Consider the following 71,848-nt stretch of genomic DNA (forward strand, 5'->3'; position numbering starts at 1 on the left):
AAGCGCTTCGAGGGTCTTGACTAGCCACTGAAACGAGCAATTTCTCTCCATCTTCCAATTTTTCAACCGATGACGCAGAGCAAATGACTCAATTTCGGCAGAAGTAAACACATGCGTCCTAATTACTCGGGATGCCGAATTGTAAATAATGTTTGATTTCAAATTGTGTTTTTTTTTCTGACAAAGTGAACGCTCAAGGTTATAGAATACACTTCAAAAGATCTTAACTCATTTTCCTGCACATATCTTTGTAAAGTTCTAAAGATTTTAATCCAATGGAGTTTGTCCGCGTAATAAGGTTTGCCGAATTTAAGAAAAAGTTAGGAGCCTCGCACGTGTTAGCTTCGCTTATCGGGTGAGCGATCGAAAAGTTCGATTTTAAAAAATAACAGCTCAAACGTCTTGAGAATTTGATATTTAGAACTTTTTTAGAGGTAAACAAACCGTTTTCCACAGATCTATTTGCGTTTGGTAATTATCTGTTTTAAACTTAGATCTCTCTCGATTGCAACTCTCAAAACAGTTTTAGGTTACTAAAAAAGATTGAACACCTCAGGGTATGTCAGTGCTCTTCCTCTAAAGAAACAAAACAGGTTTTCTGCTGCATTGAAATTGAGATAAGAATATTGGACAAAATTTTGTTTCTGTTTAATAATTTTGATCCTTTCATTTGCAGATGACTAGGTTACTTTATAAATGAAGCATTCTAATTAAGGAACACTTTTGGTACAAAGCATGGATTCATGCTACTGATGCACTGAGGACATCTAAGACTGTAAATAGTCTGGCAGACTTTGTTCTATTACTAATACTTTACTTAATGTGTTCCTTTTTGTGTGTTTAATATTAACATTTATTATATAAACGCCAGTGAAACACCAGGATTTTTCCTGTTACTAAAAAATCATATCTTCATTGCGCGCAGTAAACATACTATTTTTATATTTCACACTGAAGATATTATTCCTTTTTGATAACATTTTTCTTTTGTCCCTTTAACTACACTTAAATTTGTTGAAGTATGATCGAAATATCTTCGGATCTTCTTCGGTCGTCTTCGGCAATCTTCGGTAATCTTCGGAAAATGTTCGGAAGCGTTCGTCTGGCCTTCGGAACAATTTTGGAAAATCTTCGGTAGTCTTCGGAATGTGGTCAGAAAACTTCAGAAAATCGTCAAAAACGTCGTCATTAGTATGTTTATATAATAAACAGAATATTACACGCCCGCGTGTGGATACGAATTTTATCTTCTCGTGTTCATAATGGTAATTGAACTGAGTGGAGTGCAATTTGGTCTGAAATCATACGCGTGATTTCAAAATCGAACGAGCGCGCAGGGCCGGGTTGTTCAAACCCGATTAAGCTAACCCAAGGTTAGCGCGGATAATTTTGACTTGAATTTTGTAACTTTTTCGGTGAGGTTTTCTGTTTATATTGTTTTTCTTCAGTTTTAGGTTTGAATTATTTCAAACTACACAAAACATAAGCACTGAAAAACATTTTGATTCCAGAAAAATCAACTCTTCGGTTGACTTTTAATCTTGGGTTAGCGTTAACCGGCTTTTGATCAACTCGGTTCTGTCTTCTCGCGGTCGTTGTTTCATACACAGAGGAACAACGACCACACCACAGAATTATGATAGAGCATGGCAGGCGCTACAATAAGGATGATGCACGGTTTCTGTGCCAAGACATGTTCCGCAGTATGTTCATCACTTTCTGTCGAATGTGTCTCATCTTCCAGCAGTAAATGACTGGGTTTAAACATGAATTAAGAAATACGAGAGTACAAGAAAAAAGCAATGATCTATTCAAAGTGATATTCGGGCCCAAGGCTGCAAGTGCAGCCAAACAGATAAAGATTGGCAAATAACAAACCAAAAAAACGAGAAAGACGTAAAACGTACCGATTGCAGATTTAATGAGACTGGCAAAATTTGCCATTTCGCTAGTTTGGGCTGCATTCTGTACTTGCAGGGCCTGTATCTGATTCTTGTGGCGTCTCACAGCTAAATAAATCCTGATGTAAATCAGTGTTGTAACAAGAAGACCAATGACAGTACCAATGGATACAAAAAGCGAGTGAATATCGTTCGGTACCCACAACGCCATCGAAGACCAAAACGCACTTAACACCCATATTGAGATCACCACAGCAACAACACGCTTGTGAGTCACAAGTTCCTGGTATCTGAGATGAAGATGAATAGCTAAGGACCTGTCTACACTCATGGCTACGACACCACAGAAGGAAGCCGTGGAAAACAAAACCACCATCACGTCAAAAGCCTTATACGTGTTACAGGATGCAATGTTTTTGTTGTAATCCCTTGACGAGAAGGGAGATGTAAAATGGTTGGACTAAAAAACCAACGCCAACGTCAGAGACAGCAAGACTAAGGAGCAATGTTTTTAAAGTCTTTGGCAACGACGATGTTTTTCTTATCGCGTGGATTGTTACAATGTTTAACATGATGACGGTATAGCACAGAAAACTGTTGAAGACACAATTTACGATGGACGTCGAATCGAAGTCTTCACCCTGGGAGATTGATGAATTAAAGTACAGCGCAAATACTTCACAAGATGATTTCTTCATGATATCGATTTAAGGCACTCGGCGTCTTACAACATGTTCCAGAAAACAGTTTCTTTTCTTAAGAAGACGACCGGTGAATTAGTGAAGGTCATTGGTGAGGGGATAAATTTTCCATGAGTTGCTCTTCAAATGTGCGTTCGCCGTGAGGAAAAGTCGTGTTCTTTGCTCAAAAACCGCGAAAACGTTTTTAAAAGTGTTTTTAAAAGCAGAACAGATTGGTAAAACCATCTGCTTGTCATTAACTAAAAACACAAGACTTGATGAGAACCGCAAAAATTGATATTAAAAACAGGTCATCTGGCTGGAATTAATTAACATCTTTTTATGCTGAAGGTATGATGTTCTGCATAAAGAAGAATTAAAGTATTTCAGAACTGCTCTCCCAGACATTTAAGGTTTTATTAGCATGAAACATTTAACAATTATTGGACGAGGTTGAGCAAAATATCTTGATTTGTTAGCGCCGAGCAGATCAGTTATTTGCCGAAGCCGAAAACCGAGGAAATGCTATCAAACATATCATGATTTATCTTTCTCACAGATCAATCCTTGATCTGCGAGACAGATAAATCATGATATTTTTCGATAACCACGTTCAATAATTGTTTTATCAGTCAAGCGCCAAGTTTGTTTTCACATTTTAATCACTATCTGACAGCCCAGGGAAGCGATCTCCCATTTTTCACACAAGAGCGTGATTAAAATTACGAATGAGCAGAAAATTAAACACATTTAGACAGTGAGCAGAACATTATTATTTGTAGGCAGTTATTTGCGGGTCACGTGGTGGGCTCTCGACCAATGAAAAGAAAGGAAAAAATGCATCGAACGATAAACAATTTTTTAAATGCAGTTCTTTTTTAAAACTGATAAGAATAAACTTAAGAAGTAAACGTAACTGGCGTGAGTGTCAGGTTTATTCTAAAGAAGGCGCGTATTTGTAAAAACCTAAAAGGCTGTCGTGAATTTGGAAATTTCAGACTTCATGAAAGAGTTGTCGGTGAGCATATAATATTACCGCGTCGTTGCGAGCGAGACTGAAAACATCGAGAGCGCCAGCAATAATACACTGTTCAAGTGAATTCCAGGTGGTTGTCAAGAAATTATTCGCGCTTTTTGTTCAAAAGGACCATCTACTCGTTAGGGACTGACAAACCAAGACTTTAATTAACACTTTGCTCCTATTGCTCAGTTCAAGTTGAATGAGTTTTATTAACCAATCAAAAGGCTCGTCTAACGAAATAAAGCGCTCTGATAGACTGGGGGGAAGGGGAGGGCATGGTTTACGTACTTGTACCACGTGATGCTCATGGGTGAAGGCGTACATATTGAAACGGCGGGTTTACCCGTGAAAAAAAAGGTCGTGCTCTACCATAGTTAATGGTTTGAACTCAGGGGTATCAGTAGTTCGTATAGTGTGATCGTCCGGTTGAGGGTAGTTCTGAAAAGAACTGCTGTTGGTGACTGATGTTTCGACACCCTGATGGGAAGTCATCTTCAGAGTCAAGTGAATAGTGTTTGCCAGTCGATGATGTTATAAGTCTGGTCCGTTGAAAGTGATTGGTCAGTTTGGCCATGATGGTATTAGCTGAAAGACTCGAGTAAAGTTTGTCATCAGTCATTGGTCGGTTTCGACCCGTCTATTGTTCGTAAAATTGGTCGGTTTGAGGTCCGTCTATTGTTAGTCAAATTAAGTCGGTCTGTTGGAAGTCCGTTTGTCGGTTTCGTTTCCGTCGTGGATAAGTCGTTTGCAAGGCGCCGGTAGTTGCTGACATCCGTTGAGAGGCGTTTGTTCTAGGTTAGTGTACCAGCTTTCGAGAGTCAGTCGTTGAAAATAGTTTGTACTATAGGTTAAGCATTGAGCAGAGTCCCAGTCAATTTTGTGGTTTGTCAATTGATGATGTACAGCAATGTGGCTCTTGGCGTCACCATTTCTCGTGGCTCGTTTGTGTTCAGTCAGTCTTCAGTGTCGATTTTCTGTACACTATCGTTCGCAGTTTGTTGTTGTCGCGGCTTATCAAAAAGTCTGGAAAAGGAAGTTTTCCATTTTCTTCGATTTCTTTGGTAAACTGGATGTCGGCGTTCTGTTCGTTGAGGTGGTCGTGGAAAGCGTCAATTTCGTCTTTGTGAACGGCGGTAAATGTGTCGTCAACGTAGCGTAACCAAAGCGGTATCGTTTGTCGGCAAGTTGCAAGGGCGCGTTCCTCCATGTGTTGCATCACAATTTCTGCGACAACAACAGAAACAGGCGACCCGTGGCTGTTCCATGCAACTGTTTGTAGTGTATACCGTTGTACCTTAACACGAGACTGACACAACACAGACATTCAACCAGGTCGTGCAGGTATCAACGAATTTTTGTTTTTCGCAGTTTCTTTAAGTTGCTCAACGTTTTTGGATTAACAAAGCAAACTGTTTTTTTTCTCTTTGGTGTTCAAATTTGTCACTTCCCCGGTGTTTCCATGGCCACTTCCGTATTGCACTCTATAACATTGTTATGCATTTGTCATTGGCCAATCAGATATTGTGTTGGGTGTATAATAAATGCCTTTATTAAATCCATTTTGAAATCACTGGTTATTCTTGCCATCTGATTGGCTCTCAGTGGTGCGATTTATTCACGAGTCGCACTTTTTTTTGCTCTAAATCGCATCTTTTTCTCAGCTAATTAGAATGGGAGAGTAAAACAAAACAATCAATCAGATTTCGAGGTTAGTTTAAAGTAATCAATAAAATTTCAGGAAAATGAAAGGCAAAAAGCCATTGTGTGGAGAATTTTGCAACTACTACTGCCAAAACTTTGTTGTTATCGTTGTTTTTTTCCAAAACAGTTGCCGAATTTAATTAATTACAGTTTCTGAATGACGATTATAAGCTCCTTCAGGCTGAAGACCTACTTTAATGGAAGTTTCTATCTTTCAGTGTTCATTTTGAAGAATATTTTGGCGATTTTTCTTCAACATCTGCTCAAGATCCGTGTAATACCGAGTCCAGCAAAACATAAACAAATGAAAACCATCCACCAGCAAATTCAGAGCCATCTCAAGAAGGCAGATGTTTCCAGGTTTCCGGTAGTTTCAAACGAAGCAACAAAAGAGCTCAACTCTGTTGCTGTGAATAAACATAGTCAAATTACGCCCGGCTCCACAAAACAGTGAATGAACGAACGTCTTCCGAAACTGGTGCAGTCCCGCCATCTTGAAAATATCTTGAAACAGATGGCGCCGTAAGAACTTGACAAGGTCCTGAGTATTGAGTCCTACGCCGAGGTCACAAAAAGAAACGGTGGTGATAACGGGCTGGACTCCTTTAAAATCATGACATTAAATGGTATTTAAAAGAAAAAAAACAAACGTACTATCCACTGGGCATCGTGCACTCGAGGGAGTTTCACAACTCAAAAGAAATCGATCGCAGAATTACACAGGATGCACCTTCAAATTCCTTCTCCACCGACAACGAAAAGCCTCAGCCTCAACCACAGAAGAAAGGAAGGCCTTCCATCATTGATTCATGCTCGAATGAGTTTTCGTCGCATGACATCGTTTCGCATACTAAATGAGACTTAAAGGCGTTTCCGGTTCCGCTATTTTCAACAAACCGCCAACTGGAACAATACACACAAATCTAAAATTTAAGGCGATAAAATTACGCGATTTCAAAATGGATGTAATAAAGTGGCGATTGAACTGAGTGGAGTGCAATTTTGGTCTAAAATCATACTTGTGATTTCAGACCAAATTGCACCGCTCCACTCAGTGTGGAGCAATCGAGCATGACAAAGAAACAAGCAGTTCTAAGTCAGAACGAAAATTCAATTCTCGTCGCCTGAATCAATGATGGAAGGCCTTCCTTTCTTCTGCGGTTGAGGCTGAGGCTTTTCGTTGTCTGTGGAGAAGGAATTTGAAGGTGCATCCTGTGTAATTCTGCGATCGATTTCTTTTGAGTTGTAAAACTCCCTCGAGTGCACGATGCCCAGTGGATAGTACGTTTGTTTTTTTCTTTTAAATACCATTTAATGGCATGATTTAAAGGAGTCCAGCGCTAGCCCGTTATCATCTCCGTTTCTTTTTGTGACCTCGGCGTAGGACTCAATACTCAGGACCTTGTCAAGTTCTTGCCGAGCCATTTGTTTTAAGATGTTTCCAAGATAGCGGGACTGGCACCGGCTTCGTAAGACGTTCGTTCATTCACTATTTTGTGCAGTGTGGCTTAATGAGGACTATGTTTATTCACAGCGACAGAGTTGAGCTCTTTTGTTGCTTCGTTTTAAACTACCAGAAACCTGGAAGCATCTACCTTCTTGGGATGGCTCTGAATTTGTTGTGTGGTTTTCGTTTGTTTATGTTTTACTGGACTCGGTATCATACGGATCTTGAGCAGATGTTGAAGAAAAATCGCCAAAATATGGGTCAAAATGGACACTGGAAGTTGGAAACTTCCATTAAAGTAGGTATTCAGCCTGAAGGAGCTCATAATCGTCATTCAGAAACTGTAATTAATTGAATTCGTCAATTTTTTTGGAAGAAAACTACAATAAAAACAAAGTTGTGACAGTAGTAGTTGCAAAATTCTCCACACAATGGCTTTTTACCTTTCATTTTCCTGAAATTTTATTGATTACTTTAAGCCAATCTTGAAATCTGATTGGTTGTTTTGTTTTACTGTCCCATTCTCATTGGCTGAGAAAAAGATGCGATTTAGAGCAAGAAATAGTGCGATTCGTGAATAAATCGCACTACTGACAGCCAATCAGATTGCAAGGATAACCAGTGATTTCAAAATGGATTTAATAAATAGCATAATTAAACCAGTTCTTTGAAGTACTTCATTACACATATGACCTGCTAATGCAGGTGTTTCGAGTGATGCGCGACTTCTGTGCCAAGACATGTTCCTCAATATGTTCATGACAGCGTGTCGAATGCGTCTCATCTTCCAGCAGTAAATTACAGGGTTCAGAGACGAATTAAGATATAACAGAGTTAGTGAAAAAGGAAAGAATTTTTCAGAGTGACATTCGGCCCGTTAATTTTAAAGACGGCCAAACTGATGAAATAAGACACATAACAAATCAAAAACATCAAATATACGTGAAAGTTTCCGACTGCAGAATTAATTAGACTGGCAAAATTAGATATTTCGCCAGCCTGTGCCTGTTGTTGTACTTGTAGAGCCTGAATCTGATTTTTGTGTCGTCTTACAGCTAAATCCTGATGATCGAGTGGAACCCACAACATTGAAAAAGAAGCAAAGATACTCAACACCCATATTGAGATCACCACAGCAACGACACGCTTGTAAATCACAAGTTCCTGATATTTGAGATGAAGATGAATCGCTAATAACCTGTCTACACAGCCACAACACCAAGGAACGAAGCTGAGGAAAATAAATGTCCAATAAAGTAAAAAGCCTTATAGGTGTTACAACCAGGATTGTTTTCATGTAACGACTTGATCAGAAGTGACGTGCAAACCGGCTGGACCAATAAACCAACACCAACATCAGAAACAGCAAGAATCAGGAGCAATGAGAGTGAAGAATGATCATCGCAGTTAATTTTCCAATTTAAGCAATTGGAAAGAAGAAGCCTGAAAAAAATTAAGAATGAAGCCTGAAAAAAATCAGGGCTTCAACGGGATTCGAATTGGAAAATTAACTGCGATGATCATTCTTAACTGTCATCTACAACCGCAGTTCATATATGAATTATTTCATATAAACTTCACATCATTTCACTCCTCACGGGAAGATATGAACTCAATTAATTGACCTCGCTCCCAATGTGTAGCTTCAGAGCTCAGTTGGTAGAGCATCGCACCGGTATCGCGGAGGTCACGGGTTCGAATCCCGTTGAAGCCCTGATTTTTTTTCAGGCTTCTTCTTTCCAATTGCTTAAATTGGAAAATTAACTGCGATGATCATTCTTCACTGTCATCTACAACCGCAGTTCATATATGAATTATTTCAAATAAACTTCTCATCAATCAGGAGCAATGTTTTTAAAGTCTTTGGCAACGACGGCGTTTTTCTTATTGCGTGGATTGTTACAATGTTTAACATGATGGCAGTATAGGACAGAAAACTGTTGAAGACACAATTTGCGATGTTCGTGGAATAGAGGTCCTCAACTTCAGACTCCCTTGAATAGTAATCAAGAAACATTTCACAAAATGATTTCTTCATGACCACTGACTGAAGTTTCTTCAAACCACAAAGCGTTTGAAACATGAGAAAACTGATAACTTTGTTCTTTTCTAGCCTTCGCGGATCACGTTTGTCCTTTTTAAAATCACTTCCAAAAGGGACTTTCCTTCGTAAGCAAAGGTAGTATTGAGGAACACTCCGCTTCCAGACGTTTTGGCGGGTAAACAAGAAATTAGAGTTCAAATTTATACCTGTGTCACGAACATGGTGAATCCGTTATAACTGATTAAAATGAAACCAGCTGGGACATAAACTTCACTTGCGTGTTTGCGAAACCTAAAAAGCTGTCTCAAATATCGACAGTTTCAGACGAGTTAAATCGGTAAGAATACAACCCAATGAAGATCCTTGAACACATCTCAAATAAAAAATAAGTTAGCATATTCATAGCAAAATTTCCTGGATACAAAATGAGAGACAAATGTCCTTCATAAGTCCCTTATCATGATACACATTCAAGCTGCTTGGAGTTTCGAGTGCCGTTTATCATACGGCGTGGTCGAATAATTAACGCCAAAATTAGTGCTCCAATTTGAATGTTGCTGGTAGTTTTGCCAGTAATAGAAACGACCAAGAAAACGGTAATCACTTATTAAAATAAACAAATACTGAGTCCATCGAATGCTTTGATAACAGACATCATATTTTCTTACGAAGGCAAAAATTATACTATAATGCAAAACAGCGACAGAAAACCCCAATTGAGGTTTCTGTATTATTTTATGATGAGAAGCTTTCTTTCTGGAGTATGGCAATACACTCTTTTTTATAAGAATATTGTTTTTCAGGCAGAGGCTGAAAATTCTAACATGTTGCCACTTTTTGGCTGAAAATATTTTTGTAAGTATTCTTAGATTATAGCGTATGACATTTCTACTATCGAATGCAATTTGTGTCTGGATTTTTTTGTTTTTTGTTTTTTATTTCAGTGCACACAACTATTTACACAACTTTCATTACAATACTTTATTACTTTACTAAACATAACACAACTAATTCAAGCTCACTCACGTACACACTCTTAAGAACAAGTTTACATAGCGTCACACCTATTTGGGCCTGACATATTCTAAGTTATTCAACTACTTCTAGTATTTATATTGCCCACTTCTTCCTAAACATATCTACGTTATCTTTTGTACAGATGTATTTTTCAGTCTCATACTTGAATTTGACTTTTGATTTAAAACCTCGTATACTTGGAAGTTCTTTATTTCTTCTACACGCCCATAAATAAATTTTTCCTATAAATAACAGATAATTAAGCAGGGGAAGTTCTGGTATTAGAAGACCGATAAATATATTCTTCAAATTACGATGTATCTGCTGTTTTGTCAAAGATAAGTAATATAATTCGAAATCTTTCCAGAAAAAAGTTAAATAAGAGCAATCATAAAAGAAATGCTGCATTGTTTCTGATTCACGTTTGCAGAAAGAACATAGATAATCTGCAACGTACCCGATTTTGTGTAATTTTGAATTCGTGTAGAGTATAGAGTTCAATATTTTGAACTGAAAGGCCTTGACATATGGCTCAAAAGCAGCTGAATGGGGAAGAGAAAAAGCTTTTTTCAGTGCCTCGTCAGTTAAATTCAATTCACACTTTAATTTTCTCGCGTTATTTGGAAAGCAAGCCTTTTTACGGACAAAAAGAGAGTAATAGTTTTTTGATTTCTTTTCAGTTACATCAAAAAGGCCGCAGTCAATTTTGAAAGATGGATTTAGGGCTGTATGATCTGGATTATGATAAGCATTCCTTAAATCGAACGGTCCCGAGTGACGAAGACCGGTCTATTCCAGAAAGTTCGTCTTCTGTAGGTGTTTTGCGATTAGTTTATAAGAATCGATGTTGTTAAGATCGAAACGCAAGTCATTTCCCACCGTCTGAATTCCATAATTAAAGTACCTTTTATAAAAGACTGGTTTGTTGTTTATTCTTATTTCCTGGTTACTCCAAATTCTCTACTTGTCAAGTTCCAAAATACACTTCTTTTACCCCCCCCCCCCCCCCCCAAAATGTGCATAGGCATTGCTTTAGATTTCTCTTGGGACATCTTTATGTATCAGGAGAAATGGCAAAAAATGTTTATGTAAAATTAAGGGGGTAAAAGAGGTGTATTATGGGATTTGTGCAAATAGAGAATTCGGTAAAGCCAATTAGTTTCAACGGCATTATCTTTCCGAAATTCGGACCACCATTTCAATACCTCCATGTAGAATTGAGAACTGATAGTTAAGTCTTTGACGTTATACTTGCAATTAAAAAGAACCAGACCACCTGTTTCTTTAAGAAGATCTTCTAAATAATTTTTCCATGCGCCAGAATTATTGCCAAAGATCCTTTTCAGCCAGGCGAGACGGAGAGATTTAATCATGCTTTCAATATCAACCATTTTGATGCCTCCTCCTTCATAATCATTTATCGCAGATTTTCTAGTTATTTTGTCTTTACCTTTCCATAAAAAATCGTAAATCAAATGGTTGAATTCTTTACATGTAATTATATTTTCAAGGGTAGGTAACAAAGATGACATATACACAAACTTCTGTAGGAGCAAAGATTTAATTAAAGTTACCTTTCCGTAAAGGGATAATCCTCTAGAGGACCAGATATTAAATCATTTTTTTATCTTGTCAAGTTTTTCCTTGAAGTTTTTCAGATACAGCGATTTTTTATCGTATGAGAAGAAGATCCCCAGGGCTCTTATGGGATCTTGTGGCCATTTGATTCCAAGTGGTTTCATTTCACGTCCTTGTAAAGATCCTATCCAGAGTCCCGCTGTCTTTAAACTATTTACCTTTAAACCTGATACGTTTTTAAAATTTGTCTAGCAAATGAAAAAGTTTATAGGCCGACTTTATATCAGAGAGAACCGCCGTTGTTTAATCGGCATATTGCAATAATTTGGTCTGTTGTTTATCATTAACAATTCCTTATATTTCCACGTTTTCCCTAATGGCAATTGCTAAGGTCTCAACAGCTAAAAGAAAAAGATAAGGAGACAAAGGGTCACCTTGTCTAACTCCACGTGTAAGGTTAAAGTATTCTGAAGACAGGCCATTATTTATCACACAACTTTGAATATTGTTATAAAAAGTACTTATCCATCGCTTAAATTCACGGCCAAAATTAAAGGCGTCTAGACAGTTAAACAAAACGTTCCACTCTAAAGTGTCAAATGCTTTAAGAAAATCAATAAATATCATCAAACCAGGTATATTTTCTTTTTCTGTGAAATCCATGACGTCAAGAATCGATCTTACTGTCTCACCAATATAGCGATCTTTGACGTAATCAGTTTGATTACTGTGAATGATATAGGGTAAAACATTTTTAATTCTTGAAGCAATCACTTTCGAGATTATTTTAGCATCAATTTCCCATTAGCGTGCGATCTTTCCCTTGTTTTTCTATTAAAGTATTGACAGCTTGCTTTTGGGAATTGGACATTTCTTCCTTTACGAAGGACTCATTAATGCAATTAATGAACGGTTGACAAATAAGATTCCAACAGTTTTTGTAGAATTCAATTGGGATTCCGTAATTTCCTGGAGACTTGTTTTGAAAAGTTTCTAAAATCCTTTTGCATTCTTCTTTGGTAATCTGGCCTTCACAGGATAGTTTTTGTTCTTCAGATAATTGCGGTACACTTAAATTGTTTAAAAAAGGCTTGATAGAATTCGTGTCTACCGCTGTTGTTTTGTACAAGTTATAATACCAGTTTTTTTGTTCGGAAAGTATTTGGTATGGGTCTGTTGTTATAGCGCCGCTAATTACCAATTTTTTGATGTGTTTTTTAACATGATTTCTCTTTTCTAAGTTCAAAAAGTACTTAGTGCTTCTTTCTCCGTGCTCATACCAGCGAGCTCTTGCACGTACAATAATTCCATTTGTTTTCTCTTTATAAAATAATTCCAGTTTCTCTTTAATCTCATTTAACCGAGATCTGTTGTAATCATTTGGATCTTTTTCAAAATGCCGGGTAGCATCCTCATATTCCTGTTGAATCGTCCTTTCTGTGTCATTTCTCTGTTTAGCTTTTCTTTAGAGTACCTTATAACGTGCATTCTAGTATTATATTTAATCCAGTCCCAAACGCAGCGTTTATTTGATAATTCTTTTTTCCGCTCTGATTCCATTTGGTATATTAACACCCAGATAATTCAAATATTCTTCATCATCTTATGGCGAAACGTTTATTTTCCACATGCCAGGTCCTTTTGCCTCTCCAATTTCGCCAAGGTTTAAACTAATTGCCGCATGATCAGTTCTTATTGCAGGAATAATATCAGTTGAATTTCAAAAATCGCAAAGATTATTGAAATAAGCCAAAAATCTAGACGACATAATATAGCAGGTGATATTTGAGTCCAAGTGTAACTCTTTGTTTGAGGATTTTTAACTCTCCAGATATCGACCGCATCTAATTCACTTTGCAAACATTCTATACTGTTCACGACCGATTTCCTTGATCCTTCCATTTACAGATGACTAGGTTACTTTATAAATGACAAGTAAATGTCAAAAATATTGTTAAAAGGACGCTTAATGGCGGAATAAATCAACTGAAATATTTTCGGTATAAATGAGGCATTCTAGTTGAGAAACACTTTTGATACAAAGCAGGGACTCACTGAGGCACTGAGGACATCCAAGACTGTAACTAGTCTGGCAAACTTTGCTCTATTACTCATAGTTTACATAATGTGTTCCTTTTTGTGTGTCTAATATTAAAATATATAATTTAGGCAAAAGGAATGGGTATCCTAATAGACCTGTTGTTATTGTTGTTTTTGTTCAGTATGGTATAAGAAAAGGAAAAGTATCTTTTTCTATCAATACGTTCTCGTTTGCGCGCGTGCAGTTCGAGTCCACGGCCTGGTTGTTCAAAGCCCGCTTAAGCTAACCAAGGTTAGCGAGCGAGAATTTTGAGTTCAATTTTGTAACTTTTCGTTGAGGTTTTCTGCTAATATTGTTTGTTCTTCAGTTTTGAGTTTAAATAATCTCAAACTACACAAAACATAAGCAGTGAAAAACATTTTGATACCAGAAAAACCAACTTTTCAACGGTTGACTTCTAATCCGGGGTTAACGTTAACCGGCTTCCGAACAACTCGGCCCAGTCTTCTCGCGGTCGTTGTCTCATACACAGAGGAAAAACGACCACACCACAGAATTATGATAGAGCATGGCAGGCGCTACAATAAGGATGATGCACGGTTTCTGTGCCAAGACATGTTCCGCAGTATGTTCATCACTTTCTGTCGAATGTGTCTCATCTTCCAGCAGTAAATGACTGGGTTTAAACATGAATTAAGAAATACGAGAGTACAAGAAAAAAGCAATGATCTATTCAAAGTGATATTCGGGCCCAAGGCTGCAAGTGCAGCCAAACAGATAAAGATTGGCAAATAACAAACCAAAAAAACGAGAAAGACGTAAAACGTACCGATTGCAGATTTAATGAGACTGGCAAAATTTGCCATTTCGCTAGTTTGGGCTGCATTCTGTACTTGCAGGGCCTGTATCTGATTCTTGTGGCGTCTCACAGCTAAATAAATCCTGATGTAAATCAGTGTTGTAACAAGAAGACCAATGACAGTACCAATGGATACAAAAAGCGAGTGAATATCGTTCGGTACCCACAACGCCATCGAAGACCAAAACGCACTTAACACCCATATTGAGATCACCACAGCAACAACACGCTTGTGAGTCACAAGTTCCTGGTATCTGAGATGAAGATGAATAGCTAAGGACCTGTCTACACTTATGGCTACGACACCACAGAAGGAAGCCGTGGAAAACAAAACCACCATCACGTCAAAAGCCTTATACGTGTTACAGGCAGCAATGTTTTGTTGTAATCCCTTGACGAGAAGGGAGATGTAAAATGGTTGGACTAAAAAACCAACGCCAACGTCAGAGACAGCAAGACTAAGGAGCAATGTTTTTAAAGTCTTTGGCAACGACGATGTCTTTCTTATCGCGTGGATTGTTACAATGTTTAACATGATGACGGTATAGCACAGAAAACTGTTGAAGACACAATTTACGATGGACGTCGAATCGAGGTCTTCACGTTCGGAGATTGATGAGTTAAAGTACAGCGCAAATACTTCACAAGATGATTTCTTCATGATATCGATTTAAGGTACACTTCGTCTTAAAAAGTAGTTCCAGAATGCAGGTTCCTTTCTCAAGACGACAACAGGTGAATCCGTCGCTGGCCTGAAATAATTCGTTTGCATCAGGTGATGGTCACCGGAGAAGTCCTAAATTTCCAGAAGTCGCTATTTCTACCGCGTGTGTTTGCCGTGAAAAATCGTATTCTTTGTTGAAAAAGACAAAAACGGTCTCTGGAAAAGTAACTGAATAAATCCAAAGAGAATAGAGTAAGAGTTGAGATAAAACCATCAGCTCGCCAAAACTGACTGACAAGCCAAGCCTTCAAAAGTGAAAATTTATTTTAGATGTTAATAATGATTATTGACAAATTAACCAAGTTCAACTGATTTACAAGTATAGCTGACCAGCTGGCCCACTTTGGATTAATTCAGATTTTTTTTTGCCACGTTATAATACCCAGCACACACAAAAAATTAAGTATCACAGAACTTGCTCTTCCAGACTTTAAAAGTTTATGTTAACACATAAGATATGATGTGTTTAACTCAGTTATTGAATTTTCTGATAACTTGTTAAAATAAAATCAGAAGTAAATGTCACGGGCGTGCGCTGTTATTGTAAAGAAGCCGTGTTAATTTAAAAACCTAAAAGGCTGTCATGAATTTGGACATTTCAGACGTCATGGATGGGTTGTCGGTGAGAATATGATATTGCTGCCTTAGCTCGTTGCGAGCGACATAAAAACACCGAATTAAAGCGCCAATAATAATGTACTGTTCAAGTAAATTCCAGGTGTTCAGTAAAAGATGTCATTTAAAAAATAGAACGCTGAAATGAATGGCATAAAATTGAGAGAGATTGGAGTAAGAGGCGAACGTTTGTTATTTTCAAAAGCATGAAGAAGTTGAATTTGGGACCACCAAACAAATCCATCCAGTCTTGTGAAAAATGATTCGAACACGGGACTCCGGTCTACAAATACAGCGCCTTAACTACTAGGCCTCCAATTGAATGAAAATTAGATACATATTAAAATATTGGGCAAGTGTTCAGTACGAACCATGCCAAATGAAATATCGACAATCGTGTATGCAAAAGAAAACGTTTTTTTAATGTTAATTGATGATAAAACTGAAACCTACAACCTTCGATCTGACCGACAAAGTTCCTCTTAAGTGGTCTTAAGTAGGTGTCACTTTTTTTGTTTGTTCCCGAAAAGCAGAGGTGTTCTGTTCTAATGATATTTCGAACATTACACCATTTAGTCAGGAAAAACGTGTTCATCGTATCTGGACTGAAATAGAAAGAAGTCAGGTGGGAAAATCCTCATCGGTCACAGCACGTGTTGCGAGTTTTATTAACCAATCACACTACTACTTAGCTTCTTTGTGCCTCGTGAACGTTGTCGCTCATTGTGTTCAATAGACTGCTTTCATATTTTAGATCACGCCACTTCCAGCTTTCAACTCAAGATAAAGGAGGCTATCCATATTCAAAAAGAACTACCTTGCCTCAATCAGCAATTACACCATGTAAATCTAAAATTATCCTTTTAATTTACACCTTTTCACTTTCTGTTGTTACTATTGGTCTTAATTAGCATTTTTGCCTACTTATTATTCAACTTGCTTGGTAATCATTCATTCAACTGAAGATGACAGACGTTCTGTCGAAACATGTCTTTTAAACTTAAAAAAGTGGTCGTTTTCCTTAAAATCTTTACATGTCTGCTGCTATCTAGACATTCCCTTAAACTTTTTTTTTGTAATCCGATCTATGATTTTACTGAATTTTCGGTGGCCTCTGTCCACCTTCATCAGAGTTGCGATATAAAAGTTCGTTATTGCTAGCGCTACAACCTCGCGCTTGCTGTCGTTTTATTGATTTTCTTAAATCAACAGCAAGTAAGCGTGACGGAGCGGTTTCCTCTCGTTGATAGCGGCGCTGTCCAGAGTTGAGTGCCATGACTCCAGGAAAAGCCTCTTGTGGTAGCTGTCAACACTACGTTCGAGGATCTGGGCGTCTCGTGGGTTGATGTTGTGATCCGTCGATTCAGCGTGCTAGTTAAGGTAATTCCTCTGAAATAAAGGTGACAGTAGATTTTTGTTCAAACTTTGTCCACCGAATATTTGTCATATGATAACTTCAATTTTGAAATAAAAAAGGGGGGTGCCCATGCTCATTAAGGAGCAGTGAGGCATTGAAAATGCCCCATTTTGGCATTATTTAATGCTTATCATAAGAATGCATTCCCCGTAATTGTAAAATCTTTATGAACCCAGACTCATAAGAACACGCATTTTCCTTCTCCCTCACTCCGTTCGAAGGAAGGAAAATCATTTTCCTTCTCCAGAACGCTGAAGCATAACACATATACACAAGACTGTAAGGCAGGCAGAGTGAGAGCACCTGCCCGACGATGCTTTAATTCATTTCACACTAAGCTAGGCAAATAAGTACAAACAATGTGAGGAGGGAAAACTGGCTACATCTTTACGACTCAAAAAGCCTAAGTAGGAAAATATTTAGTTAGTTGTAACCTACTTTCCAGAGAATCTTTAACATACATATTCTTAGCTTTCTCTGATTTCCATCGCCCGTGAAGCATTAATAACCTATCAGAAGCACCTGATTTCTTAAGATTGTCTGCTATAAAGGTAGCACCGCCTGATCTAAGGCTATGAGTACTATAAGGGACGGAGTTAATCCCTATAGCTGAAAGCGATTCTTTAATTAGCTCTCTACACCTAGTATAACTTAGTCTCCTAGGACCTAGAGTATACAAATTGCCCTTCTTGACAAATTTAAGGGTTCTAAAAATGTGAGCAGATGAACTTAGATCAATACTTGCTGCTGAAAAATAACGGGTTAATAATGAATGAGGACATGCAAGACCACCACTTTTAGAAATAAACACAATATTGCCTTGCCTATATTGATCAGTTTTGCTATGCTTAACATTAATCTCTAGATGATCATCAAAAACTACAATATCCGAAGCCTGCATATCCAAAAGCTCATTAACCCTGAAGAGGCCATAAAAGCCTAAGACAAAAATTAATGCCGTACGTAAACCACTAAGATTACAGCCTTCATAAGTAAACTTAATACAAATTCGACGTATCATATCAGGAGTAATAGGCTCCTTTTTTCTGACTGGTCTGCTAAATACACGTTTACTAGCCTCCACAATGTTGCGAGATAGTGCAGAATCAACTGGATTACCTTGTATCCCGTATGGAATGGGATCATGGACCCATTTTAACGCACAAAACGCAGACAAAACAACAGCATATGATTTTTTGGTTTAGTGAAGATAAGACAGGTATTCAGATATAAGTAAACTATCACAAGGCAAAACCAATCTTAGGCCTCTGGACTTCATATAAAGACAGAAAAGCCTGTATTGAGCGACATACTTTTTAACAGAAGAATTAGCCTTAGACGATAAAACTTGCTTCAGCATTAAACGCCTTTTGGCAACACAGGTCCGTCCCCAAGAAGTGGCTTCAGTCAAATCCTAAGGAAGCAAAAATACTAAGAGATAATATAAAATAGAGGGAAGGGGATGTGCTCATGCCGATTTAGCGCCGGCGAAAAGTTTAAGAAAAAATCCATAGCCAACCGGCCAAAGTCCGCTGCCATCCGGCTAGACCATAAAGCCAAACGGCTAAAAGAGTTCGCTGCCATCCGGCTAGAACCTGATGCCAACCGGCTCCAAGGACTGCCAAAAAAGGCTTGAAAAACTGTAATACAATAACACAGCGTGTATAATGTTTAAGTACGATCCAGTTGGTTTGTGATGACACTGTCAGAAAAATTAAGTTTGACAGCGATGATAAAACCATTCCAACTTGACGAGCCTAATAGCGAGTTAATGTTGTGCCCTAAACGCAACGCTAGCGCACCTTCGAAGAATGCGTAATCAACAACAAAACTCCAAAACCTATTGACCAACAGTGGCCAAAAAGGAGCAGACGGCCAATGCGGTGCAATTAACGTTCCACTGGCACGAGATCTAAACATGAAAATGAGAACTTTAGACAAAATTGGAATCGGTGGTACAAGTAGACAATTTTCGCCTCGCCAGTCCTGGAAAAACGCATCCACACCTGACGTCGCAGGGTTCCAGAATCTTGAAAAATATTTTGGAACTTTTTTGTTGTAGTGAGAGGCAAAACAATCCACAGTATATGGCCCCAAAGACCGTCTAGCTGCTGAAAAAACTCGGGGGCAAGTTCCCAATCGTCATAATCAATTATCTTGCTGAGGTAATCCGCCTTATCATTGAGAGATCGGGGCACCCACTGAATGTCCAAAACAATTCCCAATTTAAAGCATAGCGAAAAAATATCAAAAGCTAACTTGTGAAGATTAAAGTGCATACTACCAACTTGCGCAATTCTTGCGGCCCCCTGGTTATCGGTAAACCACTTGACTCTTGAATTAGGCAGAAAAGAACTGAATGAACTAAGGACGAACTGTACAGCTAATAATTCACGGTAAGTGGAACTCTCCTGACGTTCAGCCTCAGTAAACATCCTATGAGCACAAACATCTTTCCCGTCAATATGGCCAGCGCAAGCAACATCACTTGCATCTGAATAAATAGAAACAAATGGAGTGACCGAATCAGACACGCTTCTAGTGTTAACAGAACGAAGATTGTTCTTCCAAAACTCAAGTTCAACTACACAGTATCTATCAAGCAAAAATACACTATCCCAATCTTGGGCGGCAGCCACAGACATCTGACAATGCCTGGTCATAATTCGAGCGAGGTTTCCGCGCTGTCAATGTGGGACAAGGCCTTATCTATTCTTGACTCAGTAATGCTAATGTTTCCTTGAATCCCATCCCAAACAATACCAAGCCAAACAATAAATTGTACAGGAACCCAAACTGACTTGTCGTCATTAGATATGAAGCCCGCCGCGGCAAGGTCTGATCTAAGAATGTTCGAATGAATTTGGCTCAACGACTCAGTAGACTCAACGTCAAAACCATCATCGAGGTAAACAACGGCACGTATTCCCTGAGATCTCCAATGCTTTACTAAAGGTCTGAGCAACTTGGTGAAAATGTAAGGCGCCGAAGATAAACTAAACGGGAGAACTGTAAACATAAAGAAACTAGGTTCCCCATCAGACATCACCCAGCTAAAACCGAGGAATGGCTGGTGTTCTGGAAAAATATCCAAATGATGATATCCAGTTTTGAGGTCAAATTTGGTGAAGTAGCTACCTTTCTCAAAATAGTCTAGCCCACCTCTCCAGTCCTCGAACTTGAATTTTTGCATAAAAACGTGGTGATTGATGTACCTTAAATCCAAAATCAAACGTCTTTTCCCACAACTTTGAACCGAAACAGAAAGCGGATTGATAACGTTGAGGCAACTCTTCGGAACTTGACAAACTCTTCCCGAGGAAAGCAACTCAAGAATAGCTGAGTGAACGAACTCGGAATGTTCTAAACCAGAACGATTATTACTAAATTCTGCTGGAGGCGGAGAAACATAAAACGGAATTTTGTAACCTTCTCTAATACAGTCGATGATAAAAGGTGGTGCGCCAATCTTCTCCCAAAACAGAACATGAGCTTTAAGTCTCCCCTTAACACCTGGCGGAACTGTACCAGGGACCAGTGAACCAGACTCTACCTCAAAAGAAGGCAAAAACAAGTCTTCTACCTTAATGATATCTTCGAAACATCCGACCGCATCATCATGTTCAAATAGTTGACTGTCGCTCGTCTGGTCTGCGGGATTGCTCTCCAGATGTACTGCCTGAGCCAAGTCTGGTTGTGTTTCTGTAATTCCCGAATCCAGGACCGTCGCTGAGCCTCCCGAAACTTGAACTCCAATGACCTCTCTTTCCGCATCTGAAGCAGATGTCTGCTGGAGAAGGCATTCTACGGCCTGAAAAACGAAAAAACAAAGAACGCACAGCAGAAAACCTTCACTAAAGAAAAAATAAAAACGTGGAAAAAATAAACCAAACAAACAAGAAAACTACAAGCACCGTCGAGTAGTCTCGCACTTGATGAATATATCAACCTATTCACTCCTTATATATATTCCAACTGGAGTCTCGAGAGACTCCACGTGCTAACACAAGATGTGTTAGCATAAATCACATGCGTGCTCACGCTGAACATCCGAAGGAAAATACATTTTCCTTCTCCAGAACGCTGAAGCATAACACAAATACACAAGACTGTAAGGCAGGCAGAGTGAGAGCACCTGCCTGCCACGTTGAAAAAACAAAGAAAGGGCAAGGAGCATACCTCGAAAAAGAGACCGGTCGTCAGCAGCGCGAGAAGTATGAGCGCTGAGGGGAGTCTTATTCTTCTCGGATTTCTTAAAAGCATTTTGCTTTTTCTTCTTCTTCAAAGCCCTCTCCTGCGCCTTCCTGATACTCTTCTCGTCGTCCGAATCACTAGCTAACTCCTCGCCTCGTATTCCTTCACCGCAAGCCAACCTGCTTCGCTCTTGTCTGCCAGTTTTATGATCTTCTGACAATGTCGCAAACTTTTTCTTAAGTCCTCAACCTTTTCAGCAGCTTTGTCGACGTCGCGCAAGCCAAGAAAATTAGCGGCTTCGTCTACCGTCGCCTGAAGTTCGGAGTTAAACAGGAACTGGTCTTTGTTGCCTTGGAACTTAAGCTTGCCGGCCTCAGACGCTCTTTGCAATTTTACAGTTTCACTTGACGATTGCGAGCTTAATCTCGACGAGAGATTTTCAATCTTGTGGTCAAGGTACGTTTTAAAACGTTCGAAAACGTCCTCCGTAGCAGACTTTTTAGGGTTCTTCGAAGTTTCGGGACTCGAGAGCATCTCAAACACGATGAAACAAACAAGAAAACTACAAGCGCCGTCGAGTAGTGTCGCACTTGATGAATATATCAACCTATTCACTCCTTATATACATTCCAACTGGAGTCTCGAGAGACTCCACGTGTTAGCACAAGATGTGTTAGCATAAATCACATGCGTGCTCACGCTGAACTTCCGAAGGAAAATACATTAACCTACAGTCAATACATTGTGTCGGACACAAATAAACATTTTAAGTTTGATTCAGGCAGAAAGCTAAATCCTTGATAAAAAATTTGAACCAAATTTCTTTACGTGGTTACCGACTGCAAAATAGAAAAGACCACAGTGTATCTGCTATTTTTCTTATTTATTCAATTTTCAGCAGTAGAAATTAGATCAGTCTTTTCTAACGCAAAGCTTATGATTAGTTGATTACAATGAATGGAAAAAAAAACTTGGGTGCCCGTGCTCGTTGTTGAGCTAGAACCATTTTTCAAGTGACAGAACTCAATATCAAGGCAAATCCGTCATGCTTCCAATATGCGCGTGCACGAGCGCGCACTAATGACGCCATAAATTATGCGCAGTAAGGATGCGCAATGCAAATGACCTTAAGGTGGCTGAACACAGTTTTTGATACCTATGTTTCATTCACCTTTTTCTCTGAAACCCTTGATCTCTCAGTCGCCAAAAATGGCAGCAAGCAAGTTAACAACACAAACTTTGGATTTTTGTTGGTTAAGCTGACGTGGGTGCCGTTGCCATGGCAACATGAAGAAAAATAAAAAGGCCTTTAAAGTCGGTTTTGTCTAGTTGTAGAAAATCTAGTCATTAGATTTTCTTTATAATTTGCATGCAACAAAATCGCAACGATTCTCACAAGTTAACACCAGTTTGCTAATAATTTAACAGAGAGATCTTTAATTATCCCTTGTTGAAGGTTCACTGGAATATCTAGAATTTCCCATGTTAAAGTTCAATTATTTTCAATACTCCAGTTACTTATTTCCTGAAGTATTTTCCTGCCAAATTTCGTGAAATTCTAATGAGTGGTTCTCGAGTATCAGGCGTATTTCCGAGAGTGCAATTTTTCATTCAATCGCAATTTTTTGACTTACTACGCATGCGCTGCATTTAACTGGGTTCTTTCGGTAACAAAGAAAATGCTGAGAATTGCTGGGTTCTTTGCATCGTTACCTTTTCTAACATATCTTTCTGATAAAAGACTAAAGCCATCAACACACTGCGTTCAATTATAAAGAAAAATAGCTCAGATAGTGCGGATGTTGAGTAAATAAAATGATAGCTCTATTGACGGCATGTTTGTTTTTTGCAAACCTTGCGCACGCGCTGAATTGCATCAGCAAAGGCGCGCGCGAAAACTGTGTTTGGCCACCTTAAGGGCCCATTAACCGATTTATGCGCGCGCTCGCGCGCGTTGCTAAGAAAGTGGAATTTCACTTCCGGTTACTTACGTCAGCCTGAGCGCAGAAAATAAAAATAACTCAATAACTTCCAAATTCGCTCACATTTTAGATGTTTTTCTTTGCGTTTCACAGAATGCAAAGTAAAAAAAGCACAAGCAAAGACAAAATAAGAGAAAGACAGAAAAACAAGAGCAATAGAAAGAGAAAAACCAAGTCCGTGTGGCTTTGTTTGATCTTACCGAAGTGTGCTGGTAGTGTAAATTGCGCACGCGCTGATAGGGTAACTTCCAATATATATCGGGCGCACTTCCGGTTTCTTTAAATACTAAAAGAAACGCGGTTTTTCCCTAAATCTAGCCTTTTTCGACGGATTTCGATTAAAGCCAACGTTGGAAACATAGCTATGCATTCCTTTTTCAAAATCATGCTTTTTTCAGAAAATTACGAACTTTTTAATAGTTTGAAATTCTCTCAAAATCTGACCTTTTAGAAATGAAACAAAATCTATGCATAGCGTAATGAGGATTTAAATTAAAATATCAAATCAATGAAAAAAATTCCGAGAAAGTAATTTGCCTGGGAGCCTTTGCGTTTTTTCAGTATTAGTCACATGACCATGGGCGTGGCCTGATGACGTCATCACTAGTGTTGCTGATCATGAAAAAGTTAAAACACATGAAATAACTCTGAAGTAACTAAAAATGACGAGGTTATATGAGAATAAATTTTCCCTAGCAACGGCTCGAAAAGATCGGTTAATGGGCCCTTAAATGCTGATTCCGTATTGCTCGCGCGGCCTGGATCATGCTCGGCCACGCGCGAGTCCCACAAGCGCTTGCTTTCCGTATGACGTAGGTGAATGCACAGTCATGGCAGCTCACTTTGCAGATGATCCCTTGGACCCGGTCGATTGTTGGTCGGTTCGTTGATTACTTAAATATCTGGGCCAATGTTCATGCCGTTGATTTTAAAAAATTATTAAAATCACAGCAAATATGGGGTTGTAGGGCGAGCAATAACGAATAACGTTCTGCTTCATGGCATTGTTCGGTACTATATTGAATCTCTTTCTCTAGCCGGCTGACTAGCTAAATTCTCGGCATTGTTCAGTACTGTTTTGCGTACTTTCTGTAGCCCTGGCCCACTCTCTTTCGCGATCTTCATCACTACTTCTCTGCCTGTTCATTCTTGCTCTCTACCGTTTTCTTTCACGTTCTGCTTCAGTTAAACGCTATCTTAAAAACGTTAGATCAACCTCCACTATCGTTTGTTGACATAACAAATCACAGAAATGAGTTTCCTTTTCTTATATCCCGCCAAGAAAATATGGCATTCTTGTGCTCCCCCGTTAGGGTTACTTTTGACTCCCCTCCCCTCTCCCCCAGAGTCTGTACAAGGACATCAATGTTTTGTTGTGATTCCTTGACGATCAGGGAGATGTAAAATGGTTGGAATAAAAAACCAACACCAACATCAGAGACAGCAAGACTAAGGAGCAACAATACCAAGACTTAAGAAGTCAAAATTTATTTTAGATGTTAATATTACTGAACAAATTAATCAAGTTCATTTAACAAGTATAGCGGGTCAGCTGGCCCAATTTGGACTAACTGAGGTCCTTTTTTACCGACGTTATGATACACAGCACAAAAAGGAGTCGAAACTATAACGGAACTTGCTCTTCCAGACTTTTAAAGCTTTAATAAAGTGTTTAACGCAGTTCTTGAATTTTCTGATTACTTGTTTAAATAAAATCAGAAGTAAATGTCACCAGCGTAAGCTGTTATTGTAAAGAACCCGCGTTAATGTAAAAACCTAAAAGGTTGTCATGAATTTGGACACCGATTTCAGACGTTATGAATGAGTTGTCGGTGAGAATGTAATATTACGGCCTTGTTGTGAGCGAAACTGAAAACACCAAAAGCGCTAACAATAATGCACTGTTCAGGTCAATTCCAGGTGTTCAGTTAAAAGATGTCATTTAAAAAAAGATAGAAAATTGAAATGAATGGCACACTGAAATAGAGAGAGTTTGGAGTTAGACGCAAAAAAAAAAAAAAACCTGTTAAAAATCCCAACTGGTGGGACGGCTGGAACATATGACTGTTTACAAAGTCTAGATTAGTTGAATTTGGGATAAAACAAGGAGTCCTCCGGCTTAGCTTAGACATCCAGCGCCCTAACCACTAGGCCACGCCGCCTCCAATTGTGTGAGAATAAGTTACAGATTAAAATGCTGAACAAGAGTTTAGTGCGAAACATGCTAAATGAAAAATCAAGAGCCTTGTAGGTAAAAGAAAACGTTTTCTTTTAATGTTAATTGATGGTAAACCTGAAACCTGCGACCTTCTGTCAGAGTTTCATTAATTAAAGTAGGTGCCACTTCTTTTGTTTGTTCCCGAAACTCACAAGTGTTCTGCTCTAATTATATTTCGAGCATTAAACAATAAAGTCAGGAATAACGTTATCAGCGTATCCGGAGTGAAATAGAACGAAGTCAGGAGAAAAATTCCCATTGGTTACAGCAAGTGGTACGAGTTTTATTAACCAATCACAAGGCTCGTAAGAATTGTCATATTAAAGATGGTCAAGATACAATAGACAACCTAAAGCTGTAGACGCAAGAAAGAAAAACAAAATATCTACAGACCAACATAAAATGCATCTAGACAAATTAACGAATCCACTGTCCATTTTGGTTTTTGCTCACTGATAGGAAAATTGTATTTTAAGCGATGTACCTCAGAGAGAAACGAGCCTGCAGGAATCCTTTGCTTTTTTAGTTTACAACTAGTATTAAATTCAACTCATAAGTATAAACCCTAATATCGCTTAATTTATTTAGTATTTTGAAGTGTTGCATTACTCGATTTAAATGCGGTCTCCCTTGTCTTCCTGCAGCGCGAACCGTGTCTGCAGCCGTTGTAGTATACATTAGGCTTTTGATGGCAACTTTGACACTGAATCATGGCAAATTATGACCGGATAATGGAAGAATTTCTTGTGATGCGCGACTCCTGTATCGAGACATTTTCCTCAGTATGTTCATGACAGCGTGTCGAATGTGTCTCATCTTCCGCTCAGGTCGTCGAAACGTCAGTCACCAACAACAGTTCTTTTCAGAACTACCCTTACCCGGACGATCACACTATACGAACTAATGTCAAAATACGATCATATGTTGTAAAAGACACGAATACCAATTACTAATCAATCGCATCAATAACAAATTTCGAGGTAAAGAACTCTTTGGAGTGATTAAGTGAGTGGTATATTCCATCACTTTTGCAAACAGCTCGGGCGGAAGTTGCAAGAAAGGACGCCGGTCTTCAGGTAAGATGTTATAATTTAATTAAGATAAAGACACATGTCACTGGCTCGAGTGTCAATCATGTCAGTATTTGTAAACACAACCTAAGTCCATACAGCTTTCAACATTCTACATAAAACATCGCTAAAAATACTGGTAAGATAATATATAGGTTAAGCCACCGGTAAGAGAGAGTAAGGTAAGATACTGGTAAGAATACTGTTTGCGTGTTCATAATAACTAGGTACGCGCACAGGGAGCCCTCATTCCGTATAGAACATGAATAAAAGATTAATCTACCTTTATCGCGCGTGCTTTGTGTTTTGTGGCGGCCATTTTGAATTTTTATTACGAAGTCTGCTAGTGCTAGGTCTGGAACTGAAATTACGGAAGTCTTAGGCGGGTTGGAAAACTCGCAAATTCTCGGAGGACCCGATCGCTCACCGAACATAATAGCTTCGAGCAGGCTCCGAGCGATTTGAATGTGAGGGCTCCTTGTGCACGCGCAGATAAATATATTGGCAGTCATGAAATACCGGTAACTGAACAAAGGGAAATATCGTAGTATGAGAACGGAGAGCGACTACAAACTGTTACAAGTTTCATTTACATTTCTACCACGATATGTTGGATGGTAGTTTGCCAGCAATATGAATGCTTGGTTATGATAAAGTTATAAACTATGTATGATTTCGCCATTATTTTCATCGTCATCGTCGCCTTCGTCATCGTCGTTATCATTATCACGTCTCTTCACGCTAATAAGCGTATAAGATCATCACGTTGTCAACTCAGTCTTCTCTTTCCCGGCGAGCCAACTCGACCGCCAAATTGAAAGGCTACATGCCAATTTTACAACAAGACTAGATCGAATGCACTAGAAAAGCGTCTGGCTAATGCGTTATGCAACGAAACAGGAAGACTTTCATTACAGCGTAACATTCTCAAGGCCTATGAGTTTTTGATTACATCTCGAAACACTCACTATTTGAATTTCTATAAATACGCTCTAGTTTGCGCTCGCACAGTTTACGTCTATTCTGCTCACGATCCTTGTTCGATATACAGAGGCTTATGAGAGAAACAACGACGACACTCCAGACAATCAGGGCAGACATGGCGCTACAATTAAGGTGCTGCGCTAATTCGGAGCCAAGTCATGCTCCGCAGTATGTTCATGACAGCTTGTCGAATGTGTCTCATCTTCCAGCAGTAAATTACTGGGTTCAAAGATGAATAAGAAATGAGAGAGTGCAAGAAAAAAGAAATAATCTATTCAAAGCGATATTCGGGCCGTAGATTGCAATTACCGTCAAACAGATAAAGATTGTCAAATAACAAGCCAAAAACACAAGAAAGACGGAAAACGTACCGATTGCAGATTTAATGAGACTGGCAAAATTTGCCATTTCGCTAGTTTGGGCTGCATTCTGTGCTTGTTGGACCCGAATCTGATTCTTGTGGCGTCTCACGGCCAAATAAATCCTGATGTAAGCTAGTGTTGTAAGAAGAAGACCAATGACAATACCGAGACATATAAAAAGCGAGCGAATATTTGGCGGTACCCACGACGCCATCGAAGACAAAAACGCACTATACACCCATATTGAGATCACCACAGCAACAACCCGTTTGTGAGTCACAAGTTTCTGGTATCTGAGATGAAAATGAGAGCTAAGAACCTGCCTACACTTATGGTTACGACTCCCCAGAACGAAGCGGTAGAAAACACCACCACCATTGTCTCAAAAGCCTTATCCGTGCTGCAGTCAGAAGTGTTTTGTTGTAACTCCTTGACCAGAAGTGAGATGTAAAATGGTTGAATCAGTAAACCAACACCAACGTCAGAAACAGCAAGACTCAGGAGCAATGTTTTTAAAGTCTCTGGCAACGACGAAGTTTTTCTTATTGCGTGGATTGTTACAATGTTCAACATGATGGCGGTATGGCACAGAAATCCGTCGATGACCGTCGAATAGAAGTCTTCAGCTTTGAAACCTGACGAGAAGTATTGTGCAAATACTTCACAAGACGATTTCTTAGTCATGACATCGAATTAATTGACATTGGTCTTGAGATCAACAACTGAATTGAATTGATGAGATTCGCCGAAGTTGTCATTAAAAATTTGTTTTGTTTGCTAATAATGGTTATTAACAAAAAAAGTCTAAGTGGGGCCAGCTGGGCTCACGTAGGGGCCAAACCACCCCCCTAATGTTTCATGAAGGCTATATTTGCTTGGTTTATATATTTCTGAGCCAAGTTTGGCAGATGAGCGTTCTTTGTTCTCCAGTTTATTTTAATTTGGAAGTTGTAACAAAATGTCAGATTATGACGTCATAATTGATGACGTCACCAAAACGTGCTATAATTTTTTGTAAAATCTGATAAAATAATTATGTCATTGGAAAGGCCTTGACTTGAGGAGTAAAATGCCGGAAACCGTTTTTTGCTATGATGATTATTTTTCGAGATATGGTAAGTTAAATATTTTTTGTTGTCCCCCCCCCCGGAATTTGCTTAACCATACTGTCCTTCTTAAGTCAGTCTCTCTGGTTTATTTTTTTCAGTTTTATTCTAGGAAGGCTAATAATCTAGAAAAATAGAAAGCTTGATGTTGTCAAAAATCGTATGGTTTTAGAAATTTGATTTTCGGCTTTGTTAGGATGGTATTAACAGTAAAAAAAAAGGGTGACGTCACAGGTTGTGGCGTAACAAAACTAATTTTAACGCAATAACACTAGAGGGATAATTTTTTATTCCGATTTTCTTCTTCATTTTTGCTTTAGTCATCTGGCACATCACATGTGCAACATAGCTGCATTTGCTGGAACAAAATTACGGCTCCAATTTGGGGATTTTTCTCAAGGGGGGGACCCCATATTTTGCAGAGTTATTTTTCATCTTTAAAAATGCTATATTTCATTTAATTTTTGTGATATGGACAAAATTTTTTCAGGTTTCAGCTCCCCTTGATGTGCTCCTTCGAACACATTGTAAAAAAATATGCATATTAAAAACTTCAAAAGTGGTAAAAAACATGACGTTATCACTGTGACGTCACAACTTTGACATTTACTACCATTTTTCACGTAAATATAATTGGCGATAGGTCTCCTGCTCATCTGCCAAGTTTGGTGTTGGAAGAGACAATACTTTTCAAGTAATGCGAAATAATGTGAAATACCCAAGAACTGACGAAACATTTGGGGGGTGGTTTGGCCCCTACGTGGCTACTTTGGCTTCTGTTTACTAAAACATATATATATAATGTTGAAAAGTATTCCTGAACTGTCAATTCCAGACTGTTTAGGTCTTTTCTGTTTTTAACAGAGAAATATAAAGTTACTGAAGTTCAAATTTAAACACAAATCTTGAACTTTCTTATAACTGATTAAAAGAAGCTCACGAAATAAACGTCACGTGCGTGAGTGTCAGGAGGAAGCTGCGTGGTTGTGAAAACCTAAAAGGCTGTCTGGTCTGTTTTGAATTTTGGCACGTTAGACGTAGTTAATGAGTTGTCGGTGAGAATATAGTATTACCGCCTTGTTGTGAGCGAGGCTGAAAACACTGTAAGCCATGACCAAAAATGTTTCAGCGAATTCTGGGTGCTTGGAAGAGATAATTCGTGTTATTTCCTCAAAGGACGAAGTTTTGAAAAAAGCAGTGAAATAAATAGTATGAAATTGTGATAGATTGAATCAAGACTTGTAATAAGACCTTCTGCACGTAAGTAAACTGACAAACTAGACTTAATGAAGCTCGCAATAGTTTTCTATATTTATTGGATAGTCAACCTAAGGATGACTATCATATCCATGTCCACAAGTATGGTTAACAACGTTTGTATCCAGGAAATATGCCAACTTATTTCTTAATCAAAGACGTGCGTAGGGTTCTTCTTCTAGGGGGTTGTATTCTTACTGATTCACCTCGTTTGAAATGTCGAAATTTGAGACATCTTTTTAGGATTTTACAAACACACCAGTGACGATTACGTCCCAGGTGGTTTTATTCTATTCGGTTATAACAAATCAGGAGCCATAATCGGGGACGGAGACCGTAAGTCTTGGGATCCGCGCGCACCTATGATATGGGACAATTTTTCTATTTTTAGAACAAATTGCGCCATCCTGACGTCATTTATACGCGCGGGTCCACGCACATGTCGGGGGCTCTCGCGTGGACGTTGTCACGTTGCGTGATCAAATGGCGAGAGTGGCGAGATTGTCTTGCAGATTTTTCACAGCGATGGCAGGGAATAAGGCAAGGAATTAGATCCAGGGCTCTTATATGTGGCTTTATGCTCTAAACAAGTGGAAAAGGGGAGTTTTTCGGGATCGAAAACAAGACTTCAATTTCGCGATGTGAATGAATAATAATATGTGCTCGCGTTAGTTGAACGCGTAAGCTCTTGCGTTTGTTCTGTAAAGAAAAGTTATGAAAGAAAGCTCTTTACTCTGGTATCGAGTTAATTTGAGAGTTTCCCAAACAATGCTTAATCATAACCAAACCCTGTTGATGATAGTTTCTTACTGCTTCTGTTTGTTTGGCGAGTTTGCAAAAGTTTTTTTAAGGGAAAGTCTGACGCGTACATAAGTAGCTCATTTGCATAGTGCAGCGCGTGCACCTTCAAATCCGAGTCGGTGTTTTCAATTGTCAACAAATCTTGACAAAGATTTCTTTCGTTGTCTTTTGCGCTGAGATGCTGCAACAATTTTCAACAACGCCAAAAGGCTACTAACATCATGTGTATTTCTTTAACATAGTGAAGTTTTACACTGCGAAAATAAAATAAACAAGGAGTTTTGATAACTCAACCAAAAAAATCGAAATCTTTATTCGAGTACCGTTGCTATTCGAGTTGATTAAAGAAAGCTGATTATTTCTGCTGTATTCACATATTTTCAGCTAAGCTTTTAATATGTTCTCAAACATTTATCAACCTTAAACATATTTAAAAACTAGAGATGTTATATGAGTTCGATGTACGTTTTCACACGAAAGTGGGGAAGTCCAATTTGTCATGTTTTACTGATTGTACAAAACACGCATCGGCGGGCGCTCTTATTCATCGACAACAGACAATTTATTGGATTTTTACACAAACAAAACTGAGCAGCATCTACAGACATAAACTTTGTTGTCACTTATTGGGCCTTGATAAAGCATCAAGCGTTGCTTACAATTTAGGCAAAACTCAAACTTGCAATTACGTTGTTGTACTTACTTTTAATTACTTTGTTTTACTTTTCGGTCAAGAGAGAATGGCGAAATCCTCGCAACCGTGTGGCAAGAGGAGGGAAACTTTGAAGTCCTGAAACGGTGCTATATCCAAATACATCCAACTGTTTTTTGTTGTGTTATGGAAAAGCTGTTAATCTTCGTTTAACATATGTCAGAATATGTGAAACTTAGAGTGGAGTAATGTGGAGCTCTTGCAAAAGAAGCAGCGGAACACAACTTGGTCAGCGATATAAAGAGTGACATAACTAAATTCGGCACTGTCTTACTTGACTCAAACTGGAGTAGCTTGCGACGAAAATACTAAAGCAAAATTCCATGAACGTATTGATTTGTGGGCCAAAAGCATCGAACATTTCGGGAATTTCGGACGCCATTTCCTCGCGCTGTATCCGCAAAAATCCACGCAGCATGTACGCGCGTGTGCCGCACATGATGGCGCAATTTGTTCTAAAAATAGAAAAATTGTCCCATATCATGGGGACAGCCCCAATACTAGAAATGGCGCGCGCTTACGGTCTCCGTCCCCGATTATGGCTCCTGAACAAATTCATGACACGTACAAATTTTAATTATGCTATATCCTGTCCACCAAAACGTCCGGGAGGAAAGCTCTTAAATACTACCTTTGTTTGCGATGGATAGCCTCTTTTGGTAGTAATTAAAGAACCAAAGTGATCCTCGGCGAGAAGAAAAGAGACTGCTTTGTGAAACAATTTTTATTTCCAACCCTTCGTGGTTTGAAGAAACTAAAGTTAACTGTCATGAAGAAATCATTTTGTGAAATATTACGGGATAAGTATCCAAGGGAGTCCGAAGTTGAGGAGTTCTATTCCACGAATATCGCTAATTGTGTCTTCAACAGCTTTCTGTCCTATACCGCCATCATGTTAAACATTGTAACAATCCACGCAGGGGCGGGGGAGAACACTCTGCGACGCCTGGCACTTTTTTTGTGTCTGGGTCATCCAACAAAAAGTGACGTCACATCCGGTAAACAAGCGGGTTGAGTGACAAAAAAAAATTTGACTGCGAAATAATCGTTCTCCCTGTAAGTAAAACAGCAATATTTCGCAATCGGCGGGATATTTTTAACGTTTTATTTGGCCATGAAAAACAAAATTTTGTCTACTTCCTCTCCATATCGTTTGTTTGAGGAACAGAACAATTATTTCTTCAAAAAGACGCTGTTTTGAAGGCGTGTGTTTTTACGAAATGTTGTCGTTTCTTCGTAGCTGAATTCCACAGGAGTCATCGTTTACGTGGAAATAATGAATTCTAGGTAAGTTGCACTCAATTCAAATATTCTATTCTCTTAGGTAGGCATTACACTGAGACAAAAGCGCAATGTCAGTTTTCTACCCGTGGGAGAACCTATTTAACAGAAGCCCAATTTTCGAAATTTACCTTTGACAAACACTTGAGAGTAAGGGAGAGCTGTTAATCGTATCACACTGTAAAGACCCACACACATAACGGGGCGGAACTTTCTTGCCAATCGACACTAACTCAGATTCGTGTTCTGGCTTGTGACTCAAACTGGCATCATAAATTCAGTTACGATTTGTTAAGAATCTTAAACGAGATATCTTAACTTTTCCCTTGGTAATCCCTTAATAATGGTAAACACTTCCTTTAACATGTACATAAACAGGCCGTGAACCCCTTAAATATAAACGAGAGGATATTTTTATGGGCGATTCAGTAATCGGGGCATGTCGTGTTTTTTTTTTTTTTTTTTCCAGTTATAAGGTAATTTATTTTTTGCAACAGTGTTAAATGTCAGTGACACTATAAAGTTTCAATACACTCCCCCCCCCCGATCCTGTGAGGTCAAGCATGCACCTTTAATTGCTTCGATACCTTTCAATTGCCTTGTTTACAGACCAAGTTCCCTATCTTTTAATCCCTAACTATCAAATGTATTTGCTTACTTATTTTGAAAGGTTACTTAGACATTTTGCTCTATTTTCAGTCTGCTTTCTCTATATAAGCTTACATCAAGACATTTCAGTTCCAGGGAATGAGAGAACCCTAGCAATTCTGACAATTCTCTCTCATAGAGTTAAATTATTTTAATTCATCACACTTTCAATGTGCGATCTTAACAAACTATTTGCAAACAGCAATGAAATATCATGCCCCAACACCCAGCCATAAAAGGAAGTCTGGGAACAGGTAATAGCAACAATGACACTGCCAGGCTGGTGAATGTTACAAGCTATTATGAACAAATGTCTGACAATGACGAGTGACCATGAAACATGGTGCGGTGAAACTGAACAACCAGACTGCAACTGACATTGCTAGTGTTAGTGTTGTGAAAGTGATTGCTAGCTAGTAGTGTCTGTGAACTTGGACCAGACCAGAAAAGAAAAGGTTCCATACTAGAAGTTGACTGAGAGTAACAAGTTTGTACTCAAAAACTGAAGAAGCTGCCTGATCAGACAGTCTTAAAGCCAGCTTCATTGCAACTTGTCAAAAGTTCCTGGATTGTGTATGTGGGAGGACTCCATGTAATGACATCTATCGGGAAGCTCTGCTCAAAAGTTTTCAGGCTTCAGATATAACTATTAAAGGGTAAGGGATTTCTGACAAGTTGAATTCAGGTGTATAATGAAAGGGTATGGAAATCTTTCTTTTAGGGATTTCCCTTCTTCTAGTCCTAAAATGTTGTTGAGAATCTCTCATTTACTCTCATGAGCCAGAATGAGTGGATTCTGATATATTGTTCAAAAAGATATTTTAAAACTACTTTCTAAGGGTTTAGAAAAGGGATACAGTATTAAGGGGTTGGACCTTGAGGTGCAGCTTCCTCATTTAAAACTATGTAGAATACCTCCCCCCCCCCTCCCCCCTCTCCTTGTGTAACAAGGATGTTCAAATTGTTTTCTGGAAAAAAGCAAAAAACAAAACAGTGCCAATTTAAGGGATTGTGTGATTATCAAATTTGTAAGTTCCCATTTGTATTTTGAATTAAAATGGGCCTAACATTATCCACAACAGTATAATAACCATACTTTGCAGCTTCAGAGAGAGACTCAAACTGATAATGAAAACATAACTTTTATTTTTGCCCCTTCCTTTGTACCTTGTGATAGTTTTAGGGAAATTCTCAAAACGTCTCTGCCAAAAGAAAAGAAAAAATATAAATGAAAATCACTTTTTTTATCTTGAAAATGATCTCTGAGACAAAAATGTCCTTTTTATGGCTAGTTATTACCTTACAATGTGTTGTGAAGAAACTGCTTATAGGAAAATATAAATGTTCAACAAAAAAAATGAACAGAAAAAAAAACCAACAAACTTTTTCAGAGGAGCTCCTATATTCTTCAACTTACATGTAGGGTAATAGAATCTGTTTTTACACTTTTACACCAAAGAAAACACCAGAGAAATGAGAATTATTGTTATTGTGTCTCAGCTGCATATTTTTTAAATGGAAACATTTCCCATAAAATTTCTACATTATATTCTTGCCAGTCCATGTATGACAACATACCAAATATATTTTGGAGAGAGGAGTACTTATAAAATTAATACAAACTGGTGTAGTTTAATTTTCCATTTAATTTTTGTAAACCTCTTACAGAATGCAACTTTTGGTTAGGTTGCACTTCACTGTCAAGGAAGAAATCACACCAAGGTGGCTTTGCATCTTTATTATGATTTTCATTATCAGTAAAACAAAACACACTTGGACAGGTCTCTTGATCATGAGGGTATTTGCTCATTTACCACCTATAAAAAACAACATATAATGGATCATTTTTACCTGTGCTGTAAATTTTTCAATTGAAATCAGTTTGTTTTCACTTTTAGAGTGGTTTTTAAAAAGGATCACAAGCACACCACCAACCCCTCAGTCCCTATTCCTACCCTACAACAGCACAGCCAGGATCCCATATCAACCCCCCAACATAAGTGATAACTTATCATAATACTCCTACACTACAATACAATCTTAGTACAGACAGACCTAGATTCAAACATCAGATCTCTGACTTTTTGGTCCACTTCATCTCCATTAGGCCATGAAAGCAACCATTGCAAATGTCCTTATATTTGTTGGTCTAATTTATTGTTGCTCTCAGATTCCCCCTTCCCCTTTGATGAAATTAAATTGGTTTAAAAAAAATAATAAACTGGTTTAAACAAATTAAAGCAGAGGTAGAAATTGAGCCATAAAATTACTATAATTTTAGTATGAGGACATTGAAAAATAACTATACTATTAATATCCATATGTTCTACTGTAAAGACAGTGTAACTACTCAAATTGACCTTCATTGTCACAGACAAAAACCTAAAAACATCTAAACACAGGTCAGTGAGGATATTGCCAGTTTTGCTTTTGCCAACAACCATTCTGCCTCAAAAATATAGAAGATAATGACAATAATAACAGAACCAATGTCTGTCAATTCAATAACCACACCAAATTCCCCTCCAAATTCCTTTCGACACCTTACAGTAAAATTTTGCCAACAGCATAAATTCAACTCAATGCTTTAAAGTGCTTCTATCCTTAAATTTTTACCCCTTGAGTCAGAATTTTCAGGTGTATCACATAGAATTCCACAAAAGATTAAAAATGCTGTTTACCTTTTGCAAATATCTGCATCAGTTCCAAAGATATGTAGGTTTAAAAATTAGAAATATGCAAATGAGGTGACTGATGTTGTCATACACTTAACCCAATATTACATCAGGTTAATAGGCTTATAGGTAGAACTACAGGAAACACACCTATGGCTATAAAAATTATATACAGCCTGTATTTTCCCATGGCAACTTGCTCTTTTCCAGTCTCCTCTAACCTGATTTCACTAATTCAGTGATTTTCAGCTTGAAAAACGTTAAACGAGGCTACGACTTTGACCTTGCATGTTAATATGCTTCCTAGATCGTGCTGATGAGGCACCATTGGCAAATATCAAAATGGAAAGCCAAAGGTGGCCAGAAAAGCCTAATCATCAGGGAAGGTTGAAACCCAGTATGTTGCCATGGTAACAAAACTGTTATGCTCATATTATGGAGGACATCTGCAAATTTCATCATAATAGCACTTTAAAGCACTGTCCCTAGGAGCCCATGGTCCCTTGTATCTGGACAATAGTTCAAAACTTGCCTGGGATGGATGATCTAAACGGTAGGTGGGAAACTCCCAGAATATCGAGGAGAGTTGCTGGAATGATTGTATAATTATCTCTTTGCAGGAACTCATTAGACACTAACACTACTAACATGACTGAGTTTGGACAATATATATTTTGTTTTTTGGATACATGTATACTGTTACTGGTCATACAAGATGTACCTTGTTACTGAGTTAAGTCTTAATGTGTGTATTTTACAGGAGGTCACTCCAAAAAACATAAATTTTATGTCAACGCTAATGAAAACCTTGCACTAAGGTTAGCCACTCACAGAAGTTTCAACGTCTAAAGTGCAGGTTTTCCGTATGAAGTTCGCCTCCAAAGAAGCACCCAGGCCAAGTTTTCATGACATCATTCTGTCTGACAGATTTTGTCCTGATGGCTTGTGACAAGCCTTTTGACTACCACTCCGGGTTATGGCTGCTCTTGAGACATATTATTTTGAGCTAAGCATGCTCTAAACTCCAAAATAATAGCATTGAAGATAGTGAAGAGGATAATCGCTTGGAAAAAAAAAAAGATTTTGCTGACCTTGTGACAGATGCCAAGTCAGTTGCAGGTTCTTCTCCTTCTTACCAATTTTGAGTTGGACGGAATGAAGTCACCTAAACACGGCCTCAGGCTGCCAAGACAGTTGCAAAATGGTGGCCTCCGAAGTCGCTTCTTAATTTCGAGATGAATTTCTTAAGGATAGCAGGCACTTCAGAGGCTGAAGCTTTGGTGAGTGGAAATGCTGAATATTCACTTGCTATAAGTGAAGACACAAAAAGTAAGCTTTTTGGAGTGACCTTCTCTGTTAAACTGAAAACATGTGAGCTAAATACAACAAAATGTATATTAAACTTGGGCCAGTTCAGTATGATTTATTACAAGGTTTAAATCAGCCACAAAAAAATTGTTAGCTACTGATATTACTTTGTGAAGGCTTCTGGAAGGGTTATACTTTTATAAAGCACCTGGCAGCAAGTACTATTTTGGTTTACTAAAGAAAGACTTGTTACTGCTTAAGGAAACTGTGTTTGGTACAGTAGGTGTCAAAATATTATGGCTTTGATGACATGATAATAGAGATATCAGCCTTGGTAATTTCAGGGATAGTGGATAACCAATCTCCAAATAATAGAGTTATGGGACTTCACTATCAAAGTGATGCCTGATGCTTACTATAAATTGTGTATATTACTCCTAAAATGTACGATCCAGAATTTTGTTTTGTGGGTAATAGCTCAAATTCATTTTCACCTCTGTGAGGTACAAATATTCTTAAAACAACCAACACTGACAATTTTAAATTACAGTGGAACTCTGTTAATCCGGTTGCTGGGCCACAAAAATCTGACCACATTAACAGTGTGGTTAAAAGGGTTCTTTAAATAAGAAAATGACCGACTAACTGAGCCTTCGTTCAAGCCAGAATCAAGAGGCCATAATAACAAGGTGGCTATGTGAATGGGGTGGCCATAAGGTGGGGTTCCACTGTAGTGATGAACAGATAAGATGATCCTCTCAAACACCTACCCATAAAGATTTTGGAAAGTATAGTTTGTATAATCAGTTAGACAACACACAACTTGGGCCCAGAGCTGACTAGAGATATTCCATTTCATATCCACACCCCCTTCCCCCAGCCACACTCTCTAAATAAGTCAATATTTACCACCTAACAGAAAAGATAAAAGTGCAGAAATAACTCTTTCATAGCCCCATCTAAAGCTCATGTCAACAGAGGAGGAGGGAGTGTGGAAATAAAATAGAATAGCCGTACTAGGGCCCATTTATATGGTCTTGGGTACCCAAGACAACCCTTCTCCTGAGTTACCCTGGCCAAGCTAACTTTTCATTTATTTCTTTAATTGAAAATTCAACCAACTGTTTACAGTTAGGATCATGAACCTGTCTTGCCTGCAAGACAACAAGGGTGGGTGAGTTGTCTAGCCTTGGCTCATGTCATGCCTTGGCATCCTGACAGGCAGGACAACTTTTCTTTATGTAAACACTTTGGCTTGGCTAACCGGGACAACTCTTCGCATGGCGAGTGTCACATGATCCCTAGATTTAGAATTTAAAGCAGCAATATCAATTTACAAAGAAGAGAAAATTAACTCAGCAAAACCCACTGTGATTGAGTGACTGAGGGAAACTCAAATAAAGAGGGATATTGCCCATTTGATTATTCAATAAGGGTTTTGAATAGTCATGCAGGGTCAAATTCAGCCAAATGCATGGGGAAATAAATGGCAAACAATCACTTTAAGATCAAACCAAGCTAGAATTCTCAGCCCACCCACAATGGAGCAATCACAACTGACCTTTGTGAATTATTTGATGCATGTGTATGAGACAGCCATTTTTCATTTTTTTCTTTACAAGATGGAAGGTAGATGCCATTTAAACATTGATCAAATAATGAACAAAGGTCCCGTTGCTACAGAGCTACATTGTAACCCCACCAGATTAACAGAAGATGAGGTGTTGTAAACAGATCTTTGGAAGAACTAAAAAAGCTGTGAAAACAATCACCAGCGGCCTGTGTTTCCACAGCATCTCTTGTTGAGTCAATTTGATATATAGAACATATCTTTAAAATCTCAAAATAGTCGAATTAACTAATTATGACTTCCAAAATCTGCGATTCTCCCTACCCTATTTATTACCAGAATAAAAATTCGATAACCTATTTACCACCATGGTAGCTGACACAGTTGCCCTAAACATAAGATTTGACGGCCTTTTGTCTATGGTCTTATCAATAATGATGAAAAAGTAGCTTCTTCTAAACAACATTACCCAATTCAAGACTAGAGTACAAAACCCATATCCTATTTAAGGCCAAAATGGCCAAAACTGATACCCTATTTATGACCAAAACGACCGAAAAACCATACCTTTTGGGGCCACACATACCCCCTATAGTGCATATAAGGGAGTACCCCCACCCGGGGTCACAGTAGAAGTGGGTACCTGTCAAAAGCGGAGGTAAAGTTAAGGGCCAAGGAGCTAACCCTAAACAGGCCAACCCCCCTCTTTTGGAACTGCCCAAAGAAGTTGATCCCCAGGCCTGCATTGCAGTTCAGACAATACAGAGGAATGTACAGTTGACCACTGGATAAAATTTGAATTCTGTCCAGCATACATGTATATTTATGAACAACTTCACAGTACCCGGTGGGGTACCCCCAGAAAATTTGGTGGGGGAGTGCTTCACCCCTTTGTTGATCTCTTCGGGGAAATCTGATATCCCCAAAGCTCACCTCTGACTGTCAACATTGCTTATTTCTTACAGAGAAAAACCGTATTCAACAAGAGATACGGAAATAGGATACTAACCTTGAGTATACGCTTCAGCATGTCTTTTCCACCACAAGCACGTGGATATAGAGTTTCAACTGTGTTCACTTCTAGAAAAAAACGGCTTCTGTTAAATATGTTCCCGTTGTACACAGTGCAAACTATGACCAGCAATACTTCATCCAGGTTGTTGTTAACATTATAGGCTATTGCACTTAGTGTTATCACCGAATCACGAACAATAAGAACCAAAAGTCGGAACAACACTAGTTTTGAATATGTGTAAAATCCGCCATTCGATGACAGAAGGCTCTCCGTTATTTTCCTTCAAAACAATACTAAACTGTTCTCTTTTGCCAACAGTTTTGCTTCAAAAGTCGAAAAAATGTGCCTTCAAAATATTTCTATCCTCAGTATGGAAGGACACGAACCTGATGGTTTGCAAATAGAGGAAAATCTTCCCCAATCGAAACGCCATTTTTTCGCTTTGTGAAACGAGCTGCGCGGCACTGTTTAAACCGGATGTGACGTCACTTTTTGTTGGATGATCCAGTACAAAAATTTCAGGAGTCTTCTGCCCCGCCCCTGCAATCCACGCGATAAGAAAAACACCGTCGTTGCCAAAGACTTTAAAAACATTGCTCCTGAGTCTTGCTGTTTCTGATGTTGGTGTTGGGTTAGTGAACCAGCCATTTTACGTGGCACTTTTGATTAAGTGGTTGCATGAAAACAATCCAGGTTGCGACACGTATAAGGTTTTTTACTTTATAGCATCTTTATTTTCCTCAGCTTCGTTCTTGGGCGTTGTAGCTGCAAGTGTAGACAGGTTCTTGGCTATTCATCTTCATCTCAGATATCAGGAACTTGTGACTCACAAGCGTGTTGTTGCTGTGGTGATCTTAATATGGGTGTTAAGTGTTTTTGCCTCTTTTTCAATGTTCTGGATTCCACGCGATATTTTCTCACTTATTATAGCAATTACTGAAATTATTGGTGTCCTACTTACAACGATGATCTACATGAGGATTTATGTAACTGTAAGACGCCACAAGAATCAGATTCAGGCCCTGCAAGTACGACAAGAGGCACAGGCTGGCGAAGTAGCAAATTTTGCTAGTCGTATTTCTGCAGTCGGTATATTCTACGTACATCTCGTGTTTCTGATTTGTTATTTGCCTTATTTTATCAGTTTCGCTGCCTTTAAAATTAACGAGCCGAATGTCACTTTGAAAAGATTCTTTCATTTTTCACTAACCCTTGTAAATCTTAATTCATCTCTGAACCCGATAATTTACTGTTGGAAGATGAGACACATTCGACACGCTGTTATGAGCACACTGAGGAACATGTATTGGCGAAGAAATCCTGCATCACACGAAACCCTTGCATTAGCTGGTCATACTTTGCCATGAATCAGTGTCAGCGTTGCTGTCAAACGCCTAATGTATGTAACAACGGCGTTTTAGCTCGCGTTTTAAGAACTGAGTAATGCAGTACTTAAACAAAATACTGATTTTATCATGTTGCAAAATGATTTCTTTATTTATAGCTGGCGAGCTGCGTTTAATGTTTCTTTTAAAAGCAAGGGATACCTGTAGGACCGTTTCTCTCCAAGATACAACAGCTAGCACACAATTAGCAACCAAAAGGGAAAGCGAATTTGTTAATTAACTTATCTAAATGTATTCATGATATTATTTATAGATAATTCCCATTTCTCGCTGTTCTGTTGTCTCTGTAATTTTAGGCTACCCAATTTGTCTTGTCCATCTTATGGCAATTCTTACGAGCCTTGTGACTGGTTAATAAAAATCGCACCATGTGCTCTTACCAATGAGAATTTTCCACCTGACTTTATACTTTTATTTCAGACCGGATTCGTTTATAACGTTTTTCCTGACTAAATTGTTTAATGTTCCAAATACCGTTAGAACGGGACACTTTTTAAATTTCGAGAACAAACAGGAAAAGTGGCAGCTACTTTAGAGAAACTTTGTCTGTCAGACGGTTGCAGGTTTTAGGTTTACCATCAATTAAAATCAAAAAAGACGTTTTCTTTTACATACAACTGGGTCGCAATATTTCATTTGACGTTCTTTGCAGAACATTTAAATCATTTTTGTGGCTACTGTTGCTAAGTAACGTAGCCACTATGTCACTATGTGTGTAAGTAAGTAAGTAAGTAAGTAAGTAAGTAAGTAAGTAGGGTGTCCAAGTTTCGGATTGTCGTCGGAACTATTCGGTCTTCCTAGACGGCAATTAAACGGAAGTCGGTCGGATGTTCAGAGGCAAAAACTATTCGAACGTATGATATCGATTTTCTCTCGGCTTTACGCGAACGATAATCGGACGTCCATTGGTTTAATCTCTGATTTATACGACGGTACCAAACTGTTACCGTACGACCGGCGAAGCTAAATCGCGCTTCTCTCGCCAATGATCGAGTTTTTATTGAATACTCACGTACAACGTTCTGGACGGGAGCTTGGGTTTTCAGGTCAGAGACTCTGTATTTATGTGTTTGTCCTATTTTGGACCAGTAATCTGGCACAGCATTCAAGCAATGTGCACAGTGTTTCTTCGTAAAGAGAGTTTAGGCTTCTTGAAGGCGTGAAAAGGATTTTTTCAGAAAAACGTCTCTGGAATCGCCGATACGTGTAAGAACGCCATGACATCCGAGTGATTTGTGCAGGTCAGCATTGGGAAAACATTATGCATACATGAAAGCCCACAGAGCAAAGCCAATAACCAATATTCAGTTGACTATTTCAAAGTTTCATGTGATGATTGCCCATTAGGTCCCGGCACTGCATATTTGAATTTGTTTTCATTGCATAAGCATGAAGTGAAAAAGCTAAGAGAGTCAAATCCTGGTATTGGTGAAGACCTTTGTAGTAAAGCAAGTGTTGATGCTGTTGAATGGGTTTGTAAAACATGACATAGATATGTGGTAAGGTATAAACTCCATGTGCTGTTTTTAATGGCATTTTACATCCACAGAACCAGCTCTCTTAGGCCAAGGGCAAACGTCGAATCCAAGTCGCGTCGAATAAATTAAAAACAGGTGCAACAAAGAGTCGACGTAATTCCAGGGTGGTAACAAGCATCGAACCTGCGTCGATCCTATTTCACGAGTTGCACTTACTTCATTAACGGGAATAGACACGTGTCCCCGTGCTATTCACTCGATGCGCGGCTGGTTACTGCTAGGACTTGCTAGGGAAATCCCGAAATACAGTGCTATTCGGGCCTTACTTTGGCAGTTAATTGCGAAAAATAGAAAGAGAAGAACTCCATTATATACAGCTCTGAGAACAGTGCATCAGAGACGACAGCTATTGCTCCAAGTGGCATGCTTGACCGTGCTTTTGCTAGCGAACAACAATGGAGCAGCGGTCCTGAGTAGCGGTCTTGATAGCTCGCCATTCCCCGGTCGCAAAATTATCTTTGCACTGCGCATGCTCGTCAGGTGGAAAATAGCGTTTGGCAGATGGAGGAGTATGTATTTTTGCGACGTTTGCTCAGTCCATTACATTTGAATCAATTATTTTGTAATTTGCATGATTTATGAATTGAGTTCAGCGCGTGTTTAGAGCGGCGTTTGTGAAACGCCGAACCACTGTCGCATTATCCGACTTGGCAAGGAGAACTTATGCTAGAGTCGAACCAATTAATTTGAGTCGAACTTAATTGCTGCAAACGTCGCACCATTCATGTGCCTATTTCAAAATTAATAGGTTCGACGAATTAAGTTCGACTAAGGTTCGACGTTTGCCCCAGGCCTTAGACTTAAATGAATACGAATGCAGATTGTAGCACCAAGAAATGCATTTCAAAAGGTAATGCAGCACAGTTTACAGACACAGAATAATACAATCAGCATGTTGTCATGACTACCATGTAAGGCTGGTGCAATCAAAGTCAATTTAAAAAGAAAGTTGCAATATGAGAGTTTTGCATTGTCATTAGATATCAACCCTCAGAATTTAGTGCAGGCTGCTGATTGGTTGACGAAAAATAGCAATCTTTACAAAGATGATGGGATTGTTTTTGATCCAGAATAAGTTATTCGATACAATGAAGGAGTTTGCAATATGAAAATGTTAACAATGTTGTATGGATAATCAATCATCAGCAACAATAAATGCTATTTTATAAATCAAGCATTCTAATTAAGAAACACTTTTGCTACAAAGCAGGGACCTACTGAGGCACTGATCGAGGTCATCTAAGACTGTAAATAGTCTGGCAGAGTTTGGTCTATTGCTAATATTTTGCCACATGTATCAGTTGCATACACTGAGTGGCAGCGCCCGCGGTACGAGCAGCAGTCAAAACCGAGCTGTCCTACAGAAACGACACCATAATAGTCTTTTCTTAGCGGCTAACAAAAAAATAAGACAATAGCAAAGTTGCTTTGGCCTCTTCTAATGCTTAATTCGAGAATTCCGGGTTTAATTTGACGAGAAACAGTATGTTTTCTTCAAAATGACAAAACTATTTTCCTACCCGACGACAGCGATCGAACAGCAAGTTGCCGATCGCGGGCAACCCATTTTTGGTGCCAGTTTTTCCGAGACTCAATAGCGCGCGGTACCATTCCCTGCCAAACCTCAGTATTAATCGCGCGTTCAAAAATGATGCAAGTAACCCTAAGAAGAAGCGAAATCACTTCAGCACTTGAAAAGCGTTAAATCACTTCGGTATAAGCAGCAATAGTTTCAAACTCCGTTCAAACATGTGTTTAAGCCTAGGGCCAAAAAAATATGACAAAAAAGCTCTATAAATAACCGGTAAAAGAGTTCTAATTTACTCTTGCTTTCTTTCACGCGAAACATGGCGTCACATGAGTGCGCGCCTAAATGAATAACCAAGCGTGACACCACGCGTGTTTTTTTGATTTTTGTGACGTCAGCGTGACCAAATAAATGCTAATTTTCTCGCGTTCCCTTCGGTGAATTGTTTTTTAATCTGGCTCAGTTCTAACCACATACAGTTCCTAAAAAATACCCTATTTTTGTTAAAATCTGTTAGAGCTAATCTAATATATTTAGAAAAATGACAAATTACAGAATATTGGAAAAACCGTCTGAACAACCTTGACTTTTTACTAATTCAAAATGTCAGGCAATATCATTTCATGATGTGGCAAAGTATGAAAAAATTTCACCGAAGGAAAGTATAAATATTAAGGAGTTTAAGTCAAAATGAGGAATATATCTGCCGGTCATTAGAAGAGATGTTGCCATGGTAACGGCCTTAATCCAAAAATTGACAACCAAACATAAGCCTTATTTTAACAGTACCCATACTGGTAAATCTCTACGGGGAAAACTTTAAGAGAAATTTAAGAGAAAGTTTCCTTTTCTAACTCGCGCTCTATGGGGAGGGTGTTCGTAATTACTCTAGGGAGCCACCTTAAGGGCCCATTAACTAATCTTTTTTAAGCCCTTGCTAGGGAAATTTATCCTATAAAACCTTGTCATTTTTTGTTATTTTAGAGTTATTTCATGTGTTTTAACTTTTTCATGATCAGCAACACTAGCGATGACGTCTCAGGCCACGCCCATGGTCATGTGACTCATTCTGAAAAAAATGTAAAGGCTCCCAAGCATATTACTTTATCGGGATTTTTTCCCTTGATTTAACATTTTAACTTTAATCTTTACTACGCTATGCATAGATTTTGTTCATTTCTAAAAGATCAGATTTTGAGAGAATTTCAAAATTTTGAAAAATTCGTAATTTTCTAAAAAAAAAAGGATGATTCTTTAAAAGAAATGCATAGCTATGTTTCCAACGATGGCTTTAATCGTAACTCGTCGAAAAAAGCTGGATTTAATCAAAAACCACATTTCCTTTAGCATTTAAAGAAACCAGAAGTGCCCGCGATATGTATCGGAAGTTACCCTATCAGCGCGTGCGCAGTTTACCTACCAGAGGCGACGAGCGGCTCAATAAGATCAAACGAAGCTCACGAAAGCCACACAGAGATGGTTTTTCTTTTTCTCTTGCGCTTGCTCTTCTGTTTTTCTCTGTGTTTGTTTTCGCTTGTACTTTTTTACTTTAAACTTTTGTGAAACACAAAGGAAAAACCTCTAAAATGTAACCGAATTTGCAACTTGTTGAATTGTTTGAATTTTCCTCGCTCAGGCTGACTCAAGTAAAATTTCACCTCCTTAGCAACGCGCGCGAGCGTGCGCATGAATTTATTTATACACGGTATCAAAATCATACAAAATATGCTCTTCCATCCAGCCGTGTCTAACCTAGATATAAAAGTTACAATTTATAAGTAATCTACCACGAGCACTATTTCTACTAATACAACTTATACTTATCAGTACTAATACTAATACTACTCTTCAGTGAGAAAAGTTTCCCGTCTTCAATGGCTTCTTGTTAACTTTCATTTCAAGTCAGGACAGTACAGTTTTTTTCCGCCTGCTAAATTCTGATTGGTCCATTCAAATTCTAGGCCCACCGGTCGTATGCAAGGATTACTTTTTGTGTGTATGTAATATTTACACTATTTATTCAGGCAAAACGAATGGGTATGCTGTTAGACGTGTTGTTATTGTAGTTCTTTCCACTCGTGCAACTCGAGGCTAGTCTGCCCGCGGTCGTTCCATATACAGATGGTTTATTAGAGCAGCAAGAACGACACCGCTGAATCATGGTATAGCATGGCCGGCTCTACCATTATGGTGATAGGCGTTTTTTGTGCCAAGACATGTTCCGCAGTATGGTCATGACAGCCTGTCGAATGTTTCTTATCTTCCAGCAGTAAATTACTGGGTTCAAAGATGAATTGACAAATACGAGAGTACAGGCAAAAAGTAATAATCTATTCAAAGTGATGTTCGGGCCGTAGATTGCAACAACGGCTAAACAGATTAACATTGGCAAATAACAAACCAAAAACACGAGATATACCCAAAACGTGCTGACTGTAGATTTAATGAGACTGGCAAAATTTGGATTCTGTACTTGCAGGGCCTGAATCTGATTCTTGTGGCGTCTCACAGCTAAATAAATCCTGATGTAGAGCAGTATTGTGACAAGAAGACAGATACCTGTGCCAATGGATATAAATGGCGAGCGAATATCTGACGGTACCCATAACACCGTTAACGACAAAAACGCACTTAACAGCCAAATTGAGATCACCACAACGGCAACGCGCTTGTGAGTCACAAGTTCCTGATATCTGAGATGAAGATGAATAGCTAAGAACCTGTCTACACTTATCGCTACGACACCTAACAACGACGCGGTACAAAACAAAAACACTATTATGATAAACGCCTTGCTGCTGCACCCAATATTACTTTGTTGTATCCACTTGACCAGAAGTGAGATGTAAAATGGTTGGACAAGCAAACCAACACCAACATCAGAAACAGCAAGACTCAGGAGCAATGTTTTTAAAGTCTTTGGCAACGACGACGTTTTTCTTATGGCGTGGATTGTTACAATGTTCAGCATGATGGCGGTATAGGACAGAAAACTGTTGAAGACACAATTAGCGATGGACGCCCAATAAAAGTCTTCAACTTCGGAGAACGAGGGAAAGTATCGAGCAAATACTTCACAAGATGATTTCGTCATGATGTCGATTTACTCCACTCGGCGACTTACAACACGCTCCAGGATAAACGTTCCGGTTTTTCTCAAGATGACAACTTGTGAAGCCGTCGCTTGCCTGAAATAATTCGTTTGCAGCACGTGATGGTTATTTGAGAAGGCATAAATGTCCCAGCAGTCGCTCTTTCCACCGTGTGTTTGTTGTAAAAAAAATCGTGTTCTTTGTTGAAAAAAACGAAACTGCAGTTTGGCCTTCTGAACAACATAACAAGAAAAATAGTCAAGAATAGAGTGAGACTTGTTATTAAACTATGAGCTCGTAAATAACTCGCAAAACAAATGAGAACCGCCAAAATTGTTTTAAAAAGTCCGCTTTGTATGCTAATAATGGTCATTAGCAAATTAACCAAGTTTATTTAACAAGCCTACTGTGGACCAGCTGGACTACTTTGGCTTAAATGGGTTCCTTTGTTTACAAAATTTACGATTATCAGCATAAATAAAGGTTGTAAAATATTCCAGAACCGCTCTTCCACACATTTAAGAGTTTTGCCAATATAAAATATAAATTAGTTTTAAAAGCAATTCTTTCTTGCCTTATGTGCCTACTAGCGCGACGAGAAGAGACGCCTATAACTGATTAAAATTAAACCAACTTATAAACGTGACGGATGTGGGTGTCAGGTTTATTGTAAAGTAGCCGCGTGTTTATGGAAATCTAGAAGGCTGTCTTGTCCGTGATAGAATTTGTTACTTGAGACGTCGTAAAGGAGTTGTCGTTGAAAGTATAATATACTACCAGTTACCCAAAGACCCAGCAATAATGGCACTGATCAAAAAACCTACTGAAGAGACTGGAGTATGACGTATAACAAGGCCATCTGCCCGTCAAAAACTGACAAACCAAGACTTTGTGACGACCGCATTAGCTTTTCCGTTAATGGATGGTCAACTTACAAAATTCTGTTGAACTTCTGAGCCTCTGAGCTTCTAAAGTTCCTCCTTTGTTCCTCCTTTTCGTTGTGTCGAAAAATTGTCTAAAAAGAGTTATGTTGGTCGTTAAGAGAAGATGAAGAGGCAAGAGAGTTAATCCCAAGTACAGGCCTTGTTCCTTACTTCCCTCTTAAATTATTGCCTTCGACAGAAAAATTCGGCAGAAAAATTCGAGATCTATGAATCTATCTATCTATCTATCTATCTATCTATCTATCTATCTATCTATCTATCTATCTATCTATCTATCTATCTATCTATCTATCTATCTATCTATCTATCGGGGGACACCAATTTGGCCCCCCAAAAAAATTCTTCAGGGGCGAATGGCGTCATTTCCATGTTCGTCAATGAGCTTTCTTTCAAGTGTTGCGCAATATTGCGGACTTTCGAGTGTCGAGGAAGCTTATTGTGGACTGTAGCGGATATATACTGAAGTTGTTTATTTAATTAAAGTTCGAAGTCAGTGTTAATGGCTTTTAAACACCTTACAGATATGTCTTCACGAAATGTGTACGACTTTTCGAGGCAGCTTATTGAAGACTGTAGCGGATAAGTTGTTTATTTAAAGTTCGAAGTCAGTGTTAGTGGCATTTAAAAACCTTGCAGACGTGCATGTCTTCACGAAATGTGTACGACTTTTCGTACGAACAGAAAGCTGTAGTTTGGCTGCTTGTTTGTACCCTCTTCTCTTCGACCGCGAAAGCAATGCTGCTTTCTGCTGAATAAATCGAAGGAGTAAATGAGTTTCACTTCGCCTGTCGCTGGCCTAGATTTCTGTGCGCAAACTATGGTAAACCTAGCGAAAGTGTTTACATAGGAAATGGGTTGAAACTCCCACAGGGTTGCTTTGGTACACCAACATGTCCTCCGTTTCATTGTTTCGGAAGTGAAAATGCCCTATAGCTGTTACCCCAAAGTCAAGGCGATTCAAAGTCGTGTTCGTAAACAAAATAATTGTTCTAGTTTTGTTACTAAAAGCACGTCGTCTCGCATACCGACGGAAGAAACATAGTTGGTGTCGATTTACACGGTCAGTATAAAACACGCACTGGGAACTGTGGACTGCGGACTACGAACTGCGAACTGTGGACTGTGGACTGCGGACTGCGGACTGCGGACTGCGGACTGCGGACTACGGACTGCGGACTGCGGACTGCGGACTGCGGACTGCGGACTGCGGACTGCGGACTGCGGACTGCGGACTGCGGACTGCGGACTGCGGACTGCGGACTGCGGACTGCGGACTGCGGACTGCGGACTGCGAACTGCAAACTACGCACTACGACCTGGGTATAAAACACAGACTTATGTTTTAAACGCGGACTAAGCATTACGGACTGAGCATAAAACGCCCGTTGACTCAGGTATAAAATGGGGACTGCGGACTAAATGCGGCCTCCCGACTGCAGTCCATGTTATCAGGAGCTGATGTTTTTCACTGACCGGTTGAAACTAATATTACACAATACATGCATGAACGAGAACAAACCCTCTCGTATGCACGTGGTGTTACGATCAATTCATTTTTATTTTGCTCCCGCTGAAGGGAGACCAATTCCACGTCTACCTAACAGCTCAGGCACAAAATGCTTTCCCTATAATTTTTTTTTTCAACATACCAAGCCTGCTTTGCGATCAATTCATTTGTATTCGCCCCTGCCGAAGGGAGACCAATTTCACGCCTACCTAGCAGCTCAGGCAGAAAATGCTGTCCCTAGAATTTTTGTTTTTTGAAAATACCAAGCCTACCAAAACTCGAATGCACTCTTTAATCTACGATTTCTACTAGTTTATATTGGCTTAAGGGTCGACTGGAGGCAGCCAATTCTGTGACGCGAATAGCGAAGCGCGCGAGTGACGTCATAACTCGGACAAACTCACACAAGCAAAACGGAATAGTGAAAGATTTGATGCTTTTTCAAGCGCGTAAGCAAGTGTTCCTAAAACAATTTTTAAAGGGAAAATTTGGCTTTCAGTTTCCTCCTATTTCTCCCAGAACACGCTAATGTTGTCTGACTCTCGCGGGGTTCTAATAATTTGCAGTCTATTTTTAGACTTCGCGCGCTTCGTTATTTCTCTCACGTTGACAGCCTTACTGACTTTATATGCATTTAAATGCATTTGCAATTTTGGTGATCGGACAACAAAAATATATATGATCAAACTCACTAACGAACAAAATAATTTACTTCGGTGGAGGCAGTTGATTGAAAATACGTTCACAGTTTAAATTGCTGTGCAAATGTTCAACGAGGAACATTCCAAATGAACTATCAATAACAATATCAATAATTGATGATAAACCTGAAACCTACAACCTTCTAACAGATATAGTTTCTCTAATGTAGGTGCAACTAACCCATTATTCTTTTTTCGCTACAATAATAAAGCATATTTTGTGGAGTAATTTGCCGTGAAAATTTTTCGATTTGGTTAAATCTTTGATTTTGTATAGCTCGTCAAAGTACGTCAAAATGCCGCCATTTTGGTTCGCGACCGAGTTTAAGGGGGCATGGATTGGGGGCCTGATGTGACGTCAAATTGAGAAAACTATGAGTCTGTTTGTCGCATATTTACTTGTTTTCGTAGGGTGTCTGGAAAACCCGACTAGCGAATAGCGAATAGTCGATCGGGAATAGCGAATAGCGAATAGTCCCGAATAGCGAATAGCGAATAGTACGAATAGTGCGAATAGTGGCGAATAGTGGCAAATAGGGCAACGTGGGATGAGATTTTCCCGCTAAAAAGCATAGACGCTCATTAGGACAAAAGGTGTTTCTCAACGTAATTTCTTCTGTTTTCACCGAAGGCGTAAATATTAGGTTATCTTTGTGTTTTCTGTTTTCTTAATGTCGGCGATGTCCAATACTGTCGAGTAGATTCCATCGGAAAAAGGGATCTTACGAATCGTTCAACTCGACAAATGGTGAATATTATTGACGATCCGACAGGTTGAGTTATCGATCGGAAAATTGCATCTCATTGGCGGGACTTCGAAAATATTTCACGTTATTCTTGTAGCAGGGCCCCACTCTAACATTGTCGATTCGATCGATTCGTTCGATTCGTCGAATGGAGAATTTTATTGACGATCCGACAAGTGGAGTTGTCGATCGGAAAATTGCATCTCATTAGTGGGACTTAGAAAATATTTCACGATATTGTTGTGGTAGGGCATTAGTGGGACTTTAAAAAATATTTCACGATATTCTTCTCTGGCAGAGGGCAGTAAAACTTTGTCTATTCGATCGTTTCATTCGATCCGTAGAATGGAGAATTTTATTGACGATCCGACGAGTAGAGTTGTCGATCGGAAAATTACATCTCATTAGTACCTTTGGTCTTTTTAGAACGAGGAATATTCATGTGTTTATGTCCTCTTTGACAGTGCTTTCGTTCTAATAACCTGTGAACGAATCGACAACGTTGGACCGCCGGATCTGTTGTCACTAATGAGATGCGATTTTCCGATCGACAACATCCACGTTTCGCGGTCATGTCCATTCGATGAATCGAACGGATCGGTCGAATGGACAACGTTGGACCGCCGGGTCTGTTGTCACTAATGAGATGCGATTTTCCGATCGACAACATCCAGGTTTCGGGTCGTGTCCATTCGACGAATCGATCGAATGGATCGATCCGACAGGCTTTATATCCAGCTAATAGCTAATGAGATGTAATTTTCCGATCGACAACGAATAGAAAGTTCTCTTTTTCGATGGAATCTACTCGACAGTATTGGAGATCCCTAGCTGTCGCTTATTTGGATAATTTATGAACGCAAGATATAGCTTAGATATAGCTTAGAGCAGCTCGTTCGTGTCTTTTTAGTTGATAAACCAATCACAGACCACTTGCCTCGCATTGGTATTTTATTGTTTTTTTCACAGAACGTGCTTGGTCGAATCTATCAGCGTCCGCGGATAAACGTTATTGCTCCACGTGATCAATTTTAACGAATCCAGATCAGTGCTGATAAAGCGGTAACTATTGAGGGCTATTCGTCACTATTCGCGAGTGTTCGCCACCATTCGAGACTATTCGCACTATTCGTACTATTCGCTATTCGCGACTATTCGCTATTCGGGTTTTCCAGACACCCCGTTTTTGTTGGTAAGGCTGCGAAAGTAGCTCGAAAAAAATGCTAATGCTAGCCAGGTGCTTTGTAGGGGGTTGTAGCAACACAACAAACTTATAGGGGGTATTGCGCTTCGTACCATACCGTTTTATGGAGAGATGATCGTCCTGAAAAGGAGAAAACTACAAAGCGATGGGTCGATTTCGTGAACGCGAAACATGCAAACTAAGAGCCGTCTAAGAGTTCGCTGATCTGTTCTAAGTATTTCAAACCAGATGATTTCGCCTGGATTTTCAGGGAGAGGAGGGGATTTTGCTGACTCCATGGCTTAAGCGAGACGAATTTGGGATAACTTTAACCGCTTTTCCATCGATTCATGCAGCCGGCAGTGTTGCATCTGATATGAGAAACAGCAGCAGTCAGTCAGCACAGCCGACAGAGGCAAAAGATTGGTGAGACATTTTTTCTGAGCAAATGTTCTTTGCCTTGATATGTTAGTTTCCTTCCTTGTTCAATTCTTTGAAAAGAAATCTGGAAGAATAATTTGGGCAAAATTCAAATCCTTTCAAAGTCATGTTGTGAACAAAAACACCAGTTTGAAAGACCCACCGTTCAACAAATGTGGCCATGTAGAAATTCAAGCAAGGAAACGGCTAAGAATTAATATGTTCAGAACCCTTTTAACTTGTGGGTATTGTCACTAAACAGAGAACATGCTACATGTGGCCAAATGGCCAGTGAAGCTTTGGAGCAGACTGGCTCATAGCTGCGAAAGCTGACCCCGGTTTCTGTAGCATGAAGCAACTGAGAATATTTCTACTCCCCCTGGACGGGATGCTAGTCCATCGCAGGTCCCTCCAATCCCCCGTAATTTGTTCAGTTTCCCCAACAAATCGACGGTACCCATTTATAATCCTGGGCGGAGAGAGGCAATGTGATAGTAAGTGTCTTGCCCAAGAACACAACACAGTGTCCCCGGCCAGGGCTCGACCCCGGACCGCTCAATCCGACGACGAACGCACTAACCATGAGGCCACCGCGCCTCCCACATTGCCATAATAAGTAAGTAAATATTGCGTGGAACCAAGAGAGGCTTGGTGGATCCCAGAACATTGAAAAAGAGGCAAAGACACTCAACACTCACTCAATGGCCAGTGAAGGGACACAAACATTAAATTTCCAGTTGACAATAAAAAAAGAAAAGCAGCTGCTTCCAGTTTCTTAAACAGGATTTTATTAAATATAAACACTTTGTGTAATGATACGCAATTCAACTATAATTCGCATTTCTAAGCACAAGCAAAGAAAAAGTCGTGCTAAAGATGTTTCATGGGCCTTGTTATAATCAAGCCCAGGGTTTCCCAATGAGGGCATTTCTTGTAATGTGTGATCACGAGAGCTACATGAAGTAAGCTTGCGTTGCCAATGGTTCAGGTGGCCACTTGAATAGTTTATGTCCCTAGTGTTCTCAAGAGGACAGGTTTTAAAAATTCACTTTTAAAATTTAAGCTGGTGCGTCTGTAGACTTTACTCATCAACTCTATGTGACGCACTGCATGTTAGCATAGCTAAGTGCGTTGTCCAGGTAAAATAAACTGTCTATGTCTATGAATCAATAGTTCAGTATTTATAAGTTGTTGGTCTCCAGGTGAATAAGACTGATATGTTTTCGAAAAAATGCCATATTTTTGCAGTATTTTACAGTTGTAGAACAAGCACACTCTAGTCGCGGTCGCAAACCATTCGAAACGGGGCATAGAAATTCGAGGATTTAACCAAGTAAAAAATTATTCCACAGCAGCTAGTACATAAATGCGTTTAGACAAGTTAAAGTAATCCGTTGTTCCAGTTTTGATGCTCAATCACTGCTATGAAAATTGTTTTCTGGGCGTTGTACCTCGGAGAGAAAGGACACTACTGGCATCCATAATTTGCTCCTTTTTCATACCACTACCATTAGAGTTCTATTTGGGATGTTGGGAGAACATGAGGAGAGCTTTTAAATTACCCGCTAACGGCTCGTGATTTACATCGCTAATTGTGTCTTCAACAGTTTTCTGTCCTATACCGCCATCATGTTGAACATTGTAACAATCCAAAACTTTAATTGTCGTTGCCGAGGACTCGGAAAATATTGCTCCTGAGTCTTGCTGTTTCTGACTTTGATGATGGGTTAGTGATCCCATTTTACACGTCATTTCTATTCGAGTCGTTACATGAAAACAATCCTGGTTGTAACACGCATAAGGCTTTTTACTTCATTGCGTCTTATTTCCTCATCTTCTTTCTTTGGCGTTGTGGCTTTAAGTGTGAACAGGTTCTCAGCTATTCATCTTCATCTCAGATAGCAAGAATTTTTGACTCACAAGCGTGTTGTTGCTGTGGTGACATCAATATGGGTGTTAAGTGTATTTGATTCTTTTTCAATGTTCTGTCTGGGTTCTACGCAACATTTACTCGCCTATTATAGCAATTATTGGAAGTGTTGGTGTCCTTCTTACAAAGATGATCTACATCAAGATTTATTTAGCTGTAAGACGCTAAAAGAATCAGATTTAGGCTCTACAAGTACAAGAAGTGGCACAGGCTGGCGGTGTAGCAAATTTTGCTAGTCTCATCAATTCTGCAGTCAGTATATTCTATGTATATGTCGTATTTTTGATTTGTTATTTGCCTCATTTTATCAGTTTCGCCGCCTTTAAAATTAACGCTCCGTATGTCACTTCTAATTGACATTATAGTTCACCACTAAATTTTCTCCGATTCTTATTGGTTTAAACTGATCACGTGACGCGATAGTGTTCATCCGCGGAGAAACACTATCAGCCCATAGTGCCCGTCCGAGAAAAATACCCGGATGGATAGTACTCGCCCGTGAAAATATTTCTGTCAACAAGCGGGCTTATAGAAAATAAAAAATTGAATTTATAATGAGGGTTTTTGTTTGTTTTCTTTTTCACATTTTACGTTTGGCTTTCACGGCTTTCATCTAAAAAAGTTGAAAACAATTCAATACGATTTTTGAACTGGCGCACGGAAGAAAATTTAGTGGTGAACAATAAAGACAATAGAGTGTTTATGTCTCGGAACTATCGGTCTGATAATTGCCCCTTGGAAATTTGATGTTCTTAAAACTAGCATATTTGTTTTAACAACATCAAATTTCCGCGGGGCAACTATCAGCCGATACTTCCTCGACAGAAACACTCTATTGTTTAAATAATTCAGTTTGCAATACAGTCAAACCTCCCGCAAGCGCTTACGGGAGGTGGTCGCTTACGAGAGCTTACACCACAATAGGTCAAAAAAAAATTGCCTCATTAGCATATTGTAACTGCAGGAACTTGTATTATCCCATGTTTTAAATGTAAAATTCATGTGAAAAGTCAGGAATGCGATAATGTTAAAACACCTTATTATGCAATTTTTGCTCTATTATCTGTCAAGCGGTCGTTTACGGGAGGTTAAAAACAAAGGAAAATTTCAAACTGTTAGCTCTAAAAGTGGTCGCGCTTGCTTACGAGGGGTGGTCGCTTACAGGAGATTCCAAATATAGTGATTTGACTTGGAAACTTTTGGTATTTTGGAAAACTGGTCGCTGAGGGGAGGTAGTCGCTTACGAGAGGTGGTCGCAACCGGAGGTTCGACTGTACTTTCTTTTTTTACTAACTCTATTAGATCTTAATTCATCTTTGAACCCTGTAATTTACTGCTGGAAGATGAAACACATTCGACACGCTGTCATGAATGTACTGAGGAACATGTCTTGGCACAGAAATCGCGCATACTTTGCGAAACTTATTGATTTTATTGATTGCACTTGGAAGAATTAATTATTGACCATATCCTGATATAACGATTTTACTAGCGGCCTTGCCGTCAAATCGTTAAATCGTCCCAATTTAACGATATGATTTTGCAGTCCCCGGTGCATATCGTAAAATCGGGGTTCCACTGTAAATTATTTTATGTTCGAAATGCCCTTAGCACAGACAGCTTTTTTTGATGGGGCGGGGTTCTTATTAAGACTTTTACTCTATTTTTTTCTTAATTCATTATCTTCCAATCTTCTTATGTTTTTATTTGGAAATAATCGAGCTCCTTCCGGTATTTTTTAACGTAAAACACGATTGTGTGTTGTTGTTTTATGTATTCACGGCAAGCTCCTCGCCTACCTCCCGGGGGGGCGCAATATGTATTCCCCCCCGGGGGGGGAGCCGCAATATGTATGCTTTCGCCTATGACCATCACGTAGTACGTGTACGTAATCCACGCCCTCCCCTCCTCCTCAGTCTATCCGAGCACTTTCTTATGTTAGACGAGCTTTGTGATTGGTTAATAAAACTCGTGCAACGTGAACTGACCAATGGGAGCAAAGTGTTAAATTAAAGTCTTGGTTTTGTCAGTCACGGACGAGCAGATGGCATGGTCTTATTAGAAGTCTTGTTCCAAAATTTTTCAATTTTTTGCTACCCATTTCAATATTTTTCTTTTTTTTCAAAAGGCCTAAATAAATTCGTCAACAAATAGTGCGAATTATTTCTTGGCAAACACCTGTAATTCACTTGAACAGCGCATTATTGCTGGAGCTTTCGGTGTTTCAATCTCACTCGCAACAAGGCGGCAATATTAAATTCTCACCGACAACTCATTCATGACGTCTAAAATGTCCAAATTCATGACAGCCTTTTAGGTTTTTTACATTAACGCGGCTTAACAACTCACGCCAGCTTAACAACTCATCGGCCGAGAGCCAAATAATAATGTTCTGCCATGGGTTATACCGCCTAAATGTGTTTTTCTGTAAATAATACTCTTCTCATGCGTAATTGTAACTACGCTCTTGTGTGAAAAATGAGAGATCGTTTCCCTCAGCAGTCAGACAGTGATTAAAATATGAAAACACACTTGGCGTTCGGATGAAACAATTAGTGAACACGGTTATCACAAAACATCGTGATTTGTCAGTGTCTCGCATATCAATTATATATTTGCCTCGGCCTTCGACTTCGGCAAACAATTGATCTGCTAGCCAGTGTTGTTCATTATTAAAATTAAACCTTAAATGTCAGGAAGATCTTTACTATTTTTTTTAGGCTCACCGTGCGTACCTCCAGCACAAAAAGATCTGAATTAATCCAAACTCGGCCAGCTGACCCATTATACTTGTTAAGTGAACTCGGTTGATTTGAACCATTATTAACATGCAAAAAGAATTTTTAATAACAAGTTTGGCGGTTCTCATCAAGTCTTGGTTTTTCAGTTATGAAGAGCTGATGGTTTTATCACCGTCTGTTGTGCTTCTCAAAAGACTTAAACGTTTTCGTCGTTTTTGAGCAAAAACACGACTTTTTCTCACAGCAAACAATCGATATAAACAGCAACTCCAGGAAATTTATCTCTTCACCAATGAATATCATGTTTTACTTAAAAAAAATATTTCAGAAAGGAGACTGATTCACCTGTCGCGGTCTTGAAAAAGGAACATGTTGTAAGTCGCCGAGTGCGTTAAACTCGGTTAACATGAGGAACTCATCTTGTGAAGTATTTGCGCTGCACTTTTCCTCGTCAATCTTCGAAGATGATGGCTATTCGACGAGCATCGTCAATTGTGTGTTTAACAGTTTTCTGTGCTATACCACCATCATGTTGAACATTGTAACAATCCACGGGATACGAAAAACATCGTCGTTGCCAAAGACGTTAAAAACATTGCTCCTGAGTCTTGCCTCTTCTGATGTTGGCGTTGGTCTTCTGATTCAACCATTTTACATCTCACTTCTGATCAAGTGGTCACAACAGACCGATCCTGCATGTGGCACGTATATGGCTTTTGACATGCTTATGAATTTGTTTTCCACGGCTTCGTTCTGTGGTGTCGTAGCCATAAGTGTAGACAGGTTCTTAGCTATTCATTTTCATCTCAGATACCAGGAACTTGTGACTCACAAGCGTATTGTTGTTGTGGTGATCTCAATATGGGTGTTAAGTACGTTTTTCTCTTCGTTGGCATTGTGGGTACCTCCGAATATTCACTCACTTTTTGTATGCATCGGTACTGTCATTGGTCTTCTTGTTACAACACTGGTTTATGTCAGGATTTATTTAGCTGTGAGACGCCAAAAGAATCAGATTCAGGTCCAACAAGTACGGAATGCAGTACCAACTGGCGAAATTACAAATTTTGCTAGCCTCATTAAATCTGCAATCGGCACGTTTTGCGTATATCTCGTGTTTTTGATTTGTTATTTGCCAATCTTCATCTGTTTCGCTGCAATTGCAATCTATGGCCTGAGTATCGCTTTGAATAGATTATTACTTTTTTCTTGTACTCTCTTATTTCTTAATTCATCTTTGAATCCTGTAATTTACTGCTGGAAGATGAGACATATTAGACACTCTATCATGAACATAGTGCGGAAAATGCCAAGGCTCCGAAATCGCGCAGTACCCTAATTGTAGTGCCGGCGGGCTGTACCATGATTATGCGATGCCGTTGTTATTTTTCTGTATAGGGAACGAGCGCGAGCAGACTGGAGTCCAAAGCAACTGCTCGAGCGCGAACGTGAGGGTATTGATAGAAAATGATACTTTTCTAATACCATACTGAACAACAACAACAATAACAACAGGTCTGTTAGGATACCCATTCGTTTTGCCTAAATAAGATATGAAAATAAGAGACATACAAAAAGTAACATAAGTTGAAATATTAGTGACGGAACAAAGTCTGCCAGACTATTTACAGGCTTAGGTGTCCTCAGTGCCTCAGTTAGTCCTTGCTTTATAGCAGCAGTGTTTCTTAATTAGAATGCTTCATTTATAAAGTAACCTAGTCATCTGTAAATGGAAGGATCAAAATTATTAAATAGAAACAAATTTTGTCCAATATTCTCATATCAATTGCAATACAGCTGTAAACGATTTTTGTTTCTTTATCAATTTCTTCAGAGGAAGAATACTAGCTAATACTGGCATATTCTAACTACAGGGTGTTCATTTTCTGTCGTGCTCAATGTCTTCCTGATTCAGTTCTCAGCTGGTTGTTGGATTTCCAACTCAGTAAACCTAGCCACAGAATGTCTCTGCTTCAAATTTTTAATCTGTTCTAAATATTTGGATTTGCTAAAGTCAGTTCAAAAGATTTAGAAATTTAATTGCCATATTTAATCGTGTCCATTTCCATTTGATGTGCTTTCAAGTCATTAGCAGTAAGATTGTTTGTTTGTTTCCTGCATATTGTATGCTTGATTAGTTTTATATCTGTTTTACGATTGAGGGTTTTTACGTTATTTTCTCGCCAGACTGACCTCATATTCTTATAGAATCTCGTTAAATTTAAACATAAAGGATGGATTCTTCATCGAATGCTAGTTGATGCAGTGCTTTGCCACTCTATTTTCGGAGGCTTTTTCTAGATTTATTCTCAAACGTATTAATAATTCATCAACTTTGAGCAAAGAAAATCATGACCGTGACAATGTTTGGATATCTGATCTTAATTTGCATAAATTTTTGCGATTTTATTTTTCCATTTTCTCCCTACTTTTAATTTCTATTGAGAAGATACATCAAACACTCAAGATAGTGTTTGACCACATTTCGAAACCCCTTGAAGTTCGTCCAAGTTACTCCGCTGCGCGTCGTATTTTCAGCTCTCTTTTAGGTGTTTGCAAATGTGGTCAGACACGGTCTTTCGTGTTTGATATATTGCATCAGAAATTCATAGTTCTTAAGAGGATGTTAAGTGTGATGAAAGTCTTTTTGTTTAATTGAATAACACATTAACCAGACGCTTTTCTAGTGTAGTATTTGTAAAATTAGGTATGTAGCCGTTCAAAATGGCGGACGAGTTGGAATAGAGCAGGAAAGCGAGGATTGATTTGACACGTGACGGCCTTATGTGCTTGCCGGCGAAACAAAAAGATGTGATGATGATAATATCAGGGGACTTAAGATTTGTGTGTGGGAAGCGCGGTGGCTTCATGGTTAGTGCGCTCGTCTCCGGATCGAGCGGTCCGGGTTCGAGCCCTGGCCGGGGACATTGCGTTGTTTTCTTGAGCAAGACACTTTACTCTCACAGTGCCTCTCTCCACCCAGGTGTATAAATGGGTACCGGCGAACTTAACGCTGGGGGTAACCCTGCGATGGACTAGCATCCCATCCAGGGGGGAGTAGAAATACTCCTAGTCGCTTCATACTACAGAAACCGGGATAAGAGTACGATAACGATTTTTCAATTCTAATTTCCAGGCTTCACACCATCATCATCATCTCATCCAACATGAAGAGCGAGGGATCTGGAAAAGTCCCTGGTTTAAGGCATTGGTATTAGCTTTTTCATATCACATCTCGTACGCGCACAAAATTCATCTTTGATCGATTTTTAATTTTTTTTATCGTTTCCATGGGAATGTCGATTGGATAGTACCAAACGTCAATCCCACTTACGGCTGTAATTTTGACATCGATCCGATTCAGTAAGGAAAGATTGTTAAAAAGGCTGATTGCTGATTGAAAATGTTTGGTATGATGCAGAAAAAATAAGCTTTTGAAGGCGGAGATAACCTTCTCAATTTTACAAAGTCACTCGCTTAAATTGGTTACTGCAGTCATTGTAATTAACGCTGGGGTTGATGGATTTAGTTGAGAGGACTTAAAATGATTGGCTCATGTAACTGTCCGATTACAACTTTGCAGATTAAGTAGGGTAAAATACAGCAATTTATGGACCAATCACATTTGAGGAAATTGTAAATTGCTATGATTAGCTAGAGTATGGTCGCCATATTGTGGGACGCCGTCATTTTATGTCGTCGTCGTCGTCGTCATCGTAGGACGTACGCGCCCGCGATTCATTCTGCTCGCCATCTTGACCATGAAAAAGGAGCTGCATGGTTTTCTATTTAAATGCATGCTTGTGGTTCTGTTCCTACAGTTATGGTGCTCCGCTTGTTTTGTTATTGTAATGTAATGCTTTTTCCAACTTACAAACATCACTTACAATACATTAGAATAACCTGCTTACAATACTTTGCATTGCGTTACTTGCTTACTTAGAATATGTAATAATTACTTATTATGACGTAACCTACTTACACACTACGTTAGTTAAGGACTTACAATACACTTTGATTACTTACTTACAGAAAGAAAGCAAAAACTCGCAATAAGTTACCAATAGACACGCCTTAGCTGGTGAGAAAGAATTTCCACTTCTGTTGAAATTCCCTTTCACCGTTCAATGTGGCAGCAATATATTTTTCTATCTCAATTTTATCATGCGCTAATGAGATGAAGTCGCTGAAAACGAATATAGTATTATTTAGCGCTTTGATATATAGAAAATATTTGCCTAGCACTCGGAGAGAAGTAAACTCGCGTTACTTACGGTAGAATACCATCTTTGGAGCTTATCCCAAAAAGAAGACGCTTGCGGGCAGCTAATAAACAAATGACGTATGTTTTGATTATCTGAGGGGCAGAAAGGGCAGGATGGGGAGTCAACCTTTTTCATTTCATATACTGTGCGTGGCTAAAATGTTGTGTATAATTTTGTGCTGAAATATTGCCAATTTAACTTTTTTGTGTGGCTTAGAACGGCAGAGGATAAATTTCATTTAGATTCTCTTTTGTGATATCGTATGATAACAGTTTCTTTCTGAAGTGGGAGGAGGAAGATTTTCAAGGGTTAACAGTTTGTCGTATACCATTTTGCACGTTATAGCACAGACTGGCGGCGGGGGTGTAGTAGAGTCGTCAGAATTAACGTGAAGGAGCTTCCAGAATACTTATTTGATGGGGCGGGATTCTTACTAACTTGACCCTTATTTCATTTTGTGTATTTTCATATTCTTCAATTTCGATATAATTTTGAAAAGACTCGGGCACCTTCCGGTAGTTTCAAACACAGAACACGTGTTCTTTTTTTCACCACAATATGTATGCCTTCGCCTATGATCATCACGTGGTAGAAGTACGTAATCAATGCCCACCCCAGTCTGTCAGAGCGCTTTCTTGGGTTTACCGAGCCTTGTGATTGGTTAATAAAACTCGTGCAACGTAAGCTGACCAATGAAAGCAAAGTGCTAATTTACGTCTTGGTTTGTCAGTCATTGAAAAGCAGATGTCTTGTTCCAATCTCTCTCAATTTAATGCTATTCATTTCAGTGTAACTTTTTTTTTCAGAGGGCCTAAGTAAATTCACATGAACTTTGCATCATTCCTGGCGTTTACGTTTTGGTTCTTGATCAATTATGAAAATTATGTGCTAGCTGTATGAGAATTATGTGCCAGCTGTTGCACCTCGCAATTGAAATAACTGCAGTTTAGTTCCCATGTTAATCGCTTTAGAAATCTACATCAAATCTACGTGCAGGTCCCCCCTGTCATGGCTGAAACGGTAACCAAAAATTGCAACGCCTGCACATTCCGCCTTTTCAGCTTTTCAGTTCCTTTACTAATGAAAAGACGATAACACTGCGAGTAAAACTGGTGTTTATTTACCAAGAGAACAAAACTTTGCAACCTATTTTCTTTCATTTCACACATGCGTCGAATTACTTTTAAAATAACGTTTTCTAAGTTCATAAGCTATTTAAATCCCTTTATAGGTTAGCATTACATCTTTTTTATTATAAACTCAGTTTAAAAAGGTTGTCGTTTGTCTTCATGCAGCCCGAGTTCTTCAGACCGCTAGCAGTTCTTGTCATATACAGAGGTTTCATAATTATCATACGTCAGCACTAAATGTATAGCTAGAATCATGGCTTAACATGACTAGCTCTGTGATTAGTTTGCTTGGTTTCTGAACCTAGACATGTTCCTCATTATGTTCATGGCAGCGCGTCGAATGTGTCTCATCTTCCAGCAGTAAATTACAGGATTCAAAGATGAATTAAGAAATACAAGAGTTAGTGTAAATAGAAAGAATTTCTTCAATATGATATTCGGGCCGTTGATTTTAAATGCCGCCAAAGTGATATAGTGAGGCAAATAACAAATCAAAAAAACGAAATATACGTAGAATATACCGACTGCGGATTTAATAGAGCTAGCAAAATTTGCAATTTCACCAGCCTGTGCTACTTGTTGTAGTTGAAGGACCTAAATCTGATTATTGTGTCGTCTTACGGCTAAATAGATCCTGATGTAGCTTATCGTGGTAAGAAGGACGCCAACAACACCGAGAATAAATGTTATTCGGGAACAACATCGGGTAGAATGCCTGGACATTATTAATTATTCATGACCGGCGAAGCGGCAAATTTGAATGTTTGCGTGTCGTGAAATGCCCTGATTAAGAGAAGAAAGGGTCCAAATTGGCCCAATAGCGTTGATAAAACTTACTGTTCTGGTTTCCAGGAGTTAAAACTTCAACTTTCACGCGCGGCTTTTTGAAGAAGAAGGTTGAATCTTCAATTTAAGCCGTTAAGTAAGTTGATATATGAGGTATAAGGAGTAGCTTTTTGCTCTTGAAAATGGGCAAAAATTGGCCATTTTTTGTATGGGGACCGTTTTCAGAAGCAATTTTGAGACCATCTAAACCGGCCTTCCTAATTTTCACGCACGGCAAATGAATGATGGCTTTTTATTGAAACAAAACCCGTTTCAAATTTGAAAATCGGTCCACAGGAACCTGTAGCTTTTTGAGTTTGAAAACTTCTTGTTGGAGTTGCATTTGAAAATGGCGTCTTCGATGGAAGAGCTATTGTCTTAAGCACACGTCTGTATAACAATGGCTGTCAAAACTAAACAATACCCATTCAAGAAAACCACTTGACTGTAACTGAAATATTCATTACCGCGAATTTCAAAAGTATGCTGTCGGCGCAGCTGATTCATTCGAAAACCTGTTGCTCAATAAACATGGAAAGCGAAATCGTAAGTGATCTAGCAGACGTCTTCTCTTCAAGGAAGAAAGGCGAACGAAAAGCTTGTGATACGCAGACAAAGAGAACAGCACGGGAACCGACCAGCGCGCAGTTGTTTTGCTTAAACGAAAGAACCAATTATTTTTATTCCTATCAAAGTTTTAGGGGATTTCAAGGCGAATAAAGTAAAGTAAACATCGCCAATTACTTTAAAAAAACTTCAAAGAGGCCAGCGAGTTATTGTCAACAACAGCGTGAAGACTCGTGTCAATCGGTCAGATTTTTTTGAGAAACTCGGCTTTCAAGCCCAGATCTTTAGCAAAGAAACAATTTTTTTTATTCCTTGCAAAGTTTTAGGGGATTTCAAGGCGAATAAAGTAAGGTAAACATCGCCAATTACTGAAAAACTTCAAAGAGGCCAGCGAGTTATTATGTGACAACAACAGCGTGAAGACTGGTGTCATCAGTCAGATATTTTTGAGAAGCTCGGCTTTCAAGACCAGATCTTTAGCAAAGAAACAATTCTTTTTATTCCTTGCAAAGTTTTAGGGGATTTCAAGGCGAATAAAGTAAGGGAAACATCGCCAATTACTGAAAAATTTCGAAGAGGCGAACGAGTTATTGTGTGACAACAATCTTCGAAGTTTTTGTCACAGAATAATTCGCTCGCGTGAAGATAAGAGTGTTATTCCGTGGATAATTATTCTCCGGAACTTCTTCTGTGATATCCTTTACGTAAAGAAATCACACCAAAACCATGCTATACATCTAAAATCTCATTTAGACTATCAGATAGTCTAAATCTGTGCTATTTGGAATGTATGTTTATGTGGTACGAACATGTACGAACGTGTATGTAGGTGGTACGAAAATGGGTGGTACGAAAAGACGTTGGTACGAAAAACCCGGATACATGTAATGGCCTATGGTAAAAATCGGATGCAAATATCCATTACAAGTCCAACGCTTGAAATAGCCAGCTTGAAATACGCGATATCGGAAACAATAGAATAAAGAATAACTTTCGAGACCTTTGTTTCTTAGCCCCGCCTTGACAAGTTAATGAGCTAAGGCAGTATTCCCTTCGGGGGAAAGCGTACGTGATCTTTGACCAATCAGAGCGTCCCTGTTTACGCTTCGCTGCTAATATTACAGACCTATAATTTTTATTCGACTGCAAGTAAATGTCCCGAGAACAATAGGCATTCTACGCGATGATATCGAGCGGAACCCAAATGGTTAGGAGAGAAAGAAATGCACTGAGTAACCACATGAAGATCACTACAGCAACAACACGCTTGTGAGTCACAAGTTCATGGTATCTGAGGTGAAGATGAATAGCTAAAAACCTGTCTACACTTACAGCTACAACACCAAAGAATGACGTTAAGGAAAAAAAATATGCAATGATGCTAAAAGCTTTATACGTGTTACAATCAGGATTGTTTTCTTGTAACCGCTTGACCAGAATTGAAACAAAAATTGGCTGACCCAATAAACCAACACCAACATCAGAAACAGCAAGACCCAGGAGCAATGTTTTTAAGTCCTCGGCAACGACGAAGTTTTTCTTATCGCGTGGATTGCTGCAATGTTCAACATGATGGCGGTATAGCATAAAAAGATATTTAGCGCACAATTAGCGATGGAAGTCGCAGAGAAGTCCTCGTCCTCGTAAATTCTTGGGTAGTAATGCAGCAGAACTTCACAAAATAATTTCTTCATGATATCGACTCAAGTTTCCTTGTCATACCCAGCGTTTGAAATAAATTAAAAATGTCTCAAAGCTAGGACCGTTTTGGATCACTTCGCCTTAAATTGTTTACTTGCTGAAGTGTTAATGCTCTGCGACAAACATAGAAAAAGCATTCTGGAGCTCGCTCTTCGAGACGTTTATATATATGAACAAGAAATATTATTTTTTTAAAAGTGATTAGAATACAACCAGGACGTAAATGTCACTGTTATGAGTGTCAGGTTTAGTAAACAGGCCATGTCTTCGAAAAAACCTTAAAAGCTGTCTCGAGTTTCAACCTTTCAGATGAGGTGAATCGGAAAGAATACAACCCAATGAAGATCCTTAGAAACATCTTCCAAAAAAAATAAGTTAACATATTCGTATTAAAATTTCATGGATACAAAACGAACGAAACCTGTGTTTTCACGGTGGTAGATGGTACAGCTGCAAACTCCTTGCTGGGAGTTTCGTGTGTCGTTTGTCATGTGGTGAGGTCAACCCGGTAAAAACCATAAAAGTGCTCCATTTTAAATGTTGCTGGTTGTTTGCAGCAATAAATACACTTGATACAGACAGGGCCACAACCATGCATGATTAAATAAGGTAGCTTGCAGAACAGGCGGATTAGTTGGGCAGAGAACGAAACGCGATATGTATATTTATTATATGGCCAGCTTCGTGAGCGGGCAAGATGAATCAAATCCTGCACTGTGATTGGCTACACGAGCGGGCAAGATGGAGCTATCTTGCCCGCTCGGAACTACCCGCCGTGTTCCGCAAGAAAAATTTCCCCGAAAGCCATATAATGAATCCTTTATTGACCAAGCTTGTTCGGTCAAGATGGCTGGTTATTGGCCTCGTTCTTTTTTTGCGAGTTTATGGACCTCGACTCCGTCTATGTCCATAAACATGCAAAAAAAGAACTTGGCCAATATCCAGCCATCTTGACCTCACACTTGGTCAATAACCCATACGTACACGGACGCTTGTGGTCACCTTCCGCGCTTCGTGTATCGCGTCAGTTTCGCTCTCTGCTCCGGTAACCTGCCTGTCCTGCAGGATAAAATACGGTACCTTTGGTGTTTAAGTGCACCTAGCCCCAAAATAGTGTTTTTTGTTGCTAAAACGAATCTACGTGTTATTTGAAGTACTTCTGCGAAAAATTTTGGGATTCGGTTAAGTCCTCGATTTTCTATGCCCCGACGAAACCTCGAAAATAGCACCAAAACGCCGCCATTTTGTTTCGCGACCAAATTTGAGGAGAATGGGTCCAGCGGCTGTTGTGACGTCTACCCAGGAAGGTCAAATATCTCACGTCGTCTCATTTCCTTCAGGTTGGTACAATACACATTCGAAAAGTGCGCAGAAACGCCTTCCGGAAGTGCTATCGGCTGTTGAAGCAATATCCCAGATTTAAAACTGTACAATTTACTGGCGATTATCGGTCAATGGTACAATAAAGACGTAACGTTGATTTTGTCGAACCGAAACAAGCGAAGTGCGTTATTGAGACTGCATTAAAGAACTCTCACTGGAATTTGTTCCGGAGACTTCCAAACGCTATTTTCAAAATTTTCTGCGATTTGTAGAAATGCTACCGATAACCTTTAGAGCGAATAGTCAACGAGGCGTAGACGAGATGACTATCGCTCGTAGAAAACGAGATCGAGTAGTCTAATAGTTTTAGCAGACACGCTTTAACAAATAAACAAACCTCTACTGTGCTCTGTTTTGTTAAAAAGCACGCAGGAAGCGGCTAGAGCACGAAAGAAGTGTAGCGGGAAACATGAGACGTATTCGAGTGTTTCTCCTAACTTCTTTCATTTTCTATCGCTTCCTAAGTGCTTTACAACAGAACAGAGCACAGTTGAATCTTCTTTACTTGTTTTGCGATTGAATTTATTAATTTCCTTTCTTCGCATTCGACTAAAATTCTCAACCAAACTTTATTTTCCAAAGGAGTAAAAGTGATGCAAGGGTGCATCTGAACTCTCAAAAAGAACGCTAAAATCACAATCCTTGTTAGAATTGTTCAAATATTTTGATTGGCTAACGAGACAACAACTGTCAATCACAAACTGGCCTTTGGCAAAACTTTCAGTTTCTAGTGGCTTTCGAGAGAAGAACGTTCCCTTTTTAGGCCTGGACCATTTGACTTTTGAGGGTAGTGGGGGTGGTCATGAAAAAAATATATATATCCTGCAAGCATACTTGTGACGAATACAAAATTTACGCACGTTCAGTAAGCCGAAAAAAGCATATTGCACGGAGAAGAAAAAGAGAGATTAATACACACCTCCTGAGGAAAACTTTTCCCACTGCATGAAAGGTTTGACGAGAAATTCGCTGTACTACATCACACCCCCTCAAAATTCAAATGGTCCACCCCTTAGTTTAGTTTAAAAATAAGGATCTAAAAGTTTCTTTTTCCGGTTCAATCTAGCAGCATTGTGGCTCATGAAAAGGTACACTTTTCCAATAGAAATTACGAAACAGAGAGTTTAGAGCTTGGGGATGAAAATGCGAAATAAGCTGAACCAAGTGAAAGAAGCTTGATGTCTTTTCTCGAAGCATTTGATAGATTTAGAATTTGTTTATTTCACTACCTGATTACCGTTTTCTTGGCCGTTTCTGTTGCTGGCAAAACTACCAGGAACATTTATAATAGAATGCTTTTGGTGTTTTTGCCCGACCTCGCCGCACGACAAACGACACCCGAAACTCCAAACAGTTTGCAGGTGCACCATCTATGAGCATGATAATCGACCTACGAAAGACATTTAACTTTTGTATCCAGGAAATTTTGATGTGAATATGCTAACCTATTTTTTATTTGAGATGTGTCCAAGGATCTTCATTGGGTTGTCTTCTTACCGATTTAACTCGTCTGAAACTGTCGATATTTGAGACAGCTTTTTAGGTTTCACAAACACACCAGTGACGTTTACGTCCCAGGCGGTTTTATTTTAATCAGTTATAACAAATTCATGTTACAGGTGTAAATTTGAACTCTCATTTCCTGTGCTCGAAAACGTCTGGAAGGGAAGTTCTTACTTGCAAAGGAAAGTCCGTTTTGTAAGTAATTAAAAAAAACAAAGTGATATCCCGGTGGCGAGAAAGGAAACTTTTTTAGCTTCGTGAAATAACTTTATTTTGTGAAATATGTTTTATTTTAAACGCTTAGGGCCGGTTTAAACGTCGCATTTTACATGCACCGAATCTAATTGCTGAATTAAGTGCACGTAAAATGCGACGTTTAAATCAATTAGATGCGACATATTTCAATTAAATGCGAGTTCAGTCGAATATACGACTGACGTTCGACAGTTGATTTAAACGCCGCATTTTACTTGTGCCGAATCTAATTCATAAATATGCTAAATTATATTTTACCCATAACTCCACAGTTTTGTGCTGCATGACACGCGCACAACAAGCTGAAGGGAACTTTTGGAGACAGTTGCAGCAGGAGATGTAATATATAGACTTAGGCCAGCCTAAAAGCGTAGCTCTTGGGGCGGGTTGTTCAGAGCCCGATTAAGCTAACCCAGGAAAAGGTAGAATTTTGATTTGAGTTTTGTAGCTTTGCGTTGACGTTTTCTGTATATTGTTTGGCCTTCTGTTTTGAGTTTTAATGATTACTATACACACAAAACAAAAAAGCAAAAAACATTTGTATAGAGGAAAAAGTTATAATTCGGTTAACTTTCAATCCTGGGTTAGCGTTAACCGCCTTCCGAACAATCCTGCTCCGTTTTCAACAAGTTAACCTGAGATGAGCCCGCGACCAGTCGAAAACCAGCACTTGGTCAGCGGTCAAGTTCAAAAGAACACGCGACCTCGATGAACTGTAAACATGAGCCCGCGATATGGTCACGTGATACTGGTCAGCGGATACCTTGTTTTGACAGGTGTCAATTGATCATAACACGGATGTCCAATATCAAAGAAGTACACGGTAAACCAAGTCTGCATGTCTCTGTCAACCTATTATTTGGAGTATGGCCGCCATGTTGCGCGACTCCGTCGTCGTCGTCGTCATCGTTGTCGTCGCCGTCGTGCGTACGCGCCCACGCGCAATACCGCTAGCCATGATAACCGTGAGAAAATCAACTCATGGGTTTCCTTTTCTTTCCTATATGGCTATGGGGTTCCGGTTGGCGGCCTTTCGGGCCGCCGGAACTCCGCTGTCATGTAGAAGGAAGGCTGTTGAAGATGCCAGTATGTGTGGTTCTTGCTTCGCTCCGATCGTGTAATGTAGTTATGCAACACCAATTAAGGTTAAGTTTCGGCCTTCATGATATGCGGAGTAGGAAAGCGATATGGCGACTGTTGAGTACAACTGTGTGTGCGGTGGTTCTTACTTCTCTTCAGCAAAGTTATGTAGAAGATGGAGAACGAAGTCTATGATCGAACTTGAATTTGATCAGGAGAGTGAAACGAAAATCAGAGTTTAAGAGGTAATGCACTGCCATCTGCATTATAAATCGCCCCACTCTGTTTGCTCGAATGGTGTTTGAAATGTATGAATGATCTTAACGCAAAATGTGCTCCTTATCATTGTCAGCCGCATTGGTGGGAAACTTGTAACGGAGTCAGCTGGGAATGAACGCGTCGCTCGCGCTCAGCAATTTTATTCGGCAAAAAATGCGACGTTTAAATCAAATCAGCCGAACTTATTAATTTGAGTCGACTAAAATTAGTATTTGATTCGACGCATGTAAAATGCGACGTTTAAACCGGGCCTTGGTGGTTTAAAGAAACTTCACCTCACTCTGATCAATTGCAAGTCGTTACACTAAAAAAATCCTGGTTATGACACGTATAAGGCTTTTTACTTCATTGCATCTTCATTTTCCTGAGCTTCGTTCCTCGGTGTTGTGGGTGTAAATTTAGACAGGTTCTTAGCTCTTCACCTTCATCTCAGATACCAGGAACTTGTGACTCACAAGCGTGTTGTTGCTGTGGTGATCTCAATATGGGTGTAGAGTACCTTTGCTTGTTTTTCAATGTTCTGGATTCCACGCGATATTTACTCACCTGTTATAGCAAGTAATTGAATTGTTGGTGTCCTTCTTACAAAGATGATCTACATCTGGATTTATTTTACACCCACTTTCAGTGTTACGTGCATAGGCGACATCTTTCGTCCGCTGATCTTTCAACATGCTATGTTACGGCTGAAAGACCCTTGAACTGTAAAACTGGCAATTTTTCCGGTTGTTAGCGGACGAAATGACAAATAAATTATAATTGGTGACCTCAAATGGCTGAAGAAGACTGCGGACTTTGCATGTTTCCCGATTTACGGGATAATTCAAACGATGTTAGAGTAGTCGATCGGCCCCAATAGTGACTTCCGGTAGAATTGGGTCGTTGTCGCTTTTAAT

General features: G+C 39.2%; 5 protein-coding genes, 1 long non-coding RNA gene and 3 pseudogenes across 6 annotated transcripts; 2 read left to right on the plus strand and 7 right to left on the minus strand.

The window, feature by feature from the left end:
• Window positions 1-1,584: 1,584 nt before the first annotated feature.
• LOC145490732 (alpha-1B adrenergic receptor-like) lies at window positions 1,585-2,599 on the minus strand (annotated as a pseudogene).
• An 11,409-nt stretch (window positions 2,600-14,008) lies between these two features.
• LOC145490831 (alpha-1B adrenergic receptor-like) lies at window positions 14,009-15,342 on the minus strand. Its single transcript, XM_081469928.1, has one exon. It carries the CDS (start codon window positions 14,948-14,950, stop codon window positions 14,009-14,011), a length of 942 nt encoding a protein of 313 aa, XP_081326054.1. The 5' UTR covers window positions 14,951-15,342.
• Window positions 15,343-18,170: 2,828 nt separating this feature from the next.
• On the minus strand, window positions 18,171-21,474 carry LOC145490910 (uncharacterized). Its single transcript, XM_081470027.1, has 3 exons — window positions 21,225-21,474; window positions 20,317-20,856; window positions 18,171-19,721 (listed from the first exon to the last, which is right to left on the minus strand). The coding sequence occupies exons 1-3, from the start codon at window positions 21,306-21,308 to the stop codon at window positions 19,659-19,661; spliced, it is 687 nt and encodes a 228-aa protein (XP_081326153.1). The 5' UTR covers window positions 21,309-21,474; the 3' UTR covers window positions 18,171-19,658.
• A 4,938-nt stretch (window positions 21,475-26,412) lies between these two features.
• On the minus strand, window positions 26,413-29,178 carry LOC145490734 (adenosine receptor A2a-like; annotated as a pseudogene).
• A 2,150-nt stretch (window positions 29,179-31,328) lies between these two features.
• On the plus strand, window positions 31,329-41,944 carry LOC145489518 (adenosine receptor A3-like). The gene is made up of 2 exons (XM_081468500.1): window positions 31,329-32,639; window positions 40,772-41,944. The coding sequence occupies exons 1-2, from the start codon at window positions 32,501-32,503 to the stop codon at window positions 41,593-41,595; spliced, it is 963 nt and encodes a 320-aa protein (XP_081324626.1). The 5' UTR covers window positions 31,329-32,500; the 3' UTR covers window positions 41,596-41,944.
• On the minus strand, window positions 37,032-40,763 carry LOC145489519 (uncharacterized). The gene is made up of 2 exons (XR_014049604.1): window positions 40,223-40,763; window positions 37,032-37,643 (listed from the first exon to the last, which is right to left on the minus strand). It is a non-coding gene; the product is annotated as an uncharacterized LOC145489519 (long non-coding RNA).
• Window positions 41,945-45,969: 4,025 nt separating the features above from the next.
• LOC145490936 (adenosine receptor A2a-like) lies at window positions 45,970-48,133 on the minus strand. The gene has a single exon (XM_081470054.1). The coding sequence runs from the start codon at window positions 47,792-47,794 to the stop codon at window positions 46,886-46,888; it is 909 nt and encodes a 302-aa protein (XP_081326180.1). The 5' UTR covers window positions 47,795-48,133; the 3' UTR covers window positions 45,970-46,885.
• A 9,802-nt stretch (window positions 48,134-57,935) lies between these two features.
• Window positions 57,936-59,612, plus strand: LOC145490828 (histamine H2 receptor-like). Its single transcript, XM_081469925.1, has one exon. The coding sequence runs from the start codon at window positions 58,371-58,373 to the stop codon at window positions 59,301-59,303; it is 933 nt and encodes a 310-aa protein (XP_081326051.1). The 5' UTR covers window positions 57,936-58,370; the 3' UTR covers window positions 59,304-59,612.
• A 4,026-nt stretch (window positions 59,613-63,638) lies between these two features.
• LOC145490107 (histamine H2 receptor-like) lies at window positions 63,639-66,445 on the minus strand (annotated as a pseudogene).
• Window positions 66,446-71,848: the final 5,403 nt, after the last annotated feature.

Source organism: Orbicella franksi, chromosome 6 (assembly GCF_964199315.1).
Source record: "Orbicella franksi chromosome 6, jaOrbFran1.1, whole genome shotgun sequence".
In the NCBI taxonomy this organism is placed as follows: Eukaryota; Metazoa; Cnidaria; class Anthozoa; order Scleractinia; family Merulinidae; genus Orbicella; species Orbicella franksi.

Bases quoted from the DNA above. Each gene is read 5' to 3' on its own strand.
- LOC145490936 (XM_081470054.1), bottom strand. From the start codon at position 47,794: ATGACGAAATCATCTTGTGAAGTATTTGCTCGATACTTTCCCTCGTTC.
- LOC145490831 (XM_081469928.1), bottom strand. From the start codon at position 14,950: ATGAAGAAATCATCTTGTGAAGTATTTGCGCTGTACTTTAACTCATCA.
- LOC145490828 (XM_081469925.1), top strand. From the start codon at position 58,371: ATGAGGAACTCATCTTGTGAAGTATTTGCGCTGCACTTTTCCTCGTCA.
- LOC145490910 (XM_081470027.1), bottom strand. From the start codon at position 21,308: ATGCTTTTAAGAAATCCGAGAAGAATAAGACTCCCCTCAGCGCTCATA. The intron at 20,857-21,224 runs GTATGCTCCTTG...TTCGTTTTTCAG, and splicing joins CGACCGGTCTCTTTTTCGAG to GCCGTAGAATGCCTTCTCCA. The intron at 19,722-20,316 runs CCGCTTTCTGTT...ACAGCGCGGAAA, and splicing joins GTTGCCTCAACGTTATCAAT to CCTCGCTCGAATTATGACCA.
- LOC145489518 (XM_081468500.1), top strand. From the start codon at position 32,501: ATGAAGAAATCATTTTGTGAAATATTACGGGATAAGTATCCAAGGGAG. The intron at 32,640-40,771 runs CAATCCACGCAG...GCCCCGCCCCTG, and splicing joins CATCATGTTAAACATTGTAA to CAATCCACGCGATAAGAAAA.